We start from the raw sequence: 72089 nt of genomic DNA, 5'->3' as shown, positions 1-72089 counted from the left end.
TTATTCCAACTCAAACAATCTAACCTTCACCCATAGGCATTCAAGCAGTTTATATCACATAAGCATCTAGCCTCATGGTAATCATGCTATTATGGCAACACTCGCACACATGCGGTATGCTAAAGCATAAATACTTACAATGTACTCCGTGCCAAAACAATAAACTAGTTAGCAAACATGCATGATCCTAGTTCATGTTAAAGTGGCTAATGCAACGCATACATAATGCAATTAAGATAGGATCGGCTAATCCTAAAATGGCATGTAAAGTGCGGCAAGTAGCATGTATTCAAGTTAGATTTGAAATACGATGCAGTTAGCATAATGCGCCGAGCCCGGTGCATGCAATACTGATGAATGATGCACGCATGCATAGCATAAGGTATGCTAAATTAAACATGACCTATTACTAACCATCAAAGCAGGTAAGTAAAAGGGAGAAAGAAGTGGGGGTTGGAAGACATGCACACACTCACCAACACTTATTACAAATTTGCCCTCGCTTGGAGGGACCGAAAGAATAATACAAATTAACTAACTCGCAAGCTAATTAATTATTACAAATCACCTAATTAATTAACAAATTAACTAAGCTAAGAAAAGCAATAAAAAAAAAGGAGCCTCGGGAAGAGGGTCCAATGCACGCATGCTCGGGTCTTGCTCGAAAGTCCAGTGCCATGCACAAGCCGCCTCTGTTTTCCCTGCTCTGCTTCTCTGAAGACTGCCAAAGTCTCAAGATGTGCTCACTGGATGTTGGGGAATGCCACCGGCTGGAGGAAATCATCATTGGCTGTGATTTGGTGTCGATCGGCCAAAAATGAATCCATCGGCCACCGATGGATTGCCGGTCGGCACTCTGTGCAGTCGATCAGCAAAAAGTTCCTGCAGAATCCGTTTGACAGCAACAGAGGACAGAGCTTTGCATGGCAATGCAATTCAAGCAATGTATGCACCAACCATATCCCTTATCATGTTTATGACTCAAAGGGACATGATCCTCGATTCTCGGGCCACCAATCACGCATTTCGATGCATGATGGCCCAAAGAATCGAGTGTGCAATTTCAATTTCAAATGTAATGCAATGCAAATAAATAAGCAAAGGGGCTCAACCTCTATCATGCTCAACTCAAGAGGTATAGCATGCATGTTAATGCAATGCAATCCTAAGCATGTGAGCTAGCATGCAACATAGGCAATGCAATGTGTATATGCAAGTATGCAAACAAACATACAAGAGGAGGATGCAAACAAGCAAGGAGACAGACTTAAACTAAATTAGGCCACTCTCAAACAAGTCTAAATCAGTGGCCAAAATGCTCAAACATGAGGGCCAACACATATACACGCATGCACATGTTAAGACCTAAACACTTAAGCATCAAAGGATATCCTTTAAGCACACTTCAAGGGGAATGATCACGGACATATGGCATGCATTGGAAGCTTTAAAATCATGCTAAATATGATACCAAATCAATTAAACATGACAAGCCAAGGCATGCAACCAAGGTCCCAAAATTCAAAGTAAGCTAAGGGGCATTAAACTACCCTTGATAAAACCAAACATGGCATGCATTAAACAACTAAAATCAGATTTCTAGCATGTTAAAACAAAGCCAAAAGACTACTTAGATGATATCTAAGAGGCCTAAACATGCAAGCGCACCAAAGAGCTAAACATGAAGCATGGAATGTCGACCTTTGAACACACTTAAGGGACATCAAATGCAACCACACGAGCATGCTAAGTGGGCTGAAATAACATGGCAAGTGGTTCCAAACCACTGAAATGAGGCAAGGATGCATGCTACACACTCACACCCTTGAAGCCTACAAGCTAAAATGCAAAGAGGCTATGCAATGCATGATAAAGTCGACCCAAACAACTAAGGACAGACCTTAAACATGGCAAAATAAACATGAAAGCTTCACAAAGCTAAGCCTAAAGCATGCTAGAACAATGGTTTACAACCTAAGGCATGTTAAGGCAACAAAATGGCATTACAAGACATGTATGCTAAACAAGCATGGTGTACCAAAACCAACTTAAAACAATGCTATATCATGGCATAATAAGCATAAAAAACAGCCAAGGCATGGTCAACATGAGCCTAAGCTAGGTGCTCCCTCTAGAGGCAAAAAATGATCCTTTTCAAGGACAACAAGGAGAGGGGGTGGCCCTCTCCTTCTTGGGACCTCAAGGCACCATCCTCACCTCTGAAATCCCTCAAGATTTCAGTGGTGAGGAGGCCCAAACACCAAGGTCTCGGAGCTCACCCAAAATGGCACAAAATGGAGCCTTACAAGGCTTAAGAGGGGTCAAACAACCCCAAAGCTTGGAGCGACCTTAAACAACTATTTAGAGGACCTAAAAATAGAACTTTTTTATGTTATACACTAAGCTCAAAAACAGATGCAAGATAGGCTAAAAAACTATGCAAAAATGGGGTAAAAATGGACAAAAGTCTTACCCTTGTAGACCCTCTTCACAAATGGTGGACCAGCAGTCTCCTTAAGTCCAAACCAGCTTCAAAACTTTGAAAACAATCCCTTAGAACCTCAATAGCCAAGGGAAGGTGTAATGGTAGGTGTTTGTGTGTAATACTATGAACAAACACCCCTAGAACACTCAAGAGAGAGAGATATAGAGATGGAATATATATATAAGCCCTAACCTAAAAACCAGAGCTCTCTAACCATGTTTTTCTCCAACCTTAGAAGAGGGAGGAGAGCCCTCCTCTTATAGAAGCTCCCTCTTGCAAAGCTTACAAAACAAGCTTGCTAAGAGGAAAATCCCTCCATACACGTGTATGGAGGGGAGCAAAGGTGGGTGCCAGCTATCACAGCTGGCACAAAATATCTACTAAAAGTAGATGAACAGTGATCGGCCATCCAAAATTGCCATTTTGACAAAATAAATGGCCGATCGGCAACAAAGAATGCCGACCGGCAATATATATTGCCGATGGCATAAAATCACTGGCCGGTGGCCTCGAGCCATGGCCGGTGATGTGTGGGGATGCCTCACAAGGCATTCCCTGCCCCTCCAAGGCAAAACACAAGTGTTTGGTGCAAAACCAGACAAAAAACAGTCGAGTCGAGAGATCCTGAGGCAAGGCGTGCAACCGAGACCTCCGGGAACTCAAGACGAACACAATCATAGATGATCACCGAGTGTTCCAACGGTGACGTCCAAGTCTTGAGGCCGGTCAAAAATGGGGTGTACAGTTGGGTAAAACACCACTTTTTGCACGGGTGGGCAACATCTACTCGGCCCTAGTTCCAGTTGGGAAAAACAGCAAATATTTGTACGAACGAGCAATATCAGCTCGGCCTTAGTGCAAGTCGAGCAAAACGCCACTTTCTGCACGGGCGAGCAATATCTGCTCGGCCCTAGCCCTAGTTGGGCAGAACGCCAACTGTTTGTACGGGCGAGCAATATCAGCTCGGCCTTAGTCCCACCATTGTTCACTTCTTGCCCCTGGTATTCATAATAGCTAAATATCCTTGTAACGTCTTTGTACAGAAACATATAGTATAAGAAAAAGGTAGGGTTATCTTTCATTACACGTCATTGATTTACATCAAATGCCAGAAGGCCAAGCTCCAAAAGGCAAAGGAATAGAAAAGGTTACATTTCAAAATTAAAATAACTTAAGATTAGCTGCATTCCATGGCCTGGGGACAACTTTACCATCTAAGTTTTCTAGCTAGTAAGTGTCTATGCTTGCAAGGCCAGATATCTTGTATGGCCCCTTCCAATTTGCTCCTATTTTGCCTTCGCCAGGGATCATTGTGTTGCCCATTACCTTTCTTAAGACCCAGTCCCCGATCCTGAATAGCTTAGGATGCACGGCCTTGTTGTATTTTCTAGAGAGTTCTTGCTGGTAAGTCGCTATGTGGATTAAGGCCCGTTCCCTTATTTCTTCAACTAGGTCAAGTTCCGGGGCCACAGCTTCATTGTTCAAGTCTGGCTGAAAACTTTCAAATCGGATGGTTAGCATGTCGATTTCCAACGGGATGACAGCCTCCATGCCATAGGCCTAAGCAAATGGAGTTTCCTCGGTCGAGCATCTCGGCGTGGTGCGATATGCCCAGAGCACATTGGGGAGTTCTTCAACCCACTTTCCTTTGGCTTTCTCTAGTCATTTCTTCAACCCGTCCAGGATGGTTTTGTTTGAAGCTTCTACTTGACCATTTGACTAAGGGTAGGCTGGTGTTGAGTTGTAAAACTCAATCTTTAACTCTTCACAAAATCCGCGAAAGAGTTTCCCATCGAACTAAGTGCCATAATCCGAAATGAGGGCCTTCGGGATACCGAAGCAAGTGATGACATTCTGCCAAACGAACTTTTTTACATCTTTCTCTTTGATGGTTGCCAACAGCTCGCCCTCAACCCACTTAGTGAAGTAGTCGGTAGCAGCAATGAAAAACTCGTGGTTGCCCAGAGTTGTTGGAAGTGGTCCCATAATATCCAACCCCCAAAGCATGAATGGCCAAGGACTTATAAGGGGGAGCAACTCTTTGGCCGGCTGGTGGATTTGGTGAGCAAATTTTTGACATTTTTCACACCTGCGAACGTATTTCTGTGTGTCCGCCTGCATGCATGGCCACCAATAACCTTGGGAAATTGCTCGGTAGGCGAAAGACCTGCCCCCAATATTACTCCCGCAGATGCTTTCATGAATCTCGAAAAGGAAAGCTTCTATCTTGTTGGGGTGGACACACTTTAGGTATGGCTCCGTGAAAGACTTCTTGTATAAGGCGCCAGATGGGGAGAGCCAAAACCGCTCTGATTTGGCCCTGATCTTGTTGTCCTTATGCTTTTTCGTGGGTAGAATTCCATCTTTTAGGAAGGCGACGATGGGGTCTATCCATGACGGTCCCAAGTCGGTGCAGAGTACTTCGGGCACCTCTGGTTCCTCAATGCTTGGCTGGGGTAAGAATTCTATCATCAAAGGATTGGGAAAAGTTATTTGCATGGATGCCAGGCTGGCTAGTTCGTCAGCTGCATTGTTTTTTCTCGCGGTTAATTTGTTCCATTTTTATTGTAGTGAACTTTTTGATTTCTGCGCGTACCAACGCCTGATATTTGGCTATCCTTTCATCCCTGGCCTTATACTCCCCAGAGACCTGATTGACCACCAACTTGGAGTCGCTGAATACCATAACTTCCGACGCTTTCATTCTCAATGCACTTTTCAATCCGGCGAGGAGGGCATCATATTCCGCCTTATTGTTGGATGTTAGGAAACCAAGTGTGATCGCGTGCTCGATGGTCAGCCCGTTTGGGGAAGACAGCACGATCCCCAGCCCGGCGCATGTCTGTTGGAGGCCCCATCAACGAAAAGTTTCCACATCTCGCCAATGAACAACTTCTACCAGTCGGAGGGATTTTAGGAACTCCTCAACTCTGAGGTACTGGTCGGTTCATTCTGGTCTCTTTCTATGTCTCGGTCGAGCTCGTGTTTTGGTAGGTTGTCTGGCTTCTCCATTTTTTACTTGGCTTTCATTTGCCCTTCTGCCACATGTTGTCCACCACTTGTTTCTGCTGTCTGAACCGTGGGCTGCACCAAATTCGAGCTAGCTAAATCAACCAGGCAAACATAGCATGTTATAGGGGCAAATTCTGCCATGAAGTCGGCGAGAGCTTGGGCTTTGACGGCGGTACGCAGTTGGAACTTGATATCGTATTGCCCCAATTCCACGGCCCACTTCAAAATTCTACCTACAAAATCTGTCTTTTCAAAGAGCACCTTAAATGGAAATTCGGTTAGCACAACTATTGTATGGGCATGAAAATAATGCGCCAGCTTTCTGGAAGCCATCATTAGGGCCAGGGCCAATTTCTCTAGCGGCAGATACCTGGATTCAGCCAGGAGCAGGGTCTTGCTTATGTAGAAGATGGGGAGGTGCTGAATACCTTCAGCACAGACGAGGACGGCGCTTACCACGTGTTGGGAGATTGCCAAGTAGAGATACAGTTCTTCGCCCGGTTTCGGTATGACTAGGATTGGGGCTGAAGAAAGGTACAACTTTAGATCCACCAATGCGCGGTCACATTCGTCATCCCAAAAGAACTTGGCCTTCAAAGTTTTGAAGAAGGGCCTGCAATGATCCGAAGACCGGCTGATAAATCGATTCAGCGTGGCTGCCATCCCGATGAGATATTGCACGTCTTTCGTTGAGTTTGGACGCTCTAGTTCTCGTATCGCCTTGATTTGGGAAGGGTCGGCTTTAATTCCTCGGTTCGTGACCAAAAAACCCAGAAATTTTTCGGTGCCAACTCCGAAGGCACACTTGGAGGCATTCAAACGCAGCTTGTGATGTTTAAGTATGGTGAACATCTCTGCTACGTCGGCAAGGTGTTGAGACTTTTCCTTGCTCTTTACCACCATATCATCGATATAAGCCTCCATTGTGCAGCCAAGAAGGGGAGCGAATATCTTAGTCACCGTCCTTTGAAAAGTTGCCCCGGCATTTTTCAGTCCGAATGGCATAACCTTGTAGCAATACAGGCCTCTTGGAGTGGTGAACGAAGTGATCTCTCGATCTAGTTCATATATGGCTATCTGGTGGTGGCCACAATATGCATCCAGGAAGCTAAACCTCTGATGGCCAGCGGTTAGATCTCCCAGTTGGTTGATTCTTGGGAGGGAGAAGCTATCCTTTGGGCACGCACGGTTGACCGTCTTATAATTAACGCACACCCGCCATTTACCGTTCTTTTTCGGCACTACCACCGTGTTAGAGATCCATCTGGGGTATTGCACTTCTTCTATTGCGTCCACTTCCAACAAGTTCTTGACCTCTTCCGCCACTATCTCGGCATGGTGCAAGGCTGAGTGCAGTGTCCTATGGATGACCGGTCGTGCATTCGGAAAGACATTCAACTAGTGGCAAATGAAGCTAGGGTCGATGCCAGGCATGTCGTAAGGCGTCCATGCAAAGTCCTCCATGTTGGAAACCAAAAAGTCGACATAATCAAGCCGCTCAATGCTGGACAGAGATGAGCCCAAAAGAAAGAACTTACTTGGATCATTCTCGTCGACACGTACCTCTACCAAATCTTCGACCGATTTCTTCTCGGTCTTTCTTCCTACGTCTTCCAAGACTTCCTTTCCTTCTGGACCCTCTATCATTTGCATGAAGCCTTTGGTAGCTTGGCTGCCATTTACTGCGATGAAACACTGTTTTGCCATCACTTGGTCTCCCCAAACCTCTTTTACCTATCCAGTCAATGCTGGAAAGCGTAGGACCTGATGGTAGGCAGACGCTACCACTTGCATAGCATGCAACCAGCCCCTCTCTAAAATTAAGTTGTAGGTTGATGGGACCTTAAGCACCCAAAATTCCACTTGCTTCATGACCGATCTCGCTTTGACCGGCAATATAATCTTTCCGATTGGCCATTTTGGCTGAGAGTTGAGGCCCACCAGAGGAGATGTTGCAGGGGCTAAGTCCTTGTCCTCCAACTTCATTTGTTTGAATGCGTTATAATACATGATCTCGACCGAACTCCCCTGGTCAATCAGAATTCTTTTGATGTCGAAGTTTTTGACGTGGAGGGTCACCACTAAGGCGTCATTATGAGGCACTTGAATTCTCTCCAAGTCTTTGCTTGAAAAGGTCAGGACGTCTTTTACTTCGGTCTTTCCTTTCTTTACGGCGGACTGAACGGAGAGCACCTCCCTCATGTGCTTAGCTTTCTTGATCATCCCTCTTAGCTCACAGACCCTTGCCGGCTCAATGATGCCATGGATGACATTGATTACGCCTTGCGGCGCTGCATCTAGGACGGTAAGGCCGTTTGGCTTGGCCTATCCCTGGGGAGCGACTCTCATACCGCCATCTATGTACTGGTCCAGATGCCCTGCCGCCAACAGCTCCTCCAATGTTGTTTAAGCGACACACAATCTTTTGTTCGGTGCCCTTGTTCTTCATGGAAGGTGTAGCGATACCTTGAGTTGAAGCCTTTATGCGTATTTCCCAACTTGGCCGGCCAACGGACGTAAGGTTCACCTCGGATTTCACTCAAGATGCGGTAAATAGGGATTTTAAAAATATTGGTGATGTCGGTTCGCGCTTTTAACTTTCTCTTGGCATCTTCCTCTTCATCACAAGGAGCGTTAGCTCGGTTGTTTTTGTGATTTTTGTTCCTATCATCGGCGGTTTAAGCCACGACGTTGATCTTTAGACCAGTCATTTGGGCGATTGTCCTCCTGCTTTACTGAGTGAACTTTCCCCGTCACTCTTCTGTCCGTCGCGACTGGATTCACCTTCTCGGTTGCAGTGGCGGCATCATCCTCTACTCGGATGTGTTTGTTGATCCGTTGCATCAAAGATTCCATGGTTGTGGGCTGGTGCATCATAAGTGAATCTTGCGCCTATGTCTGATTGGAAGACCCCGCTTGTATTGGGTGATCGCTAGATTGGTGGGGCAGTCAAGGATCTCATTGTAGGTTTCCCAGTACTTGGCATTGTATGCCTTCAAAGAGCCTCTAGATTCCATCTTGGCGCTCAGGAGATGGTTGACCTCCTTCGGGGTTCGAGTGTTGGTTTTGAATCTGGTGATGAAGGCCTCTGCTAGTTGTTGCCATCCCTTGATGCTCCCCTGCGGAAGCCTTTTGAACCATTTTAGGCCCAGTTCTCCCAAGCTTGCTTGGAATATGAGGCACATCAAGGCGTCATTGCGCCGGTGTCCGGCCATTACTTGCCAATGATGACTCACGTACATGTATGGATCCGTCTTGCCGTCGTACAATGTGAACTTAGGCTGGTGGAATCTGGGAGGGAGCGGCATGGTCTCGATTTCTGGAGACAGTGGGGTAGCGGTAAGTCTCGTTAGCTCTCTGTTTACTGGTGCTAGTGCCATCACTTTGGGCGCTGGCATTGCCACTTCCTCACTATAACGGATTTGGGGACTTAGCCTTTGCAATGCCGGCAGTCTTTGGGTCTCTCTACGATGAGCTCTCTCTCCTCCAACACATCCCTCAGGTCTCCCGAATGGGCAGAGAAAGAGTATCTCGACATCGTCGATGGACGTGAGGGACGGTAGCTGCTATTGCGAGTGTAAGATTTACCCACCTGTGGGTTGGAGTTCCCAACCCCATAGCTTCTGGTGATAGAAAGAGAGGGCGTCCCATCTTCGCGGCGACTGCCAGAGCGAGGAGGCAAGGTGCGCTCATTGTGGTCGCCCTCTCCAGCAACACCCTTCCCCTTGATCTGGCGCTTCAGCACCTTCATTTCAGCCGCCATCTTGCGAATGAGGGCATCCTGGTCTTTGAGTCTGTGCTCCAGGCGCTGAGCATGTGACTCTTCCCGTCGTCGGCGGCCTTCTGGACTCTTCGAGTGATCAGTGTTCCTCGCGCGTTTGTCTCACACACCTCTAGAAAAGGTCTCTAGGCCCACCATGGTCGGAACAGCAGGAAGGCCATCTCTCCGTCGGACAGACTCCGGCGTGACACCATCGACAACGGACAATGGAGTTTCATCATTGTTAGCCATGGAAATGGTTATAAAAGCTTGAAGAGCAAGGTTTGTTTGTCCAAGTTTTCCCACAGACGGCGTCGATTGTAGGAGGGTGAAATATCCTCCATTCTCCGTACTCCTTGAACTCGAGCTTTACATAACGTTGCTTGACCTGAAAACAGAAAGACGGTGAGCTACCTGGCGGTGTGCTGCCGGATAAACCCTTTGACGATCAAGTCAGCACACTTGGAGAAGAAGAATGGAAAGAGAGCACTTTTAAGAGAGAGAGAGAGTTAAGAATTCCACAGATTGCTTACTTTCAACGTTTCTCCCTTCCTTCTTTTTCTAGGTTGGCCATGCAGCCTGAGGGATTATGGGCGCACTACCTCTGCTGTCATTCTCTAGACAAGTGACTGTGCTCTCCTCAAGTTTCCTTACACGTGCAGAGGCCAAAACCTCCTAACAGCATTCGTCAAACTGCCAAACGGTATTGACGCGTACCAGGAATGGATTTCCCCCTCATCACATCATTGGTCCAGGTGGCACACTCAATCGGTTTATCACAATTGATTTATCCCTTGGGGGAAAATGCCACCGTGACTAGGACGACCGACTTATGATAAGTCGGTTCGTCTGAACCGGCTAGCCGTGAGGCATGCCGTTCTTCATCTCGACCCAAATTCATTCCGGACTGCGCTCGGCTCAGTCCCAACGTATTACCATGGATCTAACCGAATATCAGGCCGAGTTAGCTCGGTGGGCACATGCATGTCTGTACATTCTGGTCGACAATCTTGCTCGACCCAACGTGATGGGCTGGGGAACCGTGTCGATTTAGCTCGGTCAGACACAGTCTAGTTCTCGCAAGGCCCATCGTTATATCCCGCGTTACTATAGCTCGGCCGTATTGACCGACGCAAATCTCCCTCTCAATCACCAAAAAATCAAAACCTTGAATTCTCTCTCTTAAGTCTCTCTCTCGACCACCACAACACCGCCGTCTCAAACCCACCCCACCTCCTTCATCTTCCTCCTCTTCTTCTTCTTCTTCCGATCGAGATGGTGGCGAGATCAAGATCGCGAAAGAGAGAGAGAGAGAGAGAAGATGAAGCAAAGGTGGGTAGCGGCGACGATGGTGGGGAGGTGGTGGTGTCGTCTCAAACCCACCCCACCTCCTTTCTAAGTTCTGTTCTGTTTCTTTTTTTTTTTTTTGGTGACAAGTTGCCCCAAAACGACAAGACGACGTCGTTTTAGGACACTACAGGAAAGGGCTGCAAACAAAGGCGATCGAGGATCTAGACTCATGTTTCTCAAACCCAAATACCCCTATGCAACTATCCAGATTTTTTGTTGCACATTTTGATTTCTTCCATCCATCTACATTCAAATTTTTTTCACAAATGAGTGTTATGACCATCATTTTTACACACGCATCTCATGTGTGAGTGTAGCCTTCTAGTATATTAGGTACACATGCAAACAATTTATCAAGAAAATATTATCGATTAGTAGTGGCGTAGTTAAGATTTTAATTAAGCAGTATGATTCAATGAGTATTATCATTATGTTGGACTTAGATTCTACACAACCTATCAAAACTAACTCTCACATAATAAACTGTAATTTTATATACTTTCAATCACATTGACAAAAGTAATTCAAACTTGTCAAATTACATATATATATATATATATATAAATAAAAATAAAATTTCCTGGTTTCTATTACTTTTTTTGTTTTTATTTTATTTTATTTTAAACTAGAAATGAAAACTTGTTTTTCTTATCAGTTTTCATAAAAGTGGAACCAATTTTGAAAATTTTTGAAGATTCTAAAAATTTTAAAAATACTATTGCTTCGACAAGAATCAAAGCCATAATCAACATCTTTACTAGTAGAATCAATGACAATAACAATTGCAGTTGTTATTTCCACAACACTTTCTATATAAATACAATTGAAAATTTATATTGTAATATGCATGTGAATCGTATTACCCATAACTTTAAATACTAACTAAACAAGATAAGAATAAAAAAAAATTTAAAAAAAATCTAATTCTACAGACAAGGTTCAATTTGTCAAATCCCAAACACAATGGATAATATATACTTAAAAAAGTAGGGTTGTTGGTTTCTAGCTGAAATGGGTGTGTTTTCCCGCCAAATTTGGGCTTATGACCCTGCTACCTTAGGCCTATTTGGTGCACTTCTGATTTGTTGAAAGTTGATGATGTTTTAGAGCAACTCTAATTTTTTTTTTTAGGGATAATTGTAATTTTTATTCTTATAATTTAAATTTTAGGGCAAACTTCACTTTACCACCCATGGTTTGGGCCGAGTGCGGTTTATCCCCCTAACATTCAGGAATCACCACATAATCCTCCTGTGGTTGATGGACTAAAACGCATAGTTAGCTTTTCTATTTAAGATAACAGAATGTAAAAGTCACGCCCCTCTATAGAGAGTGAGTCCGTTTTTATGACGAAAATACCCTTCCTACCTTTTCAAATTTACAAAAGATGTCATTATATTTTTATCCTTCTTTTTGTTAACCTCTTTTCTCTCTCTCTCTCCCCTCCCCTCAAACCACCACCCATATCCATCACACCACCACGACAACCCTCCTCTCACATACCATCCTTAAACCTCCTCCCACATCAAATTGATTCATCCTCAAAATTATATTTTACACACACACACATACATATATATATATATATATATATACTCCCTCTGTCCCAAAATAATAGTTCCTTTTGGGGAATCCAACTTTTTTTTGGTAGTACAATTATTGCACTTTAAAAAAATTAATTTTTCAAAATTACTCTTTAATAGTAAATTTTTTGGGGAATATCAATTGTTATAATTGTACTTTTTATGTTGTCAATGAATTTAAAAAAAGGGTAAAATAGAAAATTCATATTATTTTTGTCCTTAACTTTTGAAAAGAGACTAATATTTTGAAACAATGGAAAATGGAATAAGGGACTAATATTTTAGTATGGAGGGAGTATATGTGTACAGTGAAGATGAGATTTCATATGCATAAACTGAAACTGGTCCAATATTTCTCACCAAATCACTCAATTAATTATATTCATCAAATAAAGAAATCATAGAATTTAGATCAAACCATCTTTCATCTTCTTCCTTTTTTTTTTCTTTTTTTATTTTCCCTGGATAGAGGTTTATAGATCTGGATATTTATGGCATTGTTTATAACTTCTGAATCAAACTTTATTTATATATACAACCCAATCAAACTTTTTTTTAGTTTTATAACTTCTAAATCAAACTTTATATATATATATATATATATTAGTTGTATAACTTCTTAATCAAACTATATATATATATATATATGCATATTTATACAACCCTATCAAACTTTTTCTTGATCCCATTTTGGTTCGAATCTGAGGCAAATATAATTAAAAAGTGTTTGTATAATTTCTCAAGTAATAATTAGATTATCCTTTATATATATGCATATTATTGGATATTATATCATTAAATTTAATGGGACGATCCTAATTCTCTGAACCCTTTTTTAGCTTTGATCCAAAAAGGTTTGTGATTATTATGGGTTTTAATAAAGGTGTTGAAGAAGATGAAGATGAAGATGAGATTGTATATATATATATATATATATGTATATGCATGTACACATATAAAGTTTGAAATGGAGAGAGAGAAGAAAAAGATGAAGATGGAGAGAGTGAGAGAGAAGAGCAAGATAAAGATGAGGGTATAATTGTCAATTTACAACTTCTGTTAACAGAAGTTAGTGTGCGTTTTAGTCCATCAACCACAAGGGGATTATATGGTGATTTCCGAATGTCATGGGGTAAATTGCACCCAGCCCAAACCATAGGGGGTAAAGTGAAGTTTGCCTATTATTTTAAGGGCAAATTTCATTTTATCCCCCTGTGTGGTTTGGACCGAGTGTAGATTACCCTTGATATTCGGAAATCTTTACATAACCCCCTTATGGTTGGTGAACTAAAATGCACATTAACTTCTGTTAACAGAAGTTGTAAATTGACAGTTATACCATTCTTCTCTCTCTCTCTCTCTCTCTCTCTCTTCCTTCTCTTCTTCATCATATCCAAAAGTGTTATATCCTTCTTCTCTCTCTCTCTCTCTCTCTCTCTCTCTCTCTCTCTCTCTTTTCCTTTTCTTTTTCTTCCTCCTCCATACCCATTCAACAAATTTCCACTTCTATTCAGCAAAACACTTGATTTAACTTCATGCTACCAACTCTAACATATATATATATATATATATAGGTGTAGATATTCCTAAAATCTGTTAAGACGCTTAAGATCAAACTATATTAAAAAAATATATTTATAAAAATATAGTTTTTATGAAGTGTATATATATGTATATATTCTTTTCTTTTCTTTTTTTTTGGTGAAAAAGTCATAAAATAAAAATAGAAAAATTACACAAAATCAAGAGGAATGCCCTAGGCCCTACAAAACTATACACAACAAAAAACCAATAGCTAAAAACATAAATAAAAGCTAAGACAAAAAGGCTAGCATCTAGACACAAAGCAATCTAAAACAAAAACAAAAACACATTGCAGCTGATCAGCATAGTAACAAACCAAAAAAACGGCAAGATATTGCAATTCATAGCAACAAGATCAGCAACAGATCAGCAGAGCAAACAGATAGCAGACACAGATCAGCAGAGTAGATAGATAGCAGACACAGATCAGTAAAGCAACAACAGATTGCAGCAGACAAATAGTAAACATAGATCTGTACAAATTCAGAAAAATAAAAACACCAACAAACCTATTTAAGAACAGCTAAAAAGGCTAGCGTAAATATGCAGCCTGGCCCTCAAGATGCCTTTCAAGCTCTTACCGAACAGAGTAACCTCCAACACACCTCAACACTACCTGTGAACACCAATAAGGATAAACAGACCCTACAAGAAACTGTGCTCATATCTATATCAGGACTCACTTTATGTGACCTCATAATCTCAACCCACATATAGGCACTCAAGCTCAGCAAAGAATAAAAATAGCTGAGCATAGAGGTGAAAAAAAATGAAGCAAAAAGCTCTCCAAGAATGTAGATCTCTCTTCACTCAACCCCTTAACAAATAACTCCCTCACAAAAGTACCAGCTTTGTCACCTGCAGGCACAACAGTTAGAAACAGAATATAACTGGTACTCACATCACTCAATCCATAAGCTCACAAACCTCCATTGCCTAATATAGATCTCACAAACACTCAACCCACTTTCCCTAAGATTAGGCCAGCTTGACAACCTGCAAACAAACAGTTAAGGAAAAAATTTTTAGTAGCTTGTAGTCACTCAACCCTGGATATAGAGATCTCACCACACTCAACCCACAAAACCTCCCCATCACTCCACACATAAAGTCTTGGAGAGGCCACTTTCAAGGATACCCCCACCTGCAAAATTTAGTAAACATATATTCAGTATATCACAGTGAGGGGACTGTTTTGATAATAGAATCTGGCAATCTCTAGGTGGACAAGAACCATACATCATTTGGATTTCTCTTAACATCTTTAAGTGACAAGACCCTGAACCTTATCATATTAAATATATTCAAGGCAACAACTTCTTCAGGAATTTTCTCTGTGGTGAAAATTCTATTATTCCTTTCAAGCCAAATGAGATAAATAGAGCAAGTGAAAACAAGCCTAGAAATTATGGAACCAATAGACTTACCTTTAGCAGTTTTGTTAATATGAGAAACCAGGTCAGGCCATTACATCACAGGCCAAGCCACATTTATCTTTCACATTTAGCTAAACTTTCTTAGAGAAAGGACAATAAAAGAACAAATGGGAATGGTTCTCAGTATGTTCTGGCACAAAAGACAAGTAGCAACAGGGGAAATGCCAAAAAAATTAAGTCTATCCCTAGTGTTAAGTCTAGTTTGAATGGCTAGCCAGGCAATAAAACTTGCCTTAAGGATGGACACAACATTCCATAACAAATTAGACCAAAAGACCTTATCAAAAAAGTGCCTCCAAGCATTCCAAACAGATTTGATAGAAAATTCCCCATCAGAAGATGAAACCCAAATAAGCTTATCAGGCCCACTGCCAGGGATAAGAGTATGTGGAGTGGACTGAATCAGCTCACAGATATCCGCTGTAAGAAAAAAGGCCACTTCCAAGAGAGATTGGATATAATCCTACTAACCTTAGACTCCCCATTAAGAGTAGAATTATATATGATCCTATCCCCAAACTTAGCCCAAAGAGAACCAAGGGGGTGCCAATTGTCATACCAAAGGAAAATCCTCTATCCATCCCCAACAATATACTTTATGTGAGGATAAATAATGGGTCTAAGCCCCAAGATTTTCCTCCAAACGCAAGAGGAGTTTGATGGGCAGAAACTTCTACCCTTTAACAAATAAGATTTGACCCATTGACACCACATAAATTGCTCATCCCCAAAAAACAAGAACCAGACATGTTTAGCAATAGCAGCCCTGTTTCACACCTCCATAGATTTGAGACCTAAGCCCCCCTCCTTCTTAGGGGAACAAACTTTATCCTAAGAGACCCTAGCCCCATGCTTCTTAAGATCACACCCAGACCAAAGAAAGGATCTAAACAGACTCTCAATCTCTTTCACAACCTTTTTGGGAAATATAAAGAGAGAGGCCCAATAGACTTGCATAAAGAAAATGATGGATTGGATCAGTTGCAGTCTACCAGCATATGAGAGACATTTGTTGGTCCAGCTCTTAATCTGTTTGGTAATTCTCTAAACAAGTTGCTTACAATCACAGGCCTTAAGCTTAGACGCAATGAGAGGGACTCTAAGGTATCTAAAAGAAAGGAAGCCATCAAGGAATTGCAAAATATTCATAATATCATCCCTTAACTTCTTCTTACACCCAGAGAAGAAGACATGGCTCTTGTTGGGGCTAGAAGAGAGACCCGAGAGGGCTTAGAATTCGACAAGGCCCTCCTTAATAGCCTAGACAGTGAAGGTATCCCTGTAGACGTCCCCGAACGCCCCAGGAGGATGAGTCCCGTTGCGTTCGTTTTGGGCTCACTACAAGTTCAGACTCTCAAATTGTCATGGTTCTTAATCTGAACCAAAGAGTCCAAATATGGCAAATCATTTTGAGAAAACAGATTTTGAAAGAAGTGCCAAACATGGACTGCTTTGCCAGATACAGAGTCGCCACCTAAATGTTTTGTTTTGGGGAAATTTAGGAAACCCTGACTCGTTTGCCTAAGGCCACGTCTGTCATCACCAAAGTTGCCTCGGCTCGGGAACTTGGGTACGTTTGGGGAAGGTCACTTCGTGAGCACCCCCGCTCGCCCGATCAAAGATCGGCCTCTACTAACCATGATATCTAGTTTTGAAAACTTTATGCGTTCTTATTCTGGTTATTAGCCTAGATTTACTACGTGATGCGCACAGCATACAAGTATAGACTGGATCGTCTGAATTGGAACAAAATATTTCATGTTTATTTTTGAAAGTGGTTTGATGGTGCTACCCGCAAGTAGGCTAAGACGTGGATTTGCCACCCTCGGGTGGCCTTAGAAAAAACATGATTTTGCCACTTATCTAGTGGGCTTAAAACTCACAGTCAATGCATTTATTCCAATTCAAATAATCCAACCTTCACCCACAGGCATTCAGGCAGTTTATATCACATAAGCATATAGCCTCATGGTAAGCATGTTATCATGGCAGTCACTCACACGCATGCAAGGATGCTAAAGCATAAAACTTATTGAGTACTCTAAGCCAAAACAGAAGCTAATTAGGAATCCATGCATGATCCTAACTATACAGAAATGCCTAATGCAACACATGCAAAATGCAACTAAGATAGGCTCGGCTATTCTAAAGATGGCATGTGAAGTGCTGCAATTAACATGTATTCAACTTGGAATTGAGATACAAATGCAGTTAGTATGATGCGCCGAGCCCGGTGTATGCAAGACAGATGAATGAATGCAAACATGCTATCATACTGTATGCTAATTGAAACATGCCCTAATCTAACCATCATAAGCTGATAAATAAAAGGGAGAAAGACGTGGGGTTGGAAGACATACATCACACACACACACACTTATTACAACACTGCCCTCGCGCAGAAGGTCCGAAAGAATAATATAGTCCCGAATAAATAATACAGTCCGAATAAGTACAAAATCCTAATTAATTAACACATTAATCTAGGAAAGCAATAAATTGCACGCAAATTCGTGGACCGCCTCAGCTCTGTTCCGGATGATGAATGATGATGCTTGAATTTGCCTTGCACGGAAATACCTTGTGATGCCCCAGTTTTCCTCTGTTTGCAATTTTTCTTGGAATGCGTGCCAAGCTCCGGAAGGCTGCTGATTTCTGATTTGCTGTAACAGAGAGCAACAAAGGGGCATGGCAAAGTATTTTCACATATGTATGCATGACTACTCTTCGGAGAGTGTAGTCCTCGATCCTCGTGCCACCAATCACGCATCTCGATGCATGATGGCCGAGGAGTCGAATTGCATGACTCAATATGGAATGAAAGCATATATGGACACAACAAGGCCTGGACTCTATCATGGATAATCCGAAGTGTCGGCGACCGGGAATTGAGACACGTTCCGTCACTCGGAGTACGAAACGTCCCTCGTTTCCTGTGCTTGGGCTAACTCCTATCCCAAACACAATGCAATATGCATGACATACATGAATGCAATCCTAACATGCAACCTAGCATACACAATGCTATGAAATGGCATACGCAATGCTCGATGTAACACGGCATACACAATGCACAATGGACTTACACCAACATGAGTGGACCTCAGCCACACTCACATCAGTGGCCATTAGGCGAAAATGAGACTATCGAAATGCGTGCACGCATGCACGCAAATCGAGGACCGATCCTAGGCATAACATGCAACTCTAACAAGGCATGGAATATGGAATACAAGCATGTAGATTCCAGCACTGAAATATGATGCAAAATGGTCCCGAATTATGGAAAATATGGCACCCGATGCATGAGATGAACCCCGAAACTCGAAACTAGGCACATGGAATGACTTGTAGCTATACAAAGCATGCATTATTTGATCATGAAGCATGAAGACAGAGCCAAGGCAGTCCCAAAACATGGACATTTTCAGTTCAAATCATGGCCAAAAGATGCTAGCAAGATGGACTAAAATAGCATGCAATTTTGGCTAGCAAACATGGTTTACATGGCAAGTATAGGATGCACATGGAATCTCACCAAACCAGCAAAAATTGGTGAATAAAACATGTGAAAATAGGCCCAAATAACCACTGATATGCAACCATGGCATGGAAAAATGATGAGTTACTTTAGAGGGCCATGCAAGGAGTCATTAAGCACATGCAAGATAGACATTTGGCCTAGCATAAAAAACTATGAAAATCAAATATGGTAGTCCCAAAACTCACCAAATTGACCCTGGAAAGTGACTCCAAAGCATGCAAGATAGGGTCTCTTTGGAAGGCCAAAATGACCACCAAACAAGTCAAGGTGAGAGGGGGTCACCCCCCTCTGATTTGGAAGCTCAAAACAGTGTCTTAGCCACTGAAAATCCACTGGATTTCAGTGGCTAGAAGGCCAAATAAAGCATGCGACAAGGGCTTAGGCGTAAGGCTCAAAATAGGAGACAATCAAGCATACAAGGAAGCATATGACCTCAAAAAAAAATTGAACCTTAAAAAAACTTGAAGATGAGATTAAAACAAGATATTTTTCAGTTTATGACAACTCTCAAAAACAAACACAAGTAGGGTTAATCTATCATGCAAAAATGGCCCTAAAAGAAAGAATAGAGACAAGGGACAGAAGCTGGCCTCAAACAGTGAAGAGCCCTTCAACAAAGTTGAAGAGGGGCTCAAAACAAGGCACTTTACAGTTTATGTCAAGCTTCGAAAATAATCACAAGTAGGCCTAAAATATCATGCAAGAAAAAGGCCTAAAAAAGGGATAAAGAGACAAGTGATAGTTGTTGGCCTCAAACAGAGGAGATCCCTTCAACAAAGTTGAAGAGGGGCTCAAAAAAAAAAACATTTTACAGTTTATAACCAAGTCCGAAACAGCCCACAAATAAGCCTAAAATATCATGCAAAAAAAGGCCTAAAAGAGAGTCTAAACACAAAGGGTGAGGAGGAGCCTCAAACAGAGAAAGACCCTTAATCAAACATGGAGATGAGCACAAAATATGACTATTTACAGTTCGGGTCGGAGCCTAAAAATGCAAGCAACAAAGGATAAAATAGCATGCAAAATAAGGCAAGAAAGAGGGAAAATGGGACTCACCCTTGTAGAACCAAGCTTCAACAGCTTTTGGACCAGGTTTGGGAGCTCTTAGCCTTTGTAAAATAGCCTCAAGTTGTTGGAATAGAGTGTGGAGGTGTTGTGCTATGGATTGGTGCAAGAATCTTAGGGTTTTGAGGCTTGGCGTAGAGAGAGAGGGAGAGTTAAGACAAGAGGCTCAAAGCAATTTTTGTAACCCTTAGAAATGAAGGGGAGAGGCTGGTTATATAGAGGGAGAGGGGTGGAGAAAAGGGGGGAAAAACTAATTCAAATTTCCCCCCAAAAGGGAAGACCTTCGGACAGTGGGTCAAATGCAGAATAGCTGGCACAGTTGGAATACACTTGGAGAGAGGATCATGGCCGGCCAGGTTCAAAAGGTTCAGGTGGCCGGCCGGCCACCTCCCATGGCTGGCCGGCTAGGGGTCAAAAGGGACAATCAAAATTGCTGACCGGCCACCTCAAAAAGGTGGCCTCCCATGTGTGCACAACACAAATATGTGGTCAAAACCCAGAAAATGTGAACCAGGAGAGAGAAAAGCCAACTTTATAGAGGGGTTCAAAAGGGTCAGAGACAATTACTGGCCAGTCTATCAATATTGGTGGCCTCCCAGGTGTGTACAACACAAATATGTGGTTTAGGGCTAAAGAAAGTGGCCCGGGAGTGGTCAACATTAGCTTTCTAGTGAGGAAAACGGGCGACGGAGAGCGATGAAGAAATAAAACTGGCTTTTCAGAAAAATTGCTGTCCTCCTACCCTCCTACAAGCTTTCTAACAATGAAAATAAGGTCTCCACCAAAAATGAACCAAAACGGATGCAAAACGTAGGTTCGGGGACCGAAACGCGCGGCCCGGGGCCCTGAAAATGGGCTGTTAAGCACCGGAGGTGGCATTCGACCACGAAGTTGGTCTCTTGGGCAACAGTGTTCCTCAAAAGGGAGGAAATAAGGTGTATACCAAAAACCGGAGTAAACGGAGGTGGTTAAGCGGTCCCGAACCGAGGCACACGGCTGACGGCTTCGAAAAACAGGAAACCAGGCTCCAAACGGGAAAAATGGCCTACGACCACGAAACGTAGCCTACGGCCACTGAGAGATGATCTACGAGACCTCTCCTTCCCTTCGGGAAGAGAAAACAGAGAAAACAGAGCCTGGTTCGCAAACCGAGGCAAGGCACGAAAAAGTCCAGAAGTCCGGAGACAAGGCTTGCAGTCGGGACTCTGAAACTTCTGAACGAGCACAAAATGCAATATCACCGAGCGCTCAATCAGTGACGTCTGAGTCTTAAGGTCGGTCAAAAATGGAGTGTCTACAATCCCCTTTACAGAAGATCATAAGATCATCTGCAAAACAGAGGTTAATAATTTTAGTCTTCGTACACCTCCAATGAAATTTAAAGCGATGGTGAGAAGACTTTTCTTGCATAATCCTAGAGAGGATCTCCATAGCTAACACAAAAAGGTAGGGGGACATAAGATCCCCTTGTCTAAGACCCCTGGCTCCCCTTAAAATACCCCTATAGACTCCCATTAATACAGATGGAAAAAGAAGGGCTGGTCATACAAGCCCAGATCCAGTGGACAAGGCAAGGTGGGAAGCCCATAGCCCTTTGGACATCAATCATAAAATCCCACCTCACATTGTCATAAGCCATCATGATATCCACTTTCATGGTACACCTAGGAGTAGAAGAATTCCTATGGTAACCTCTCATCAACTCTTGGGACAAAAAAATATTGTCCAAAATTCTCCTCCTTTGGACAAAGGCAGATTGGATAGGGTCAACAAGATTCGGAAGGACCATTTTAAGTCTATTTGCTATGATCTTAGCAATACACTTATAGATGGTATTACAATAGGATATGGGCCAATAGTTCCCAACTTTTGACGGGTTAGGAACTTTAGGCACCAAAGCAATGATGGTGTTGTTAATTTCCTAGAGAAGCTCCCTGGATGTGAAAAAAGATTTAATAGCAGTGACAACATCCTTACCCACCACATCCCAAGCTTTCAAGAAACTAGCAGGGAACCCATCAGGACCCGGGGCCTTATTCGCCTTAAGAGACCAAAAAGTATCTTTGATCTCCTGGTTAGTAACCTCCTTAGATAATATCTGAAACTGGGAGGGAGTAACTCTCCTATCAACAAGGGATTGTAACCTATCCAGCCCATTATAAACATCACTGAAAAGAGTGCCAAACAGATTAGAGAAATTCTCCACAAAAGCAGCACTAGCATCCGCAAACTTCGAAAGCTTCTCCCCAGAATTAAGAGTAACATTGTTAATTCTATTCCTATTAGTATTACCTTTCACATTCCTGAAGAAAAATCTAGTATTCCTATCCCCAAGACCAAGCCACTGAACTCTAAATTTGTGATGAAAAAGACCCTCCTCAACTCTACTCAAGTCAACATATTTACTGTAAGCATCCCGCTCAAGGTTTTGAAGGACAATATTCAAAGGGGTCCTTATCGAGCTTGATTTGAGCATTCTCCAAAGTAGACTTAGCATGATTAACCTGAGTAGAAATCTCACTATACTCTTTCTTGTTAAGAGCTTTCAAAATAGGTTTGATGGCTTTCAACTTTTGGCAAATTCTAAACATAGGAGAGCTCCTTAAATACTTACACCACACCCCAGAAACACTAGAAATGAAGTCCTTACGACCCCCCCCCCCAAAAAAAAAAATCAAAGAATTTAAAAGGTTTAACAAAACTCTTAGCTAGGGGGTTTAGATCAATAACACGGGGCGAATGGTCAGAGATACCAAATGGCAAAAAATTAGCAGAGGAGTGAGGGAAAGTTGTGAACCAAGTTTCATTCACAAGGGCCTTGTCCAGCTTTGAAGCAATAAAGGCACTATCTCCTCTTTTATTGGCCCAAGTAAATTGGCAGCCTGTATAAGACAGATCAGTGAGCTCAGTAGACAAAATACAAGTGTTAAACTCCTCTTTAGGACCAGTCCAGGAAGAGGGACCCCCAACTTTCTCAGTTGGCACCTAATAGCATTAAAATCCCCCAAACACACAAGAGGTGAACAAGAACATTTAGAGGAAAGAGAAAGAACATCTTTGAACAAGGGAACCCTCAAAACATGTTTATTTTTAGCATACACAAAAAAAACCGTAGAGCTTGATATCCCCATCTAAAATAGTGATTTTGCAAAAGATATATTGACTAGACGTTTTAATGTATTGGATATCACAAAAAGTTGGGTCCCAGCAAACCCACACTCTAGCTTTTACATCGGTTAGTGAATTAGACAAAAAAAAAAAAACCCCAATTTGATAAAAAAAAATTCAAAACTTCTTTCTCGGGTCATTCTATTTACACACCACTTTCCCTCTCACGGCAAACCATTAATTAATTTATTTTTTATTACAATTTTAACCTTAAGTGAAATGACTATAAAGGACAAGTTATGATACACCCCATTTGTGTATTTACCATAAAGGATAAGAATCAATATAATATAAATCATCAATTTCAAACTTGTTCCTTACGTATCTTCTCTGTCAAGAATCCAAAAACCTTAAAACCAAAATCAAAAACCCTTCAACAAATAATCAAAAATATAGTATTATTGAAGATTTTGATTGGATTCAATGAATGATGCATCTGACAATTCTCATTCGGAACAATGGAGCAATGAAAATGTTATTTTTTTTTGTTGTTTTCGTCTTCATTTTCGTTTATGAGTGGTAAATAGTTGTTCGGTTAACCAGAGGTGAATGATATATCATTGTTCGACAAACTACAATCGAACAAATTACATCTGTTCAACAGACTACAATCGAACAACTTACATCTGTCAAACAGACTACAATCGAACAAGTGCAATTTGTTCAGATTACTACAGTCGAACTTTTTCATTTAATTCAACTCTGTACTTTCGAATAGTTATAATTTTTTTTTTTTCAGAACAGTGTTGAGCAACACCACCGACGACATCTTGATGAGTGTTTTCAGCAATGGTGTTCACCGGTGTGAATAGAGAATGGAGGGGGAGATAAATATCGTGGGTGTGGGGTGTGTGGCTGTGTGGAGGCAAAGATGGAACTTTGTGTGTATATTGTTGTGGGTGGGTGTGTGAGTAAGGGTAAATATATAAATTTGTGGTGTGTGATGAGAAATCGAACAAATTACATCTGTTTAACAGACTACAATCGAACAAATTACATTTGTTCAACAAACTACAATCGAACAACTTACATCTGTCCAACAGACTACAATCGAACAAGTGCAATTTGTTCAGATTACTACGGTCGAACTTTTTCATTTAATTCAACTCTGTACTGCCGAATAGTTATAATTTTTTTTTTTCAGAACAGTGTTGAGCAACACCACCGACGACATCTTGATGAGTGTTTTCAGCAATAGTGTTCACCGGTGTGAATAGAGAATGGAGGGGGAGATGAATATCGTGGGTGTGGGGTGTGTGGCTGTGTGGGGACAAAGATGGAACTTTGTGTGTATATTATTGTGGGTGGGTGTGTGAGTAAGGGTAAATATATAAATTTGTGGTGTGTGATGAGAAAAATATTTATTTTTACAAATTATTTTTGGTGTACCTTTAGAAGTGGTTTGCCTTGAGAGAGAAAGTGGTGTGTAAATAGAGCCTCTCTTCTTTCTCTCTAGAGGGTTTAATTTTTATTTCCAAAAGACCCCCAAGACTTTGATACCATTTTTTAGCACAAGATTTCTCACTTCTTTCATTTTTGAAGATTCATTGAATCCTTTTATATTCACTGTTATATATTTATGAGGTTTGATCTTACTTTTTCTTGCAAGTATAAATATGAAGTTTCATCTTCAGTGTATACATGTGTATATATTCATTGTTAAAAAGTAAAAATGAAGTATATATATTCCCAAAATATATTTAAAAAAAAAATCTTTCAACAACTTTCTCTTTTTGTCTCTCTAACTCAACTTACAACGATGATGTACAACCCAACCCAAAATTAATATATATACCCTAGTTGAATAATATATACATATAAACTCAGTTGATTAATATATATATCCCAATTGAATAATATATATATATATATATAAACCCAGTTGAATAATATATATATATATAAACCCAGTTGATTATATCACAGTGAATAACATATATACATATATATATATTGAAGATTAAATTGCATATCCAGGTTCATCGCCATGGTGTATGGGTTCGGGTCCAAATCGCCGATCCAAACTGCCTGGGATCATGAGAGGTAGAGGAATGGTAGGGTTGTAATTTTAGAGAGAGAAGGAGAAAGACCCATGGCATGCCTTTGCAAATTTAAAGATGTTCAAGGGGTATTTTGGTCTTAAAATATAGCTTACTCTCTGCATGGGCGTTTGAACTACACAGTCCGTTAACTTGGATGGAAAAGTGAACAGTGCATTTTGGTCCACCAACCACAAGGGGGTTATTGGTGATTTCTGAATGTTAGGTGGTAATCCGCACTCGGTTCAAACCATGGGGGGGTAAAGTGAAATTTACCCTTATTTTAATTTAAATAATTTAGTCTCTACACTTTAAGTTTAATTTTAAGTTGGTCATTCTATTTAAATTTTTGTTAATTTTGTCTTCATGTACACATTAGAATATTGACAAGTGTCTTAAAATTATTAATTTTAATCTCCAATTTAGAAGGAAATACCAAATTGAAACTAAACCTAAAGTTTGGGACCATATTATTCAATTTCAAATTATAGGAGCTAAACTAAAATTTAATCAAATTATAAGGATGAAAAGTGTAACTAACCTTTTTTTTTTTTTTTGTTATAATGGGTGAAATGATTATATTGATCTTTATAAATTTTCATATTAAATTAATTTTTAATCACAAACTTGTGATTATTTGGGAAAAAATTGGGAATGGTAGAAAAAGACAGGCAAGTGAAAAAGAGAGTTTGTTGGATGTGCCAAAATGACATTTTATTTTAATCTATTGAATTAACATTGCTAAAATTTGGTATTTTAATACTGTAGTATGTTAAATTATGATTTTAACATTACCAAAATGACAACCACAGGAAATGCTCTTAGAAGTATATTTTTCTTAGATTTTTTTAATAATTTGTTTGAATTATTTTTATCTTATAATTTGGTAAAGTTTTTAAAAATTGATGACAATTATTATTTTTTGGTTTGACAATTATAAATTTAAGAGTAGTCACTCATTTTTTATAATACAAATGTGATTCAAATATATTGTGTGGGTGATTTTCCGACCACACTGCCCGCTTAGTAACCGGCTGGAGAGCACTGGCAGAATAGATGGCACCTGACTGACCTGCAACAGAAATATAAGAATCCCGCGGTGGTTTCGACCACCCGGGGGCACTCCGACGATCAAGTCAGTATATCTCTCAAAGATAAATCAAATACTAAACTCACAAGCTTGAGTATCAAAAACATACCTCAGACCCATGGGGGTGCCTCTCTTTTATAGCCAATACAATCCTAGTCCCAATAGGAGCCTGGCCCTAATGGACTTAGGATTACTGCTAATCTGGGACTCCCAGTGGGATTAGGATAAACTCTCTAAGAGTCTTATCTTTACCCAAACTGAAGTCTTCTCCCAATCTAGGACTCTTGTCCATATCCAAGTTGAGTTCCATCTTCATTCTAGGACTCTTGTCCCTTATTCGCTTATCTCGGATTCCGATATCTTCGGAGGCAACCTCGGCCTAGCCGAGATGACCTCGGCACAACGACCAAGACACGTGGCACCTCGGCTGACACGTCGGCGTCACCTTACCACGTGTTGGTACTCAGAAAATATTTCCCCACAACTGCCCCCTAGGTTCTATTACCTCGGCATTCTGAGGTGATGGAACCTATACTGTTCGTTCATCTGTGCCCCTCTGTCCGAGATCAAACTCGCCGACCTCAAAGTTCCCTGGACTTTACTGTCCACTGGTGTCAAGAATCAAGTTTCATGTTTTCCAAGCTGCTTGAAATCGCACCTCCTAGCCGAGGTTCTGGTTCCATTAATTCGTAAACTCCAAGAGCTTTGCAATTGCTTCACTCACACTCTCTGGTGAGTTCCCGATTTCTAGTCATCTATTTGACTCCGGCGATTTTCATATCGGCGTTCATTTCACTTGGTAGGTTCATAAACTCTTTACTTGCTATTAAGCTCGATCTTTCATAACTCTTCTGAATCCGTTTACTTGCCCTCTGTTGTTTTTTATTTTCGTCTGTTTTCAAGTTTTGAGTTGTTTGAATGTCTGGCACTGTTCTTGCTATATCTACTTTCTGTTGCTAGTATAGTGTCTGGGTCATTACTTTTCGTGTTCTTCACATACCTACTTAATGTCTGTACACTTGGCTTTATTCATGAACTTTGTTGTCTTCTTGACTCTGAATTTTCTCTTTCTAGCTCTTTTCCTCAAATCCGCCATTGTTCCAAGCTTTCAAGCTCTGTAACTGTCTTCGTTCCTCTTCTCCGGTGAAGCTTATATGATTCTGTTATTTTCGCATCCGTCGTCAGACTTTGGCAATTCTCATTCAAGCTTCCCTCTTTCTGGTAAGACACTTTTCCTCCTGATTTTATTTCTTGTTGCTTTCCAAGAAGCTCTGCTTCATTGTTAATCACCATTCCTGTTTTACCCGTTGTTTCCAAATCATCTTCTTGAATACACATTGTTCACACATCTGTTGATTTCTGCCACTGTTCTTGGCTTGACACACTTGTGCAATATTTTTGTCTTGATTTCCTGATAGCTTCATCACCATTCTTGATTACGAATTACATTCTTGTTTCTGTTTTCTGTGTCTTTTCCCAAATTTTTGCTTTCAATCCTTGCTTTCAAAACTCCGAGGTGCCAATCGCCAAGAAGAGCTTTGATCAAACTCTTCAGGAGGTTGATGCTGAGCTCGTGGCTGAGAAGGCTGCTGAGAAGTTCTTTCCAACTGTCTTCTGGGGGTGAGACACAACCTACCGCTAATGCCGAGTAGTTTGCTTCTTTCTTGAAATTGATGCCGAGGTAGCGGTAGAGAAGCTCCTCCAACTGACTACCGAGGCCGAACCATTGTCTTCCATCGAAGCAGATTAGTCCGACGTTCTTGGTTTCAGTCCCTAGTTCTTTAAGGTCTTCATTTTTGTACTTGCCAACCTTCTCTGCTCTTAACAAGCTAGTTGGTCATCTCGGTTGATCATATCTCGGAAACGTCTTTCAGTATTATCTCGGCTATATCAAACTTGTAAATTGCTACAAATTTCAACAAGTGGTAGACTTCATAATCTTCGGTTAACTCATCTTGTAATTTGCTCAAAAATTTCAACAAGTGTTAACATTCCTTGCTCCTTAATTATCATTCATTCTTCCACTGTATTTGATAGCCATGTCGGGTAATTGACTTCTCGGATGGCCCTGAGCTCCAAAAGTCTGTCTACTTCTCTACTGCTTTGACGTGCATCAACGTCGGTCCTCTTGCTCGTTGGATTACAGGTTTGGCTGACTTGTCGACGTTCAATTGGTGGCAAGTGATCTCAGGGTCAATGCCAGGCATTTCGTAAGGTGTCCAAGCAAATACCCCAATGTTTGCTCTCAAAAAAGCTTCCAATTTCCTTTCTTCTTCTTCGGCTAAGCCTAAGCCGAGAAGAAAGAAGCGTTCTTCATCCCCCTCCGGGACGAGGATTTTCCTCAGTGCCTTTTCACTCTTCTCGGTTGGCTCCATGCCGACATCATCTAGGACCTCTATGTCCTCGTTTTCAATCTCCATGAATTCTGTTTTGATCTTCTTCTATCTGCTCTTGCATGATTTTATACTTAGAATATTTTGCATGCCTTTCATACTTTGCCTCCTTTGTGCAATCTTCTCGGGGTTACATACCTTGGGTATAATAGCTACAAAAACTTTTACTTCGGCAAGATACTGACCTGTAAACTTTTCATAAATTCTAACAAGTATGAAACATATACTACTCAATGTTAACTTTGCAAACTTTTTCTCAAGTTTCAACAAGTGTTTTAACAAGAATTAACATATACTGTAACAGGGATCAACAAGGATTAACGTAACAAGTGTTAAACAATAATCTATTTGTAAATTACTACGAATTTCAACAAGTATTTAAACAACATACTTAGCTTTTTCCTCAACCTGTAAATTGCTGCAAATTTCAACAGATGATCATATGTCGGCTTAACGTTATCTTGTAAATTGCTACAAATTTCAAAAGTGTTAAGCATCTTCTTTGGTTGGACCAACCTGTAGATTGCTATAAGTGTGCAAATTATAACCTCGGCTTCACTTCGACTTGTAAATTGCTACAAATTTCAACAAGTGAAGGGAAACAGTCATCTCGGCTTAACTTCAACTTGTAAATTGCTACAAATTTCAGCAAGTGAAGATAAGGAATAATCTCAGCTTAACTTCAACTTGTAAATTGCTACAAATTTCAACAAGTGAAGATAAGGAACCAGCTTAACTCCAACTTGTAAATTGCTACAAATTTCAACAAGTGAATTAAGGAATAATCTCAGCTTAACTTCAACTTGTAAATTGCTACAAATTTCAACAAGTGAAGATAAGGAACCAGCTTAACTCCAACTTGTACATTGCTACAAATTTCAACGAGTGAAGATAAGGAATCAGCTTAACTCCAACTTGTAAATTGCTACAAATTTCAACAAGTGAAGAGAAACAGTCATCTCGGCTTAACTTCAACTTGTAAATTGCTACAAATTTCAACACGTGAAGATAAGGAATAATCTCAGCTTAACTTCAACTTGTAAATTGCTACAAATTTCAACAAGTGAAGATAAGGAACCATCTCAGTTTAACTTTAGTTAAACATCATCTTCGGCTTAACTTCGGTTAAGCATCATCTCGGTTTAACTTCGGTTAAACATCATCTTCGGCTTAACTTCAGTTAAGCATCATCTCGGTTTAACTTCGGTTAAACATCATCTTCGGCTTAACTTCGGTTAAACATTATCTTGGCTTGACTTCGGTTAAACATCATCTTCGGCTTAACTTCGGTTAAGCATCATCTTGGTTTAACTTCAGTTAAACATCATCTTCGGCTTAACTTCGGTTAAGCATTATCTTGGCTTAACTTCGGTTAAACATCATCTTCGGCTTAACTTCGGTTAAGCATCATCTTGGTTTAACTTCGGTTAAAAATCATCTTTGGCTTAACTTCGGTTAAACATCATCTTCGGCTTAACTTCGGTTAAGCATTATCTCCGTTTAACCAACTTGTAAATTGTCCACAAATTTCAACAAGCGGTAAACGCATTCTTCTTCTCTACGCCCCCAGTGTGAACTTAAAATCCACTTGGGTTCTCATCATACATGTAGCTTCGACCTTGTCGCCGAGGTCGAATTCAAGCCGAGGTTGTCGGCCTTGGTTTCTATATTGATCTTACTTGGCTCCAACCTGAGTTTGATTTTCGGCCTCGCATCGGTGAGCCGTTTCTCTTTTCTTGTTCCGATGCCTTTGTTCCCGGCATATCCTCCTTGGCCCTAGCATACTTCTCAATTCTGGCCAACTTTAGTCTAATCTTGTGTGTTTTTCTTTTTATCTTCTGGGATCTGAGATCTGCTCATTGTGCTATTCTCTTCTCGGATTCAGGTGCCGAGATCTTATCTTGCTCACTTAGGTTGAGCTCTCGTCTTCTCGGGCCTACTTGTCTAGGCTGAGATCATGTCTTCTCGGATCCGGGATCCAGGATCTGGAATCGGAGATCTGCTCACTCAGGATGAGTTCTTCTATACTTGAATGTTGTTTCCTTGGGAGCGCTCATGCCCCCTGTCTTTGCATCCCTTCTGGAAGGGTCTTCGTTCCTCCGCAAGTATCTATCCTTCCATACCTGGAGGTCATCTCCGTTGCTTCGATCTGTCGTCTTTGGTGCGTCACCTTCCTGACCGGCTTCTTTCACTCCGTGACTCTGGTCACGAGTTTCTGTGTTGCTATTGTCCCCTTCAACGTCGAGGTTGATAGATCTCCTATTCCCAGCAAGAGCGTTGTCTCCAGTCTGATCCTTCTGTCCGTCATTGGCCATCTATTCTTCTTTCTTTCCCACAGACGGCGCCAAATTGTGTGGGTGATTTTCCGACCACACTGCCCGCTTAGTAACCGGCTGGAGAGCACTGGCAGAATAGATGGCACCTGACTGACCTGCAACAGAAATATAAGAATCCCGCGGTGGTTTCGACCACCCGGGGGCACTCCGACGATCAAGTCAGTATATCTCTCAAAGATAAATCAAATACTAAACTCACAAGCTTGAGTATCAAAAACATACCTCAGACCCATGGGGGTGCCTCTCTTTTATAGCCAATACAATCCTAGTCCCAATAGGAGCCTGGCCCTAATGGACTTAGGATTACTGCTAATCTGGGACTCCTAGTGGGATTAGGATAAACTCTCTAAGAGTCTTATCTTTACCCAAACTGAAGTCTTCTCCCAATCTAGGACTCTTATCCATATCCAAGTTGAGTTCCCTCTTCATTCTAGGACTCTTGTCCCTTATCCGCTTATCTCGGATTCCAATATCTTCGGAGGCAACCTCGGCCTAGCCGAGATGACCTCGGCACAACGACCAAGACACGTGGCACCTCGGCTGACACGTCGGCGTCACCTTACCACGTGTTGGTACTTAGAAAATATTTCCCCACATATATAGTTACCGATATCTAATTATTTTAATTTTTTGCATCAATATTCTACTTAATAAGTTTTAAAAATTGAATAGTTTGGATCACCAAAATCGGCTCCAAAATGATTTCACTAAGTCCAAATGCTTGATCCCTGGATTAGTTGGTCCAATACACCGAATACCGAGTTATCAAAAAAAAAGTTTAGATGGCCAATCCAGAACCCTTAAAATAAGGTTCATGAATGGGAGTTAAAGGGTCATGCAACTTGAATTATCTACAACTTCCATCACTATACTGCGTACATATATGCATGAATACTATGGATGGCAATATGAACCCGACCTGACGAGGACCCGGACTGCCTAGCCTCGATAAATAGGGTTTTCTCCGAAAATTATTCCCCATATGGTCGGGGCTGGTATTGAAAAATACATTCTTGATGATTTTTGGGCTGAGGACGGAGATAGGCTCCTGGGCCCCGGTCCCGTCCCGAAATTTCCCCAAAGCATCCCCATTATATACCTATGTGTTTAGTTGTATTATATCTCTTACTCTCTGACTCTCTCATCTCAACTCTCTCTCTCTCTTAGTCTCGCGTTCTTCTCTCTCAACTCTCTCACTCTCCTTCAACTCTCTCGTTTTTCTCTCTCTCTCTCTCTTAACTCTCTCGCTATCACCGTCACCGACACGGCGACACCACCACCACCGTTGGCCCCGACCCCCCATTCTCTCTCTTTTCTCCTCACATCGATTTGTCTTTCTCTCTCTTTCTATTTCTCATGGCCACCGCCACCGCCACCGTCGCAGAAGGTCCGTCTTTCTCTCACCACCACCGAACCCACCGCCATCGCCATAGCCACCGTCGATCTTGCCATAGAGCCTGGTCTGGTCACTAGCGCTGCTCAAATCTGTGCCAGACGATGGAAGTGTACTCAGATCCGTTACCCCTCTCTCTCTCTCAGATCCGTTACCCCTCTCTCTCTCTCTCTCTCTCTCTGATCTGATCTTGTTGGTATTGTATTGTTGTTAATGATAATTATTGGTATTATTGTTGAAAACATTTTTTTTTTCAGATTAATTTTTTTTTAATTTAAATCTGTTGATGATGATGAAATATACTGATATATCATATATATTGATTTGTTGTTCTTGAACAAAATTCAAAAAAAAAAAAAAAAAAACTCGGAGATTTTTCGGGGTTGGGAAAACCCGATCCCCGTTAAGGGACGGGGATAGGGACGGGGAGTGATGGGTTCCCCCGCCAGGGATTAGGGACGGGGACGGGAACGGGGAGTGTAGTCCCCGGCCCCGCCCTGGCCCGTTGCCATTCCTAATGAATACACATATTGTTTATTTGTTGTATACATTCATACCGGAGTTGAAATAAATTGAGTCATTTACAAACATCAAATTGTTAAAGAAAAATAAAATTAAAATTAAAATTAAAAAAATAAAAGAAAGTTAGACCTATCAAATGGCTATAATCTCAAGGCATGCAAAATATATCAAACCTAACTAAATTAATTGTACATTTTAGTGCACATTACAACTATGTTACATGAATTCAGATACGGGTGACGAGTGCGGGTATATATTTAAAGGTCAGACTCATCACATCATAAATTTACGAGTACGTAGACTGGGCAAAATAATGTCATATTTTTATATTTTTAATCAAATATGTGAAATAAAATGATATTATATATAACTTATAATGTTAAAAAAACATTTATAGCAATATACAACAATATGTACATATAAGTGTTTTATAAAAAAAGTATCTATTGAAAAGTATCCAACACATATCTTATACCTTTATATAAATATCAAGTATCAGACGCGAGATCCATATAACATAGCATTCCAATACACAATTTTAGGTGTTCAATCTTTCTTTTATGAAGTTGACAAATCAATCACACAAGAACTAAAAAAACTGTGTAATTATAAGAAAACATTATGTCAGTTACCAGTAGGAAAATGCATTAATTCCACATCCAAATCAATATGTGCCCTCTGATGCCTAATGGCATCAACATGCTTAAGAACTATATATCAAGAAAATAAGGTTTCGTTTGGCAATCTTTAATTTTAGCTAAATAATTAAAAAGTCACTATAAATTGTCATATCACTTTCTTTATTTTTTACATATCTTTTATAAAAAGTCAAAAAATTACTAAAATAATCTGTTTCCATTCATAATAAGCATGAGCGAAGGGTTGTGATTTAAGACTTGAATGACTTGACACGCAATAGTGGAGTCAAAATATTAAATGAGATGAGACACTTATTAATTATAATATTGAAAATTTTTCTAAAAATATTTTACATAAATTTTTAAGATGGACTTCAAGAAAGATAATATATATATATATATATATATATTATTTATAAATAGTGTATCATGGACAATATAAAAAAAGTCACGGATACAAGTTTTAAAATTATATAATGATAAAGTAGCTTTTTATACAAAATTTGAGTAGAAATTTAATAAAATTATAATATTATGATGATATTATCAACCAATAGTAAAGAAACACATGGATAATGAATCCCACATGTCAAATATATCTAACAATCTAATAAATTTCACATCTTCATTGAGATTAATAATATTTGCATGTCAATAATGATAGACCTCACTATTATATTGAAATTTTCATAGATAATAATATGACTTATCGTAGTCTCTTTATTTTCAATTAAAACAATCATTATTATTCTCATAGTTTTAAAAATATCATTGATATTTCACTCTAAATAATATTTTTATTTAAAATATTTTCTTTATATTTGCCAAAAAAAAGAAACAAAAATCCAAAACCCAGGGGAGAGACGTGACCCCCCTGGACCATCTATACCTCCGCCCCTATTGACACGGGTTTGAACCCCCAACCCACTCCCCCTTCCCTTAGGTTGTAGCTATTTTACATATTTGAAAATTTTTAATACTGTGTTTGGTTGAAAAATTTGAGAAGGGATTTAGAAAAAGAAAGGAAAAATGTAGGTGAAATATGAATAAAATATACCTACATTTTACATAGTTTCACCTATTTTTTTTCCTTTCTCTTTCCAAATCCCTTAACCAAACACAGCGTAATGGATCTTTCAATAGTATTTAAACTCAGATGAAGTTCGGACCATTTGTTAGAGCAAAAAGAACAATGGATCTTATAGAATTCGAAAAAAGAACAATGGATCTTATAGGATTCTCAATAAATTCTTCGATTTCTTCTAAAAGAAAATGATTATTAATCATTTGTTTATTGATTCTATCTTTGTTTGTTCTGTTTGAAGAATGGAAGAATCCCAAATAAACTATCATTCTTTAACAAGCACAACAAAGTATTGAATTCAAAAGAGAAATATGTTTCTCATTATAGCATTGAAGTTATACAATGCAATGCTCTTCCATCAAGCTATGCTACTAAAAAATGAAAAATAAAAACACTAAAATTTCATATTTCCATGACATGCTTCATCCTGAGAAGAGTCTAGTAAAGAAATTCCCAGATTGAGGTTTTTCTAAACATGCTACATGAACATATCTACCCAACTTGTCGACTTGCCTCGGTTCACCCCTCGTATCCTTCTTGCAGATTTTGCAGGTTTTGTCGATCCAGCCTTCTTCAACGTATTGTCCATCCACTAATTTAAGAGGGGGGGGAAAAAAAAAAAAAAAAAAAATGATTTAAGATTAGGAGAAAAATGGCTGTTAAAAATGAAAGACATTAATTTGTGCAATATTGCTTTCATATTTTTCAAAAATGCTAGATAATATTACTAGGCAATGGAAATAAACATGGTCAAAGGCAGGCTTTGAGTTGATTCTGTTGTTGATTGAAAATTAACTCCAAATTACTAGGCAATGGAAATAAATAAATAAATATGGTCAATGAGGCAGAATTTTAAGTTTTGATTTCTACTTTTCCTGGATGGAAATAATATTTCATTTTTTGATTGGTTTGAAATGATTTTTATTTTTTTCAATGGATTCAAAATAATTAATGAAATATTAAACAAAGAAAGAATATGTATATCTATTCTATTATATAATGCAAATGGTTGAGTTGGTGTTGACACTTTTGTATCACATAATTTTATTTTTAAATTATCCCTTTATAATTTCAAGTACAGATTCTTTTGTAACAACTGATTCAATCTGGAACTGTCAATTTCGACTCACATGAAAATCTCAACATTTAGTATATATATAATTATGCTAAACTATTATTTAAATAGTTATGTGAACCAATTAATAACTTATATGCATTCTTACCATCAACGTAAGATTTAAAGAAATCCTTGTATGTTCCTCCAATCTTCCTTCTTAGAGCTCCATACTGCATCACATGAGAACATCCACTTCACCACTTAAAAAGAAACACTATAAGCTCAAACATACACAAAGAAACTCAAAATCGTGTTTGGATCTGTTATAAAAAACAAAAATAAAATAGAAAGTTAATTTTTTCTTCTTCTTTTCCTCTTTTTAGAAATTCCTCTCCAATTCCAACATCCAAACATAGCTTTAAAAATAAATAAATAAATAAATAAATTCAGTATGTGTTTACCTGTTCCCTATTCATCTTCTCCCCAGACTTGGTGGCTTCTCTAGCCTCATCAAGGAGTAGGGCATCCTCATCAGACCTAACCTGTGAAAAGTCAAGAGCATCTGTCACCATCCCAAACAATGACTGCTTGCTCTTCTCCTTCTTGGGTTCTTCTTCCTTCTCATTTTCCTCTAATTTTGCTGAAAAAACTCTTCTGAATTTCACTGTTCTTTTAACACCATGTTTGGTCAGGCTCTGGTAATTTACTCCGAAATTAGGGAAAAAAGCATTATGTGAGGAGGGTGACAAGGGGAGAGCCCCAAGTCCCATGTTTGTTTTCTTCAAACTCAAAAGATTCAACCCTCTATGCACCTCTTATGTAGGTAGCTATACGTGGGCACGAGATTCTCTCGTCTTAAATTCTTTGGTTCTAAATTTTTTTATATCTCAATTCATTTTCATTCGTACGATTATGTCTCGTAATTTTCATTATATTGTGAAGAAATATGATAAGATAAAGAAATTTGAAGACAGAGAATAGTCACGTGTCTCGAAATTGTGAAATTTTTTTACCACACTGTAATAAAATACTTTGAAATTGAAAATTATTTAGTGGCACTTATACCATCACAAATTCATTTTAGTTATTTATTCATATGAATTTCATGCTGAACTCACATAAATAAATAGTAAAAATGTATTTGTGGCATACCACTGGTATCAAATTTTTTATTTTTTATTTTTTATTTTTTATTTCTTAAGACACAAACTAGGGACACAACTTGGTGTGTGGGTATCCTTTTTTGCTTTGTTGAACCACCAGCCACCAGAGGATAATAATGCCAACTAGTATTACATTGCATGACTACCTCTTGGAAAAGCTAGTGGTTGGGTAGGAGAGTACGTGGCACTTTAATAGACTATTGAAATTTGAGAGGAGCATTTTGATGATGATATGCCCTACTTAAAACTTATTTTTAAATAATACAAAAAAACATATACAAACTACAAAGACATATCCATTTGGTTATGTGTGGGCAGAGTTGAAGTGAAACCAAGGATCAGAAAAAATATCCTATGAATAATCAATAATTGAAGCTCATAAGGCATTCACTGCCGGACCTAAAAATGACTGAATCTTCAAAAATTGTTTCTACTAAAAAAAACATAGGAATTTTAGTTAGAGCTCCCTCGTTAAAAAGTTTTACTAGTACAAGGATAAAAATATATATATTTCATAATTTAAGTCCTTTAAATTTGTGGAAGTTATTCTTAGACCAAAATATCCCATACTAAAGCAGAGAAACGTTGTTTTGTTGTGGAATGATTTAAAATTCAATAATTTTGATTTACATATCTCTAGTTTTCTTTTTCTTTTTTTCTCTTTTTTTTTTAAATTCTCTCATTAAGAACTATCAACCAAGATCTATGATGAATATGAAATTCAAATAAATAAATAAAATTTCACTAACCCAAGTCAGAGAAATCTTCATTTCTTCGACTGAAATTTATTTGCGTGAAATTTCTCTGACTAGAATTTCTCTGACTTGGTAGAGAAATTTTCTTTCACTAAAATTTCTCTAAGGCCATGTTTGTTTGGGTGGACATGATCTTGGGATTGGACTAATAGTCCAATAAAATTATTAATCCGATGTTTGGTTAAACAATTGAAGTACGGACTAATTATTTTAAACTTGACTTTTAGTTAAGATGGGATACATAATCCAACGAATTCGTAATCCCAGGATTATTAGTCATGGGAATGCTAATCCAGTCCGCCCAAACAAACATGGCCTAATTGTGTAAGGTTGTATTTGGTTAGGGGATTTAGAAAGGGATTTGAAAAGGAAAAAGGAAAACGTAGGTGAAATGTAAATAAAATATACTTATATTTTACTTGATTTCATACACTTTTTTCCCTTTTTTTTTTCTTTCTAAATCCCTTCTCAAATCTCCTAAGCAAACACAGCGTTGGGATAAATTAGTCATACAAAAATATAAAACCAAATAATATGGACTTCACCTTTGAAATTTTATTAAACTATGATCTTTTTGCGTGGATTAGATCTCATATGTATTTATATTGGAGGATGTATTACTAATTTTCCAAAAAAAAAAAACATATATATGAAAATGGTGTTCTCAAATTTATTATTTTTGTTTTCAAAAATACAAAAAACAAAAATAAAAAACGAAAACACAACCAAACACACAGGAAGTTTCACAAGCCTCTGAATTCGAAGTCTGCAGTTCAGTTCCCAAAATCTGTGTTTACACTCTCAAAAGCAAATAATACAAAACACTCAAAAATTTGCTGAAATGCTACAAAGGAAGTATCACATTTAACCTGTTAACTTGGCTTTGGGCAAAAAAAATGAAGGGGCAGATTTCTAGGGCAAATTATCAGAAACCTGGAATTATCATTTTTTCATAAACAGCCTATGAAAAATCATCTAAAATATGAATAACAGCAAGTAACCACTTCCTCTGCAAAATCATGTATGCCATAAGAAGTCATATAGGTCACATCTTAACATCTCAAACCCCCCCCCCCCCCCCCCCCCCCCCCCCCCCCCCCCCCCCCTCCCAAAAAAAAAAAAAAAAAAAAAAAAATGGTTGAATTACACTAATAGTCCCTATAGTTTGGAACTTATGCCACTTTGGTCCCTGATTTTTCAATTGTGACACATTTGACCTTGAATTTTGAATCTTGTTCCAAATAAGGACAATTGAAGATATCATTAAATTTTTCGAGGGTAAAATCGTCAATTTGATAAAATATAAACTAATTTGATAAAAATAAAAGTCAAACAAATATTTTTGAATTTTTAAAAATTATTCCTACCAACTAAAAATAAAATTATGTAAAATTGATAAATCTTTTAGATATTTATTTATTTTTTTTACCAAATTAATTTTTATTATGTGTTTGGATGATGATCATGTAAAATTAATTTTAAAAAATTAATCATGTAATTTTTATTATTTTTTATCAATTTTACATAATTTTATCATTGGTGGATACAAATAATTTGAAAAAAATTAAAAATATTTTTTTGACATTTATTTTTATCAAATTAGTTTATATTTTATTAAATTGACGATTTTGTCCTTGAAATTTAACAATAGTATTTTCAATTGTCCTTATTTGAAACAAGATTAAAAAATTAGGGTCAAATGTGTTACAATTGAAAAGTCAGAGATCAAAAAGACATGAGTCCTAAACTATAGGAACTATTTGTATAATTTATCTCAAAAAAAAAAACAAAAACAAAAACAAAAACATAAAGAAGAAGAAGAAGAAGAAGAAGAAGATGATGATGATGATGATGAGGGATTACTTTTCTTACTTTTCTTTCTTGTCTTGTTAATTGCAAACCACTACATTTTGAGATGAACTGTTTGCTTTTTTTCTACAGCATAGCATTGATCTAGTTAACCTGCTCAATTTACCTTCCTGGAATACACCTATCTGAGTTTTGGGATTTTCTCATACAGCTCTTAGCTACATTTGTAGCATCTACACAACATAGACCATGCCCACCTCAAGGAGAGACACAGGAGGCACCTTGAGCACAACATCCGCTCCCCGGCAATTCCTCCTCAGGAAATTATACCCGAAATTGATGGCCAATCTCTTCATAAGAGATGACCCTCGTTTTGCCTTGACATGTGAATGCCCGAGAATGAAAGCAGTCCCGGCTTGTTGAGCGGCAAACAAGTCTTGCAGCTCTTCTTTCAATTGCATATCCAAATCAGACCGTTCATCGGAATCAGACTCGTCGATTGCAAATCTCACTCTTCTTTCCACAACACGCTCCATCTCAATGACATCTGTCACGCTCTCTATGGTTGGGAAACTTCCTGATACACTCTGTGGTTGCACACTTTCCTCTATCTCAAAAGCTGGCATGCCAGAGAGCGCCACCATTCCTATCACTGCCAATCTACACTCACTTGATGATGATGATCCACCAGATCGAGACCCATCATCCTTGTTTCCATGCCTCCCACACCAATCATAGCGGATGAAATCGGCCAGCTTGTTAACAAGTTCGGATTCGAAAGAATCGACATCCTGGTGAACGTCACGGTACCCGTAACGGACGATACACCTGTACGACCGGTGAGCCGAGGGACCCACCCGACCCACGAGATACCGCTCGGCAGGTGGCACGTAAGGGACAGGAACTGATTTTACACACACGAAGACAAGGACGCGATGGAAGGCGGGTAAGTTGGTGACAAAGCGCGAGAAGTTTGCGGGGATGCCAGAGGTGAGATCAGTGAACACAATGCCAATCCCTGGGACTCGAGCAATGCCCAAACTTGGACCCAAGGCTAATAACCATTCCAATGAAACCTTGTTGTGCAAGTCGTATTCATATTTCTTGATGGTAGCATAATGCCAAACAAACATGATGGTGACAAGAAAGAGTGCTAGGAGGATGGGGAGCCAAGCACCCTCAAGGAACTTAATAAGTGAAGCCGAGAAATAGAGTAATTCAAATGAGCCAAAGAAGAGTAGGAAGGTAAGAGCTACTATAGGGGGTTTGTGCCAACAAAGCATAATAACCAACGAAGTGAGGCACGTGGTCACGAGCATCACTGCCATAACTGCCAACCCTGCAATAGAACAGTATATTTACCTAATGCTAGGGAATCCAGAAGATGATCCAACTGATAACAGATTGAAAGCATAGTTTACCTGATGCATTGCCCATATGTTTTGTATCTCTGAATCCAATGGTCACAGCAATGCAGAGGATCATCAGCATCCAGTTGATCTCAGGGATGTAGATTTGACCGTGTATCTTATCAGAAGTGTGAACAACCTTGACTCTTGGAAAACAACCAAGTGATTGACTCTGGTTGATGATGGAGAATGTTCCACTAATGATCGCTTGACTTCCCACAACGGAAGCAAGGATTGCTACTACAAGCACTGGCCACCTCACACTTTCTGTGAGCAAAAGTGTGTGCAACCATTATGCTACTTCAATAGTAAACATTAAATAAAATAAAATAGGAGGCAACTATTATACCAATCTATGCAACTGTCAATATCTTTGCGCCATTTGAGGTGGGCAAAGCTTGCTAACTATGTGGACAATCTAATAAAGCACATCACAATTGGATGACAGTCTAACTAGTATCACAATGCCAACATTATACCTGGGACTGAGACATAATAATTGATCTGGTAATTGGTCTGGTGATGCTGTGACAAGTAGGCAGCTTGACCCATATATGCCAAAATAAGTGCCGGATAAACCAAAAAGGTGAAAGCAATCTGCAATTGGTAAAGAGTAAGAACTTTTCCTTTTTGTAGGCAAGAGACATCTTTTGGTTGGATAGAGAAGATGGTGTCAGCACAAAACATTTAATCAGAGAAATTAAACATTTTGGCAAGATGTACCTGAATTGCAGCATACGAGAAGTGGCCAAGATCAGCAAACATTGCCTCTGAGCCTACAAGTACAGTTAAAAAATGTGTTGGCTCATCTGTTGTTGAGCTACTGAGTTTTCACAATACTATGCATGCCAGTGGCACAAAATTAACCAAGTTTTTAATTAATAATAAAAGGACTGGCAAATTACAACAGTAGTCCCTATAGTTTGCCACTTGTGTTAGTTTAGTCCTTATAATTCAAGTTGCAACAAATTTGCCTTTAATTTTACAATTTGTATATGCTTAATCCATTGTATGGTACCTATACATATATTGCATACAACAGCCTAACCACTGCCTTACTCGCTTAAACAATGTTATTGCCCACCACTATTACCACCCCTCAAAACATTTACTAAACTCCTGATCAATGCTGCCTTTCCTTTGTGCCCGCAAGGCATGGCAACATGATACCCTCTCTCTCTGTCTCTCTCTCGCTCTCTCTCTCACCCATTCTACAAACCTCAACACCCAATTTACACTTTGATTGCATATACCATAACCCCATTTGAATCCATCACCAGTGCCTACCGCCACTCCCAATACCATTCCAAGCTAAACACCCAATTTACACTTTGATTGCATATACCATAAACCCATTTAAAACCACCGTCACAGCCCACCGCCCTATGAAGCACCAACACTTCAAAACAAGTGCCGTATCTATGTCAGACACACGGACACTTCGAGGACATGCGGACACTTCGGGGACACATATGGGACACACCACATGGCGTGTTCCCTTAGTTAATTTATTTTCAGGGGACAAGTCGAGGACACATGGGGGACACACTAGGGACATCCAAAATTGTCTTTTCCTCCATTTTATTTAGTACTTTGATGAATGTTGAATGTTTAATATATATATATATATATATTTAATTTAAATACTTAAAAAATCATCTATATAAAAAAAATATATACACTGTAAGAGTTAATTTAAAGTTTTTTTTTTTATTAAAAAAAAAAGAAAAAAAGAATTAGTGTTAGTTTTTGTTAATATTGATTGTTTGTGGATATAATATTATTCTAGATAGTAAATAAAAATATATTAAAACATATTTTATTGCCGTGTCCCCGCCGTATCCGTGTCTCCATATTTTTGAAATCGCCATGTTCCGTGTCTACATCCATGTCCGTGTCTGCGTCCGTATCTGCATCCGCATCCATATCCGTGTCCGTGCTTCTTAGCCACTGCCTCTCCCAAACCCATTCCCGTATTTGCTCTTCCTATTGACACAAAAAACAAACTACAGGGACTTCTGTTGTAATTTGCACTAAAAGAAATTGAAACATGGACAATAATCAGAATTGCTAAATGTACAAAAACTACAACATATAGAAATGTTCATGGTTGGTGCCTACTGGAATACACGTCACATAGATTCGATATTCTTGTTATCAAAAATTTGCTTTGGATTAATACTGAATTGACAATCCCAATTAATCCCCAATGATGACCAGTCCGGCAATGGGACAGACCACCTTGAACATTCCCCATGTTCAAGTAAAACTTCAAATATTACTCGGACACTTCTGTGTCAACAGGTCACATGACATACCCATGTAAATCCTGGAAAGTGCTTTGATTATTACAGAGACCACTTACCAAAAAAAGACTACTGCTGAAGCAATTAATTTTAAGTACTCTTAAATTGAATTCTTGAAAAGGAATAAATCCTACAAGACAAATTATATATTTTTTAAAAACAAAAGGCCATTTCTATGAGACTCTGCAGTTTCTGTCATAGACAAAAATTCACCTACATCCAATACCATTTAGCAATAGAATTTTGGATCATAGATATCGCCTGCCAGGATATCTTGCTACACAGGTATCACAAAGAACTGACTCACCTGAAGGACTAACAAAATGGAAAGCATGAGAATTTTCCTTGTACAACTGTTTTCCAAACTCACCTGTTATGCACAATAAAATCCCACCCAATGACATCCATCCGCTTTTTCGTGTCTTCTTTAAGAACTTGAACATGTAATAAGGTGAAAGAGCTTTATAAACATGTGGGTTCCAGTGGAGTATATTGTACAAGCCAAGGGAACTGATGCATAGTAGCCAAGTCAACACCAGTGGCGCGAAAACAAAACCAACACGGTGCGTGCCATAATGTTGTAATGCAAATAGGCATACTAATATGAAGCAGGTAATTGGAACCATCGCATCTGCAAATGGAAGCATAGATATAGATGTAAGGAACATAAAGGGTAACATGAAACCAGGTACAAACCAAAAAACCTGACATTTAACTACAAAACAAGCAAAAATACGCAGTTTAGAAACTTTTAAGCCTAAAATTCTCTAACAACAAGCACTCAAAATCATGAACTACTTGGTGAAGGTAAATCTCATATAATTGCTCAAAGAAAAAAAAAATTATTATTAGATTTATCTCACATGGAATTCAACTCATAATCCTATAGTAGTATAGTTGCTTTAATTTCTGATAGATACATCTTAACAAGCACAGTACAGGAAAGGGTATGTGAATACGCAGCTAGAGTCAACAATACATCGGAAATAATTTAGCCAATTAACACAAGTTAACTATTCTACCTCTGTATTACTTATTTTTTTAATTTCCATGGGTAAATCCTTGTTCAAGAATAAAGATACGTGCTTCCATGGGTAAATTCTTGTTTACGAATAAAGATAGGCGCAAAAATGTATGTGCCATGAGAGAGATTGGATAAAACCCACTTATATAGATTTTTCCTCACGAAGAGAACTCCAATGGAAAATTTTAATTTCATCCGGTCAAAATTTGTTATCAAGAACTTTAGCCCCTACGTGTTACTGCATAATCTTAAGACTTGTCACTTGTGTATTTGTTTTTCCACTTTGGATGAAATTTATTAAATCACCTTTCGCCACTCTGAACTGTTATACTTATGATTGAGGTCAAAATCAAGGGCACATCCATGATCACTCTCAGATCACTTGGAACAGATCAAAAGAAACATTAGATATAATCCCCCAAAATAAAACTTGAACGCTGTGTTTGGTTGGGAGATTTGGGAAGGGAAATGGAAATGAAAGGAAAAGGAGAAAGAATTAATAGAATTTCAAATCCCAACTATGTTTGGTTGTGTTGGTTATAAAATAGAATTGATGTCCTAAAAGGTATCCTATTTCTTTATTTATTTCTCACCCCCTTTCTTTTCCCATATATTTTTTATTATAACCAAACATAAATAGGATTACATTTCTCATTCCTTTTCCAAATCCCACCTCAAAAACTCCTACCAAACACAGCAGAAAGGGATAAGGCAAGAAATGATAGGAAAGGACGAAAGCAGAACATTTGGACAATTTTGATGGTCCCCTTGGCATTGTAGGCCAAATAGTTTCGCTTCATATTGGTAATAATAAGAAAAACAAGGTAAGTAGCATTATTTCGACTCTGTTTGAACGCAAACTTGTCAAAAAATTACAAACCCCACCCCTCTCCTGCTCGATAACTTCAATTAATTCTGTTGGATTGTCATCTTAACAGCCTGCAAGGTTCTCTATGTACTGGAATAAATGATTAAATATTAACTAATACTTTCTTTGTATGATAGAGAGCTTACATTGATGATGTTCCTTAGACATGGATAACTCAAGGCCAGAAACAGCAGAGAAAACTGCAACAGAAACAGGTAGTCAGAAAATTAGGAGAAATGGAAGCAAATTAAGAAAAAGTCTAAAAGAAAAGAGAAAGTACCTGAAATGGCTGGAGTGAGCAAGCCATCTCCAATTACCATACATGTGCCAAGTAGAACCAAGATTAGCAAAGCAGTGTGCAAGGATTTGTGCTCCTCGAGCAATAATTTTACCCTCGAGCTCTTCTTTTTCTCCGGAGGGTGCTCTAGTTTATACGTGGAGAGTGCTTCATCGGCAACTTGACGGTTGGGCAGAAGGCTTACTTTAGCATGCCTGCATATTAGGGAATAGAGCGCAAAAGTACCACCTACAATATTATGAACTTAGAAAACTCAGTTTTGTGACCAAATGATTTGGATGTTTATCAGATTATTATAGTACCCACCCTCTCCATTGTCATCAGCTCGAAGAACTATAAAGACATATTTGAACAAAGGAACTAGAGTTAGAGTCCAGAAAACAAATGAAAGAACACCAAAAATCTCTTCATTCGTCTCTGAGTGATGAATGTCTTCTGCAAACGTGTTCTTGTAAACATAGAGAGGGGAAATGCTCAGGTCCCCGTATACTACACCAAGACTTTGATAAGCTAAGAGCAAAGTTGTCTTCCAAGAATCCTTCTGAAATACAATTCAGCAAGCAATTTCTCAGAACTGTTCAGTAAAGAAAGCATGGTACAAATCTAAGATGTGAATGTTCACCATTCACTCACATTAAGAATTGAAATTTTGTAGGTTAATCATGTCCAATCAAACAGCAAGAAACAAAGGGATAGGCTCATAATTATATGAATTGTAAATATATCTTTACATGGAACAAAAGTTGTGGACAAACCTTGGAAGTGCTCCAACACTTCGAGTAGTCAAGATCCATGCTTCTTAGGCGTCAATCTTCACACTTTTTTTTGTGTGTTGGTGGAGACCAGCTAGGTGCAGATCTTCACTGAAACAATAGAAACATTGAGGGTATATACAGAGACTGAAATTTTAAACAGAAATAGAAGAACATTTCAAAGAACCCAAAGAGACCGACCCAAATCTCTACTTTACTCCATCATTATCTAAAAGAGATTAAAGCAACACACTTTCACAACTTTTCAATAAACGCACATGACATCCATACCTTCATCATTCCCATCAACTTTTTAGCAGACTTTTAGCCTTTGTGAAAAAATCCAATAAAGCAATAAATTCCAAATGAAAAGTGAATGAGAAAATCCAAGAAAGCAAGAAATCTCCAAATGAAAAGTGAATGCCAAAGGTATTGTACCTCACAGACACCACAATTATTCAGTTGAAAGTCCCCAAATGTTGAAGAGTGGTTTTTTTTTTTTTTCCTCTGAACAATTTTTTTCTTCTTCTGTTGTGTGATGATGAGAAGGGAAAGAAACTGATAACTCACTATTGCCCCAAATCAAGCAAAAGAGACCAAACACAAAATGTCGAACTCTAGAACACAAATAACCTAGCAAAATCATAAAGACCGAGGGGATAAACTATTTTTAAAAAAAAAGTCGATTCACATTTTCATGGGAGAAACAAACAAAAACAAAAAAGAGAGAGAGAGAGAGAGAGAGAGAGAGAGAGAGAGAATGTTAAAATGTAATACGAAGGAAACTCACCACAATCACAAGAGACATGACTCAACAACAGTCAAGTTAAAAAATCAATCACAACAAGATGAGCTCGAGGGAATAAAGGCAATTTTAATGACCATAATAACCTCTTCTCTCTCTCTCTCTCTGCCTGTATGAATATAATATACACTGTCAAACAAACAAAGAAAAAAGATGACTAGATTTTCCACACTCCCACCAAACTGGGAAAAAATATAGCAAAACCTTCATGGGTAGAAAAGCCAATGCAATTAAAAAAGGGAAAGAGAAAGTTATAGCAAAACCTATCTCTACTTCCTTCTAGCTCACACCTTTTGACAAAAAAAAAAAAAAAAAACCCAAAACTTCTAGAACCAAACAAGGAGAAAGTTAGTTATACCTGTACATAAAACTTAATTCACAGCTCACAGATTGATTACCCAGCTTTGATCAAGGACTTACCAAAACTGATCTCCAGAAATATAACTTGAGACCATGAAGATGAATGAGACACCAATGAGTCTGGTTTATAGGCAGAGCCACGTGATGAGAACATGGCCCCTTCTCTCTAAGACGGTACACTGCCCCTCCATTCTCAGTTCACGCCAAATCGCCTACCCATTTTTGCCGTTACTTTTACAAACGCCATGGGGACCTTTTTCCTTGATTTGGGTCCCCATTTTGGTCCTTTTTTTCCAGTTGTTTGATTGGTACCCACTGTTTGCTTCCCGAGAAAATGACTTTGATTTTATTTGAGACAACAATCAATCAAAGCCCATTCTCAAGCAATGTCAATCTTAATTGAAGATTATGGATTTAGTTAAGTTCCATTTAAGCACTCATTTACAAACAACCAAAAAGAAAAAAAAAAAGCCCAAAATTAAAAAATGGAAAAAATAAATGAAGAATAGTTATAGCTAAGCAAAGCAGTTACGAACGATTTACATGCCATGATGAGTTTGTTTTTTTTATCCGCTTTGGACCACTCTCTCGCGGATCTGAATGGGGCTTGATAGAGATACATCGAAGCGTTACTTCAATAAAGGAACACACCTAACTTTTCTTTTTACTTTTTTTTTGTCCATGTGCGTTGTATGCATGAGCTTGGTGTGTCTGCCATTGAATGCCCATTTGAAGCTCGAATAGTGTGTGATTTTGTCGGTATTATTATTATTGTTATACAGAATACAGAAATTAACAGAACCGACATTTTGCTGCTACGGAAATTGTTACAAACAGACATGGGGAATAATATCTGAGAGATTGAAGTATATAAAGAGAGAGAGAGAGATTTGAGCATATAAAAATTGTGAGGATTTTATAGAGAACAATGGTGTTAAAAACATTCTTTCAATAAAAAAAAAAATGGTGTTAAAAACATGGGCGGGAGAAGGAATAAATGTGATATGTGAGACAGGAAGATGTGCCCCCCTCACAGAAAAAGCTATTCACGTTGGTCAGATTAGGATGCTGCGGCTCGAGCGATTCCCCCACCCACAGAGAAAGCTATTCACGTTGGTCAGATTAGGATGCGGCTCGAGCGATTTTACAATAAAATTATAAACTAAATAACGAATTGATAAAAAAATAAATTACACCAATAATTTTTATAGTTTCTTTAAATTTCACTTTGTAATTTTGTACATTATTTTTTTTGTTCAAGCTCATGACAAAAGGATTACATTGCAATAAAATTAAAAATATATAAAATTCAAATTATTAAAATTAAAATTACAAGAATTAAAGTAAAACTTCACTAAAAAATTAGAGGGATCAATAGTGTAATTTACCCTTGTATATATAAATTTATGGGAAAAACTATGGTTCACATCCCTCAAATATATATCTTATAATTATAGAAGAAAATGACATAACTATATACTTTTTGAGTCATAACTAAAATAAATAAATAAAAAATAGTCATAATCAAAATCTTAAAATGATGTCATAATTAAAATAAATTAATTATAACTAAAGAAAAAATAACGTAACTAAAAAGGCATAAGGTATAAGGGTGTGTATAATAAAATCTTCCTAAATTTATATATTGTATGTACTTCATACATAAGTACAATTTTTTTCCTCGACATAAGATTTATAATTTTTTGTTCATTTTAAAAGGTCTAATTTTTATTATAAAAAACATAACTTTATTATTAATAATTTTAAAGGTGCACATTATAATTTTATCATTTATAATTTTTATCAATTTTTTTTTATAACTTTTTCTGTAAAAATTATAATTTTTTTTTACAATATACACTTTTTTTAAGAACATACATTGCAATACATATGAGAGTGGTACGATGAAAATGAAAAGTTGTAAGGAAAAAAAATTACAAACACGTGGAATACAAATGTGTCTATGACGGAATGAAAATGAAAAGCTGTAAAAATGCAAGTGTAACTTGCATCCTTCCTAGTTTTTTTTTTTTCCCCCCCATTTTGCCACTCACATATGATTCCCCTTATATAAAACACGTCATTTTAAGAGTGCGTAGCGGTTTCAAATATTGGTTTGGGCAATTATTGCATGTCTAATGGTCTAAATTAAAATGTGCGGCGGTACTACATGCATCAATTAATATATACACTAATGTATCAACTAGTATTATATCATTATTACTGACCCCACCTATTATACAAATTATAAATATTCAAAACCTTTAAAATTATGTCATATCATCTGTTAATATACTAATTAGTATATTAATTAGTACATATAATATTATTCTAAAGCGTTTTATCAAAGTCATATTCGAACTTATTATGGTGAAAAAAAAAAAAAAAAAAAAAAAAACCTATATCACTTTAATAATAACTTATCATTTTACTACAATCAAATGTTAAACTCAACTAAGTTTTCAACTATTGAAGTGGAAGATGTAGTGAATTAAAGCTAATTAATCACGAGAGATGCAATAAATGTTGCTCCTATAAAGTTCCAAGTCTTGAGAAGATATATTATGAGTAATTAATATATTTAATTATAATTATAATTTTTTAGTATTATTAAGTTTTTGTAATTTGTGAATTATCATAGTTTTAGAATTTTTGGTAAAGTTTTGATTTGTGAAAATTTTGAAAAAATAATTGAGCTTTGGTAAGAAATCTAATTTAGTAACAAAATAGTTTTGCCAAAACGTTTAGCCAAATTTAACTCAAGATTTAACATTGTTATTTTTTAGCAATGATTTTGAATCATCAATGAAGGAGTATTTTTGTTTAGTCTAAACATATTTTTTGTCTTTATAAGTCATTTGACTTAACCATAAAAAAATATTCATAGCGGTGTGTACAAATTGGGTTGATGATATTTTCAAACCAAATAATGTTTGGTCCACACAAAATCCTCAGCCTGATCACGCCTGAATTACGTGGTACCATCAAAAGCAAAAAAAGACCTATGTTTTTCTTTTCGAAAAATGCTTTGGAGCTCTAATTTTTGAACTCTAAAGGTAGCTCTAATGAGTTGGTAGTGAGCTCCACCTACAGTGATGTGATGTTTTGGTCTTAGTTTATTTTTATTTTATTTTTTTTGTTCATTGCCATGTCATTAGTGCTTCATTAGAGTACCAAAATTAGTGGTCTGAATCATTGTTGTTTCTTTTCTCTCTTTGTCTACACCAAGAGTCCTCTTTCTCTCAAACAAACGGTGGTCTCTCTCTCTCTCTCTCTCTCTCTCTCTCTTTCTCTCTCTCAGATCTGAATTTGTGAAGGAAAAAAAATAAGGGAATGGGTGATCGGAAAACCGATCTCCACACCCTCGCCGCCATTCCTCCACCGACCACTGTGAACCACTCACCCCCTTTCACGAACCTCATCGCCGCAAATCAATCCCCCTTTTCCGTTGCTGCAAATCGCGGGGTCTCCACACCAAAAAGAGAAGCAAGAATGGTAGGGAAAGAGTGGGTTTAAAAGCACCATTTTCAGTTTCTTTCTTTAAAACTCCAGTGATCAAAACCCACAATACCTCCATTTTGGAACAAACTCCACATCTTTTCACCCACATTCTTTTACAAAAAAGAAAAAAAAAAAAAAATCACAACCCATAATGATCCTGACTCAATCTCGAAACTAATTAGCCCTAATTTGTCTATCTTGAAAGGTAATTGATGGTGTAGAGAGATCAACCATTTGTAAAAATCAACCATTTGTTCTTCGTTCAAGACTTCTCTTTCTTCATGTACATATGCAATAGATACTGTTGGAGCATGTGTGAAGGTAGAGTCCCACATTGGATAAAGAGTAAAATGTATGAATCTTATTATACATTAGATGTGCTCTCCACTTATGGGCTTGAGTTTTTAAGTGGGCATGAGTTTCTTATAATATATGTTGGGCCTTAATGTGGTATTTGTAGACTCTAGAGTTTCTTCCTAATGGATTGGGCCGGTATTGTTGTGCACTTATGGGCTCTCTAGTTCTCTAACAACTGGTATCAAAGCCAATGATAGACGATCTATGGGCAGGCTCTCCTAGAGCATTGTTATTGTTGGCCTTGGGTTTGCACAGAGACTCTCAACGGAGCAAGAAAAATCTATGACAACTCTTGATCGAGCAAAGAAAATTCCTGGTACACGCGGCAAGGTTGAACCGCGACAAGGTGGCTCTCAATGGATTATGGTGGCTTACGATGGAATGTGTGTAGGTGGCCCAAGCTAAACTAGATCAGGATTAAAGAGGAGTGTGTAATGATCTACAATGAACTTGTTGATGATAGATCAAGAATCGAGGGGGAGTATGGAGAGGCCCAATGTTTGGTTCACACATGAGGGGGAAATTATTTGAGCATGTGTGAAGGTAGAATTCCATATCAGATAAAGAGTAAAAGAGATGAGTCTTAATATTAGATGGCCTCTCTACTTATAGGCTTAAGCTTTTAAGTGAGTATAAGTTCCAAATAATGTATGATGGCCTTAATGTGGTATTTGTGAACTCTAGAGTTTATCTCTAATGGATTGGGCTGGTATTGTTGTGCACTTGTGGGCTCCCAAATTCCCTAACACATACAACCATGGCCAAAACAATAGTTGGTGATGATGAAATTGACAAAGCCAAGACTAAAGCTTTTCTTTTTCTTTTTCTTTTTTTTTTAATCTGGTTTTTTTTTTCTTGATACTTTTCTTGATGGGTTTGTATTTTTGGGGTGAATTTTGTGAGATGGGTTTATGAAATTTTGGGTATTTTAAGTGTTAAAATCAAATCTTTGAACCACCTACTTGGTCATTGAAATTGTTGAGTGAGAGGTTTTCTTTTTCTCTTTTAATTGGACCCCCATGAAGAAATCTGAAATTCTAATGTTTTTGATCATGTACGACCTTACAGAATTATTCTTAGGATTTGTAAAAAATTAAAAAAAAAATTGTTGTTGGATTCTTGTAGTTGCAAGTGTTATGAGAGAGAGAGAGTGTGTGTGTGTGTATGTGTTGTTTGCTATTTGAGTGGAAAGAGAGCTATGAGAGGGAGAGAGAGAGAGCAGTGAAAGGGAGAGAGAGCTTTGTTTACAATTTAAGGGGAAAGAGAAAAGAAAAAAGGCATGGGTTGCGTTTGATTTAATGCCTCTTCTTTTCCTAACGCTTGAAAATCATACATTTTGGGGGCAAATAGGACAAATACAGGAATAAGACTTTCCACCTCATTCGGACATTTGGAGTAAGCATAATTTCGGTGGATGTAGTAGAATTGTTTCAAACCAAACTGCTTTAGTCATGGCTGTCCCTTAAGGTAACTTTAATGTGAAATTAAAGTAGGTCCCAACCACCAGTTGAGGTGGAATCAAATGGATTTAGTTTCTTTGTAATAAGATCTTTACACCACCAAAAAAAAAAAAAAAGACCAAAAATCATTAAGAATTTAATGAGAAATTGTCTCATAAAGTTGGCCTCATGAATGAGGTATTGGGAATAGCGTGTAATTACCTATCCCATATTAATTGTAGAGGAATGCAGTGATTGGTGTTTAAATCCCAAGTTTTGGATAAGGGTATGAGCCCTTTAGGGCATCCAAATTTTTCGAAGAAATGGAATTATGGATGCTTCAAAGATGGTCTTGGGCTAAAGTTATGGTCCAAGTTGGTTATGCAAAAATTGCCACACGCTCGTCCGTCGCCCGCACGCCTAGACTGGACCTGATCGGACCGGACCGAGCTAGATCCGTGGGTCATGGTCTATGGATCGTGGATCTTGGGCTTGGGACTTGGGCTGGAGGCTTAAGGCTTGCTGGGATGGGTCCGTGGATCTTGGGACTTAGAGCTTGTGCTTGAAGCTTGTTGGAATAGATTAGGTTTGGGCTAGGCCGGATTGGTAGCCCATCAACCTAATCTTTTTTGGGCCAAGTTTGTTAGGTTGCTGTAGATTTACACACATGTATATGTAGACTGCATAACTTATACACTAATTGTCCCATTAGTTTTGCTGCATTGGTTGCGTGGGTTTGACTGCATTTGTTGCTAGCCTTCTTGGCTAGGAGGCTCCTTATCTCTCTTCCTTTGTGTATAAATAGAGACTAATTTCTTTGGTTGTCAACACAGAAATTCTTTGCTCTCATATTACAGTCAGTTTGCTTTTGTAATATTCTTCCTGAGTGAGAGTGTTGTTTTTGTCAGTTTGCCAGAGCTAAACCAAAGGTGCTTCTGCATTAATAGGTATATCGTCGTATTTTGGGAGACAGACGCCAACATACCTCTAGCACCCACGGTGAGGCGGCGAATCTGTTTTAAGAAGACTATGGTATCACACATGTTTCGATTTACTTTCTTTTCCTCATTTTTGCTATATGTATTTCTGTTTATTAAGTTGTATGATTGAGTCCCATGATTTTCTGTAAATAACTTAATTAAATATGAATATGTTTGTTTATTTTATTTAAAGTACACAATTTGTATAACAATCTTAAAACAGATTATATGTTTTCTATGAGATTAGATAAATGGATTCATTTGTAATAGATTAAACATAGTTGGTACTGCTGGAAATGGTGCATGCGTATAGTTACTGTTTCTTACATAGAATTCATGATTACGTTTTGGCTTCTGTTAATTAGGTTTAATTGTTAAAAAGAAAATTGTATGCTACTGTTACCGTTTTCTGAACCACCTATAGAAATTTCAACATGTTTATAGTTACTGTTTCAATGATACATGTTATGGGATTTAAATTATTAAAGAAAAAAAAAAGAAAAAAGAACGGTACTTGATGCTCTTGAATATGAAAGTGCATGATTGGGTTTTTATATATATTTGAATGTATTTCTCATGTGCTTCGGTAAATTATTATTAAAAAAAAAAAATCACTGTGTCATAGAATTGAATAGTCTACTGTTTAATTGATTTAAGTGTTTAAATACATTTCAATGTGTTATTATTATATGCAATGTTATTTGATAATTTTCCAGTTTAAAAGAGAATGCTTTTTATTTCTAGATTTCTAGCATAAGTTGCATGTTTATTTGTTTTTAGTATAATTTTATTTTATGAGCATAGTTTTTAATTTCCTACCATGATTTGTATGTTTCTTTATTTTATAGTTTTATGTTATAATTTGCATGCTCATGAGTCTCTAGTTGTTTAGTTAAAATTAACATGCCAAATATGTTCTACTTTTCTAGTTTAATTCACATGTATTTTAGATCCTAGATTTGTAGGATAATTTGCATGTTCTAAATTTTAATTTATGTTACCTACTTATTAATTCTAGAATTATTTGCATGATTTTATTTCTAATCATTTAATGTTAATTGCTGGAATTAGTTACATGTTTATTGTGTAGTAATTACATATAACTCTTGCCAATTAATTTGTATTTAATTTTTAGAGTTATAAGGGTTTTGTAACTTATCTAGTTTTATTTGGGAGTTATAAGTTTATTGTGTAACTCGTAAAGGTTATTAATTCTTTACTTAATTTTGCTTTTAAGTAAATTGCTAAAAGGTTTTAAATAATTGATCATTTTTACAGTTTTTTTTTTTCCAATTATTTGTTTTTTATTTCTTGTATTTTTCTGCTAACTTTTTTTTACATGAATACATACGCGAAAGGGAATGGGAAAAAAAATACAAAACCAAATGAATAGGATTTGGGACTATAAAACAAAAGTTTTAGACTACTAACCTTTTTGTAGAACAGAAATACCTTAGAAAGAAATTTTTGGACCAAAAAGAATCCTTAATTGGATTGGTTTATTATTTGAAGCAAGGTTGTTTGCTTGTATTTTTGGAAGAATTTTTATTTGCTTGTAATTGTTGTAACAGTTTTTAATTACTTGTAATTTGGTTAGCAATTTTTAAATTATTTGTAAGTTCTGAAACTTGGTTTGGTTTAACCTAATTTATCCCTTGAAAAACTTAATTCTAAATTTGTTTCCTATGGCTAGGAGTCACCATGCTCTTGAAAGTTTTATCTAAAGTTAACTAGGTCTTAAGTGGGATGGTGTGACCCCTCCAATCTTCCTGGAAACTTTTCTGATCATGTTCGATTCAAGGGTAATTGGTGAGACTAGTTTTGAATTAAATTTCTGACTTTGAGATTTTCTAGTATTAAGTTTAGTTTCTGGAAACACAGAATAATGAAATTATGTTGTATTTTTCAAAAATGGCAACTTTAACTAATGTTGATTTTGCTACTTCTGCCGTTGCTAATGTTGGTGGGGATTAGAGTCCTGAGACAACTAGCTTGCCAACCCTTACTGTGACCTTTGTGATCAATCTAGTTGTTGTGACCTCTGTGGTCACCTATTACTACTCCTGTTATTTCGGGAGGACCGCTCAACCATCATGAGCGCTAGGAGAAGTTCATTGGAGTGAATTTCAAAAGGTGGCAGCAAAACATATTATTCTACTTGACTACTCTTACAAGGTTTTTAAGTGAAGATCCACCAACCGTGGAAGAGAATGAACAAGACAAACAGAAGCTCATGGCTCTAGATGCTTGGAAGCAGTCGGACTTCTTTTGTCGAAACTACGTTCTGAATGGCTTGGCAAATACACTGTTCAACGTATTTTATGCAAAGAAGTTAGCAAAGGAGTTGTGGAATGCTTTGGACAAGAAGTACAAAACCGAGGATGCTGGTGTAAAGAAATTTGTCGTTGGTCGATTTTTGAATTTCAAAATGGTGGACTTTAAAACCGTCATTAGCTAAGTCCAAGATTTTCAAGTAATTATGCACGAGATTTATGCAGAGGGAATTTTGTTGAGTGAATCATTCCAAGCAACTACTTTGATTGAGAAGCTGCCCAATGGCTAGAAAGACTTTAAGAACTGCTTGAAGCACATACGAAAAGAGATGACAGTTGAAGAGCTCGTTGTCAGGCTCTGAGTTGAGGAAGACAACAAGAAGAAAGAGGAGAGTACCTTTGCTGTGAAAGCGAACATGGTTGAGTATGGCCAATCCTCGGGAGTGAAGAAGAAGCCATTGACAAGTAAAAGGTCAAAACTGGAGGCTAGAGGTGGTATCTCCAAAAGGTCGATCTACAAGCCGTAGGAACCTATTTTTAGGTTCAATGGAAAGTGCTTCAACTGTGGAAGCAATGGGCATCAGGCAGTTAATTGTAGCAAGAAAAAGAAGACCTACAAGAAGAACCCTCCACAGAACAAAAGTCGAGCTCACATGGCTGAGATTGAGGATTTGTCTCAAGATGTGGACGACATGCATCTGCTTGCTATTGTTTCAAAGGTGAACATGGTGGGGTCCAACCCAAAGGAATGGTGAGTGGACACTAGGGCCACTTGCCACATCTATACTGAGAAGAAGATATTCACAACTTTTGAATCGGTGTCCTATTTGTGCCAGACATTCGTAAGAGCCTTGTCTCGGGTTCTCTTTTAAGCAAGCATGACTTCCGCATGGTGTTTGAGTCTGATAAGGTCTTATTGAACAAGAGCAAAGTTTATGTGGGAAAGGGGTATATGTTGGGCAGTATGTTTAAGCTCAATATAATGACTATTATCCCTAAAATGAATGAGAAAGCTTCTTCTTCTAGTTATATGCTTAAGTCCTTTGAATTGTGGCATGGTAGATTGGGTCATGTGAATTATGACTCTCTGTGTAGATTAATCAAGTTAGATTACGTACCATCTTTCAAGATTAATCCAAATCACAAGTGTGAAACTTGTGTAGAAGCAAAATTGATAAGGACTTCATTTTATTTTATTGAAAGAAGTACCGAGCCTTTAGATTTAGTGCATAGTGATGTAGGTGACTTGAAAGTCACACAACCACATGGTGGCAACAAGTACTTTATCACTTTTGTTGATGATTGCACTAAATATTGTTATGTGTATTTGCTTAAAAGCAAAGATGAGACGATTGACAGATTTATTCTTTTTAAGAATAAAGTTGAGCATCAACTAAGCCGAAAGATCAAGACTTTAAGAAGTGATAGTCGTAGAGAATATGAATTGTCGATTATTGAGATTTGTGCTCAATTTGGAATTATTCACCAAATTACAGAGCCTTATTCACTTTAGTCAAATGATGTTACTGAGCAGAAAAATATGACGTTAAAGGAAATAATGAATGCAATATTAATAAGTTCTGTGTTGCCACAAAACTTGTAGAGGGAAACAACTCTCTCCGTGACCTACATTCTAAATAGAATACCTCAGAAGAAAGTGGACAAGACTCTGTATGAATTATAGAAAGGTCGCATGCCTTCCTATAATTTCCTGCGAATGTCAAGGTGTCTTGCAAAAGTGGTGGTACGTACACCCAAGCGGGTTAGGATAGGTCCGAAAATCGTGGACTGTATATTCATTGGTTATGCACAAAATAGTAGTGCATATAGGTTTCTTGTGCACAAGTCTGATATTTCAGATATACACAAGAATACTATTATGGAGTCATTAAATGTGTCTTTCTTTAAGGACGTGTTTCTTTGCCAAACCCAAGGAGAGGATCAAAGTTCTAAAAAGGAACTTGAAGATGATCCTAATGATAGTGATCAAGATGAGGAAGTAGATGAGCCAAGAAAGAGTAAAAGGGCCAAGACTTTCAAGTCCTTTGGTCTAGACTTCTTGACTTATATGTTAGAGAGGGAACCTCAAACTTTCCATGAAGCTGTGACTTCACCTGAAAGTCCTTTGTGAAAAGAAACGATTAATAGTGAAATTGACTCCATCTTACAGAATCATACCTGGGAGTTAGTTTATCTACCCCCAGGCAGTAAGGCCTTGGGAAATAAGTGGATCTTTAGGAGAAAGATGAAAGTGGATAGGTGATAAGTATAAGCTAAGCTAGTTATCAAATGATACAGGAAGCGAGAAGGCCTGGATTACTTTAATACGTATTCACATGTGATAAGGATTACATCCATTCGCATAGTGATTGCAATAACAACTTTATGTGGTCAGGAGATACATCAAATGGATGTAAAGATAGCTTTCTTAAATGGACATTTAGATGAAGAAATCTACATGGAGCAACCTGAGAGGTTTTCAGCTCTAAGGAAAAATAAGAAAGTCTATAAGCTTGTCAAATCATTGTATGGTTTGAAGCAAACTCCTAAGCAATGGCATGAGAAGTTTGACAATGCTATGTTATCAAATGGGTTTAAAATCAATGAGTTTAATAAATGCGTATATGTCAAAGACACTGATAGAGGTTATGTCATTTTGTGTCCATACATCAATGACATACTCATTGTTGGTGATAATGATGAAATGAACTCCCAAGAGATTGTTAAACTCTAAGTTTGACATGAAAGATATGGGCCTTGCAGATATGATTCTTGGTATTAAGATTATCAGAACATCTGGTGGTATTGTACCTTCTCAATCTCACTATGTTGAGAAGATACTTGAGAAATTTAGTAAATTAGATACGAGTGTGTCTAGGACATTAGTAGACTTGAGTCTACACTTGACCAACAATAATGGTCAGAGTATCTCTCAACTAGAATATTCTCAGGTTATTGGAAATTTGATGTATCTGATGAGTTGTACTAGGCTGGATATAGCCTACTCTATTAGCAGGCTTAATAGATACACAAGTAATCTGAATGCTACTCATTGAAGGGATATTATGTAGGTGTTAGGTTATCTATGCTACACCCGGGATTATGGACTGCATTATGCCAGATACTCAGAGATACTAGAGGGTATAGTGACGCTAATTAGATATCTGATATAAAAGACTCCAAATCCACTAGTGGTTATGTACCCTTGGAGAGACAGTCGTGTCTTGAAAATCTTCCTAGCAAACGTATATATCGAGATCAACAATGAAATCTAAGTTTGTTGCTTTGGATAAAGCAACTAAAGAAGCTAAATGGTTTCGCCAGTTCGTTGAAGATATTCCACATCGGCCGAAACATGTGCTAGCTATCTGTATTCATTGTGATAGCCAATCGATAATTGGTCGGGCACAAAATAATATGTATAATGAAAAGTCTAAACATATCCGTCATAGACATAATTTCGTATGATAATTACTCTCTAATAGAGTTGTCTCTCTAGACTATGTAAAGTCTAAGAACAACATTGTGGATTCGCTAACCAAAGGGTTAACTCAAGAATTAGTAAAAACATCGTCAAGAGAAATGGAGTTAAGACCTTTAGTAAATGTTATCGAAACGAAAAACCCAATCTAGCTGACTGGAGATTCCAAGATCTAGATTCAAAGGGTTATGTAAAGTCTAAGGATAACATTGTGGATTCGCTAACCAAAGGGTTAACTCAAGAGTTAGTAAAAACATCGTCAAGAGGAATGGGGTTAAGACCTTTAGTAAATGTTATCGAAACGAAAAACCCAATCTAACTGACTGGAGATCCCAAGATCTAGATTCAAAAGGATAACCTAACTGCGTGTAACGGGTGAGTCACTGAAGAGGTAAATCCTCTTGCTCATTCCTTTATATAGTGATACCTTGTGGGGGATGGGAGGTTAAACTAATGCTTTTAATGACCTAAGTAATGTGAATAGTCAATCGTAATATAGTAAGATACCTTATATAGGTCACCTATGTGAGCACGAAGTGAGGCCGCTTCTTAAAGAATTGACAAGGTCGAATTCTTTAAAAACACTTACTGAACCAGGTTAGTGTTCTAAGGCCATATCGGACACACCAGTGGTTATGCAAATGCGCGCGCCGCTTGCCCTCCCAAACAGAATTGGGTTAAGTCTGTGGGTCGTAGATCTTGGATCTTGAGACTTGGGCTTGGGTTTTGACTTGAGGCTTGCTAGAATGGGTTAGGTTTGGGCTAGGCCAAATTGGTGGCCCATTAACCTAATATTTTTTGGGCCAAGTATGTTAGGTAGCTGCAGATATACACACGTGTATATAGAGTATATAACTTATACACTAATTGTCCCATCAATTTTGCTCATTAGTTGGACAGTTTTGACTGCATTTGCTACCAACCTTCATGGCTGGAAGGCTCCTCATTTCTCCCCTTTGTGTATAAATAGAGACCAACTTCTTTGGTTGTCAACACATAAGTTATTTGCTCTCATATTATAGTCAGTTTGCTCCTGTAATATTCTTTCTATGTGAGAAAGTGTTGTCTTTGTTAGTTTCCTGGAGCTAAACAGAAGGTACTTCTACATTTGTGGGTTCCAACCGTCATATCTTGAGAGATAGACTCTGACATACCTCCAGCACCCATGGTAAGGCAGTGAATCTGTTTTAAGGAGACTGTAGTATCACACAAGTTTCAGTTTCTTTTCTTTTCCTTACTTTTGTTATATGTATTTCTATTCATTAAGCTGTATGATTGAGTCTCATGATTTTTTGTAAATCAATTTAATTAAATATGAATCTATTTATTTATTTTATTTAAATTACACAATTTGTACAATAAGGAGTGTGCATGAGTTGGGTTAAATTGGGTTGATTATATTTTGTAAACCTACCCACTTTTGAGCAGGGTTGGCTTTGAGAGACAAACTTTTAAAAGTAGGTCTTTTATGCGTAATTAATGTCAAAATTTTATATATATAACAAAATAATAAAGTATTTCTAATTTATTTTTTTGTATTTGCTAGTATTCATACAAAATCTGTTTGTATACGTAATTACCAAAATTGTATGATAAAACTTAATTACATTTGACTAGACATGAAAATATTATTACGAAAATTGATTTTGGAGATACATAGTTTAGTATAATTCAGTTTACAACAAGAATTAATATTAAACAAAATCTAAAGTTATAATAATGAAATACAAATTTGAACTAACTATATCAATTAATTTTACTTTTATTGCATTTTTAGATGCAAATTTATTAAATAAGCTTACATAGTTGAGCTTATCTACTATGTCGTTTTTTAAATATATATATATATATATAACTAATTCGTTCAATTTTTTTGTGATATGATTGGCTGAAGTAAGATTTAATCAACTTCCTCGAAAAAAATATTATCCCGAGACATCTGTAATTATATGATTAACAATATTTTATAAATAATCTATGCAATTCGAAAATACTAATATCTTATTTTAATATATTTTACTACAATTAACTTTTTAATGCATAAGCCACCTGTTTGTAAACCTTTAACCAGGAGAACAGGGAGCCAATCCTTGAAAAAATAAAATAAAATAAAATAAAAATTTAATATTAATAATTATCTCATAATATAGAATCTCTTTATTATGTTTGTTGTTGATTTGTTGTTATGTTATTAATTTCTTCTCCTTATGAGTTCATTAGTTGGGTTGGTTATTGGATTCTTAGGTCTTAGGGCAGTTTGTTTTGGGTTAAGTAGATGGGAGGGGTTTAGGATAGTGGAGGTGTTATTTAATGTTGTGTTTGTTTGTAGAGTTGGGGAGGGGATTAGGATGGTGGAGGTGATATAGATGGAGGTTGGAGAAGGGATTGAGATGGAGGTTGAGGAGATGGTATTAGAAAAATAGTGAGGAAATTTGAAATTTTTTTATTTTTTTTATTTGTTATATATTGGATTTTTTTTTTATAAATATTAATGTTTAATTTTTTATATTTTTTTATTTGTTTTATTATTTTATATAAAAATAATTTAACAATTCCTACACTAACAACTATCATTAAAACAAACACAATTTTATTTAATCCCCTCACTATTAATCCCCTCACTATTAATACTCTTCATTCTACTTCTGAAAACAAACGGGACCTTAAGGTGTTTGTTTCATAGGATTTCACTTCATGTTCAGCAGATTTACTAGGTCATTATTTTCAATCAAATAATCTTATTTCACAACTAACAATCATCGTATTACAATCCCCCCTAAACAAACACGATTGTATTGTGATTGGACTATAAATTCAGTCAGATTGAATTGATTTTTTTCATAAATAATTTACACATTATAAACTAAAAAATAAATAATTCAAACCATTAAAATGAAAACCGTAATGAATTTTATGGTCAAAACAACACCGTTTCCTAATTTTGCTTTTGTCCATTGTCGTCTACTACAACTAGTGATGGATCATATATTTAAGTAATATTTTAATTATAAGAATCACCAAATAATTTATCAAAAAAATTATCAAACACTCACATGCGTCCACACCCATGTGTGTTGATAATTTTTGAAAAATACTAGAAATTTCAAAAAATTTACGAAAATTTATGTCAAATTTCTTATATGGGTGCATGTGGGTTCCACGCGGGTTACACACATACGTGAAATATTTGATAAAAATTTTGATAAATTTTTTGGGATCTCTAGCATTACTTTAATTTTTTTGATAAATTACTTGGTGTCTCTAGTATTTTTGATTTTATAAAGTTTGTTTATATTGTGGAGACGTATTTTTAAGTAGGACCGCGTGAGTTTAAGATCTCGTCTATGTGGTACGACCTTAGATTGTAGTGCCTGTTAGAAATGATGGGAAAAATTCTGGGTAAAAACAGAATTTTTTTCCTAACTTTGGTCTAATTTTTAGGTAGAACCCGAGTGTCGATTTTCACTGGTCAAAGTGGTAATGCGTTCTATGCCGCGTTGTGATTCACGTGGTATATTTGATTACTCAAAACCATTATCGAGTGAATAGAAAATTGAAGCCAAAGTGTGCTTCATGAAAATGAAGTTTTTGGTGAAAAATCTTTAAAGGTTTGAATAAGGCATGTCCCACATTGGTTTGGTGGGAAGTTTTGGATGGGTTTATATAGCTTGGAATTATAACTTGAGAAGGGCCCCAAAGGGCACCCCAAGTTTGTAGAAGGGAGAGGTTATGGGCAAAATGGACTAGACCCATGGGATCCAAAAATCACTACACACACCCCGCCGCCGTTCGGTCGGGCTGGGGCGTAAGTGTGTGGTTAGGTTGGGCTTGTTTGGCCCAATACTAATCTTTTTGGGCTAAAAACATTTGAATTTTATTTTTTCTAAAATTAAATTCTAATTTGTCCAATTTGATTTTCGGAATTTAAATTCAAAATTGGGTTCGGTTTTCTCTAAATCTTGTTTTTATCTATTGAAATTTGAACTCAATTAGTACCAATTCAAACCCAACAAGTTCAGTACCTGTTCAAACAGGAATGCTACCTGTTTAATTCAAATTAAAAGGGTGCCACTACATCTGTAAATAGACAACCCTCATTTGATGATTTTTACACAATTTTCGTCCATATTATTCTGCAATTACTCTCTACATATTGCTGCATTATTTTCCTTCTGAGAAAAAGTATAAACACTTTGTGTGTTTATTGAACAAATAAATTGTAGTGCTGTATTTATTTGTTGTTGATCATTTCATCCTAAGAGATAGACGTCGATATTCTGAAAGCACCGTGGAGAGGACGAATCTGTCTTAAGGGCACAGTGTCAAACACTGGACTTGATCAGATTATTATTCGAAGAAATTAATCAAATAAGTTTTTTAATTTATTTTTTCTGTTTTATTTGTTTATTCAAATCATATTTTAATTTTATTTTTGTAACAAAATAAAATCTGTTTTTATTTATTTACTTTTTATTTCTAGTTTGATTTTTGTAATCAAACTTATTTCTCTCCTTTCTTTTATTTCTTTTGTATTTTGTTTGTTGTTAAGTACACAAACAGAATTTATCTTTTTAAATACAGTGAAGATTGCCCAACAATGCCATGTGGTAGGATAATATTAGTTGAGATTGTGACATTAGTCAAATCCCAATTATGACTCCTATGTGATGGAATCTCAATGGAGATATAACTCCTAAGTTGGGTATGAATGGAACTCTTGATGAGATTAAACCCAACCCAATTAGAAAGAGGAATTAATACTTAATAGGCAAGTAAAGTTTTAGATGGAAAATGACTTAGGATTAGGACTGGGCATAGGGTTATCCGACCTGCACAACCCGCCCTACCTGACTCTACCGGCACACGTATGGGCGGTTTCGCAAATACAATAGGTTAGGGTGTGGTTTGAAATAATTCAATTTTGCAGTTTGCGGGAGGGTTGCGGGTTTGACCCGCAACCGCCCACAACCGTCCGCACTATATATATATTTGGAAAAACCTGGCCGTTCATTTACTTGGAAGAATTTACAACTTCCATTATATGTTCTGTATTTGTTTTACTTAATTGACTTCTAGTCTTACCTAAGTTGCACTTTGGTTAATGATTTAAATGATTCAAAGTACTTTTTTTTAACTTATTTATCCACACAAAAAAAAAAGAGTATTTTTTTTTTGAACTGATTTTTATGTTTGATCAACACAATGCTCTCATATTACAAAATATAAACTGTGCAAATCATGAATATTAAACTGATGGGTGACATAAGTGACAATTCCATTCAATCTGTAGGCAGTCTCAGTGTGTGTGAAGTTAAAATTAAACAATATCTATGTTAATTTTTAAAGAAAAAAAAATTCAAACTGCAAACCGCCCACAACCGCCTGCACATCTACAAACCCTATCCGTACAAACCGCAAACCATACTGCAGGCGGTTGCGGTTTGACTTTTTTTCAAACCGCATAGATACGGGCGGGTCAAAACCGAACCGCAAACCTCACAAATCCAATCCACGAACACCCTTACTTAGGATGATGGAGCAAGACACTCCTATATAAAGAGCACATCCCCTTGAGTTAAGGTGCACGTTACATATTATTATGCATGTAGCTTTCAGTATTTATTCTATTGAGTATTCTCTAGAGAGAGAATTGTTGATTTTAGCATCAAAGTGCCCATCCGGTGGATAGGCCACCGACAGTGTTTTGTCTTGTAAATTCTCGGCGGGTTCATTTAGAAGATCAACTTCAAAAAACAAATTTTTAGAAGAAGAAGATCTTATTAATCGTACATGGTTAGATCAAATTTTAGCCCACATAATTTGGCACCGTTTGTGAGAAATGAAGAAAAGATGAATACCAAAAAGAGAAAAAAATTGACGACGATGTAGAAGAAAAACTATCACGACAAGGAATTGTTCTCAATGAGCAAAGTACAACGGTAAAGATATTGTTGGTATCGAAGAACATGCGAAGAAGAATGAAAAGCTCATCCAAGGTGAGTAGATTCAAGAAGAGAAGAATCAGAGTTAAACTCTAAGGGTTTGTTACTTCTAGTCTAGACCTTGATTCTAGAAGTTGTTGAAGGACTAGGCTCTAGAGTAATTCAACCTAGTCGGGCCAAGGAGTCACAAACAACTGATGACCAATACATTGAAAATTAAATTAAATTAATATGATATGATTATTGATACAATTAGATCATTTTTATTTAAAGTAAATTGAAGGTATAATTTTAAGAATAAGTCGTCCAATATTTTAAATAAATTATGTTTGATCAAATGTCCTATCAATTTTTGATGAAATTGATTTTTTTTGTATGAAGGTTATGCTTGATACATTCTACAAAGTAAATGATTTGGATCATTAAGATCAACCCGGTCAATGTCAATCTCATCTTAAAGATTTGAGTCGCTTATTTTGTAAGACATATTGACCATATCATTCATATAAAAGAGAGTAATAGTGTCTCCAACCACTCAGAAAATGTCAAATTTAAATTTTAACATATTATAATGTTCAAATATTCTAATTTATACTATTATTGTAGCGACCCTAATTTTTTTTACGTCATTATTTATTATTGTTATTTTTACTTTACTTTTTTTAGCTTTATTAATTGTGTAAATACATGAGAATTTAATATGATATTTAATTAATTATAATTAATCTGAATATTTATATATGTATTGTGTGAGTGATTTTCCGACCACACTGCCCGCTTAGTAACCAGCTGGAGAGCACTGGCAGAATAGATGGCACCTGACTGACCTGCAACAGAAATATAAGAATCCCGCGGTGGTTCGTCCACCCGGGGGCACTCTGACAATCAAGTCAGTATATCTCTCAAATATAATCAATTATTCAACTCACAAGCTTGAGCCAAAAAAGCATACCTTAGACCCATGGGGGTGCCTCTCTTTTATAGCCAACATAAACTAGTCCCAATAGAAGCCTAACTTCTATAGACGCAGGATTACTGCTAGTCTTGGACTCCCAGTAAGATTAGGATAAACTCTCTAAGAGTCTTATCTTAATACAAACTGAAATCTTCTCTCATTCTAGGACTCTTGTCCCTTATCCAGGTTGAGTTCCCTTTTCATTCTAGGACTCTTGTCCCTTATCCACTTATCTTGGATTCCGAAATCTTTGGAGATCACCTCGGCCTTGCTGAGATCACCTCGGTGTCACGACCAGGACACGTGGCACCTCGGCTGACACGTCGGCGTCACCTTGCCACGTGTTGGTACTCAGAAAATATATCCTCACAACTGCCCCCTAGGTTCTATTACCTCGGCATTCTGAGGTGATGGAACCTACACTATTCGTTCATCTGTGCCCCTCTGTCCGAGATCAAACTCGCCAACCTCAAAGTTCCCTGAACTTTACTGTCCACTGGTGTCAAGAATCAAGTTTCATGCTTTCCAAGCTGCTTGAAATCGCACCTCCTTGCCGAGGTTCTGGTTCCATTAATTCGTAAACTCCAAGAGCTTGGCAACTGCTCCGCTCACACTCTCTGGTGAGTTCCCGATTTCCAGTCATCTATTTGACTCCGGCGATTTTCATATCGGCGTTCATTTCACTTTGTAGGTTCATAAACTTTTTACTTGCTATTAAGCTCAATCTTTCATAACTCTTCTAAATCTGTTTACTTGCCATCTGTTGCCTTCTATTTTCGTCTGTCTTCAAGTTTTGAATTGTTTGAATGCCTGGCACTGTTCTTGTCATATCCGCTTTCTGTTGCTAGTATCATGTCTGGGTCATTACTTTCTTGTTCTTCACATACTTACTTAGTGCCTGTGCACTTGGCTTTATTCTTGAACTTTGTCGTCTTCTTGACTATTTTTCTCTTTTTTCATTCAATCCTCTGGCTTTTTCTCTTTCTAGCTCTTTTACTTAAATCCGTCATTGTTCCAAGCTTTCAAGCTTCTGCAACTGTCTTCGTTCCTCTCCTCCGGTGAAGCTTACGTCATTCTGTCATTGTCGTCAGACTTCGGCAATTCTCATTCCGGCTTCTCTCTTTCTGGTAAGCCACTGTTCCTCCTGGTTTTATTTCTTGTTGCTTTCCAAGAAGCTCTGCTTCATTGTTAATCACCATTGCTGTTTTACCCGTTGTTTCCAAATCATCTTCTTGAATACACACTGTTCACACATCTGTTGATTTCTGCCACTGTTCTTGGCTTGACACACTTGTGCAATCTTTTTGTCTTGATTTCCTGATAGCTTCATCACCATTCTTGATTACGAATTACATTCTTGTTTTTGTTTTCTGTGTCTTTTTTCAGATTCTTGCTTTCAATCCTTGCCTTCAAACTCCGAGGTGCCAATCGCCGAGAAAAGCCTTGATCAAACTCTTTGGGAGATCGATGTTGAGCTCGAGGCCGAGAAGGTTGCTGAGAAGTCTTCCCAACTGTCTTCTATATCCTGCCATTGATGCCGAGTAGTTTTGTTTCCTTCTTGTACTCCTTGTACCTTGTACCTTGTACTTTGTCCGTCTTTGTATGCTTTTAATCGGGCCGACGTGCCATTTTTGTAGTTTGAATAATTTTATTTTTCAATATTCAGGCCGAAGTGCATTCTTTCTTCTTTAAATGTATTTCTCTGATTTCTTCTTTGAATGTATGTCTTCTTTTTTCTGCTCTTGTATGATTCTATACTTAGAATAATTTGCATGTCTTCAAAGTATACCTTGACTGTGCAATCTCTTTGGGTAAAATACCTCTGTCACAACTTCTAATCTTGCTCATATCGGTCTTGTCCTAACACTTGAAAATATTGTAACAAATATTTTCACAAGTGTTGCTTAGGACTTGTCACTTTCTCAATGTCTTCTATCATGACTTCAGTTTTCCATATTTCAAGTTTTGACAACCTGGCAAGTACGCAGATATTGCTTGAACTTGACTTTAACTTGTAAATTTTTCTCAAAAATTTCAACAAGTGTTTAACCATCATCCTTTATCATAACCTCGACTTAACTTCAGCTTGTAAATTTTTCTCAAAATTTCAACAAGTGTTAAACCATCTTCCTTTATCATAACCTTGGTTTAATTATAACTTGTAAATTCACACAGAATTTCAACAAGTGTTAAATATCACATCGGTTTAACTTCAACTTGTAAATTCACACAGAATTTCAACAAGTGTTAAACATCATCTCGGTTTAATTTCAATTTGTAAATTCACACAGAATTTCAACAAATGTTTAAATATCACATCGGTTTAACTTCAACTTGTAAATTTACACAGAATTTCAACAAGTGTTAAACATCATCTCGGTTTAACTTCAACTTGTAAATTCACACAGAATTTCAACAAGTGTTAAATATCACATCGGTTTAACTTCAGCTTGTAAATTCACACAGAATTTCAACAAGTGTTAAATATCACATCGGTTTAACTTCAGCTTATAAATTCACACAGAATTTCAACAAGTGTTAAACATCATATCAGTTTAACCAACTTGTAAATTGCTACAAATTTTAACAAGTGGTAAACATCATCTTGGTTTAACCAACTTGTAAATTGCTACAAATTTCAACAAGTGGTAAATATCATCTCGGTTTAACCAACTTGTAAATTGCTACAAATTTCAACAAGTGGTAAACATCATATTGGTTTAACCAACCTGTAAATTGCTACAAATTTCAACAAGTGGTAAACATCATATCGGTTTAACCAACTTATAAATTGCTACAAATTTCAACAAGTGGTAAACATCATCTCGGTTTAACCAACTTGTAAATTGCTACAAATTTCAACAAGTGGTAAACATCATCTCGGTTTAACCAACTTGTAAATTGCTACAAATTTTAACAAGTGGTAAACATCATATCGGTTTAACCAACTTGTAAGTTGCTACAAATTTTAACAAGTGGTAAACATTATATCGGTTTAATCAACTTGTAAATTGCTACAAATTTCAACAAGTGGTAAACATATTCTTCTTCTCTCTGCCCCCTGCATGGCTTCCACAGACTCCTTTGTGAACCTTATAAAAGGTCTTCAACCTAGCTAACTGCAGTCCAACCTTGTGTGTTTTCTTTTTTATCTTCTGGGATCTGAGATTTGCTCACTGAGCTCTTCTCTTTTTGGACTTAAGTGCCGAGATCTTGTTTGCTAGAATCTTGGATCTGCTCACTCAGGTTGAGCTCTTCTCTTCCCGGACCTACTCATCTAGGCCGAGATCATGTCTTCTAGGATCCGGAATCTGGAATCCGGGATCTGCTCACATAGGTTGAGCTCTCGTCTTCTCGGGCCTACTTGTCTAGGCTGAGATCATGTCTTCTCGGATCCGGGATCCAGGATCTAGAATCCGGGATCTGCTCACTCAGGATGAGTTCTTTTATACTTGAATGTTATCTCCTTGGGAGCGCTCATGCCCCCTGTCTTTGCATCCCTTCTGGAAAGGTCTTCGTTCCTCCGCAGGTATCTATCCTTCCATACCTGGAGGTCATCTTCGTTGTAGTATCCGCTTCGATCTGTTGTCTTTGGTGCGTCACCTTCCTAGCCAGCGTCTTTCACTCCGTGACTCTAGTCACGAGTTTCTGTGTTGTTATTGTCCCCTTCAACGTCGAGGTTGATAGATCTCTCATTCCCAGTAGGAGCGTTGTCTCCAGTCTGATCTTTCTGTCCGTCATTGGCCATCTATTTTTCTTTCTTTTCCACAGACAACGCCAAATTGTGTGAGTAATTTTCTGACCACACTGCCCGCTTAGTAACTAGCTAGAGAGCACTGGCAGAATAGATGGCACCTGACTGACCTACAATAGAAATATAAAAATCCCATAGTGGTTCGTCTACCCGGGGGCACTCCGACAATCAAGTCAATATATCTCTCAAAGATAATCAATTATTCAACTCACAAGCTTGAGCCAAAAAAGCATACCTTAGACCCATGGGGGTGCCTCTCTTTTATAGCCAACATAAACCTAGTCCCAATAGAAGCCTGACTTCTATGGACTCAGGATTACTGCTAATCTTGGACTCCCAGTAAGATTAAGATAAGTAAGATTAGGATAAACTCTCTAAGAGTCTTATCTTTATACAAACTGAAGTCTTTTCTCATTCTAGGACTCTTGTCCCTCATCCAGGTTGAGTTCCCTTTTCATTCTAGGACTCTTGTCCCTTATCCACTTATCTTGGATTCCGATATCTTCAGAGATCACCTCGGCCTTGCCGAGATCACCTCGGTGTCACGACCAGGACACGTGGCACATCGGCTGACACGTCGGCATCACCTTGCCACGTGTTGGTACTCAGAAAATATATCCCCACATGTATGTATATTTTAAATATATACAAGTTTCATCTTTTATGTAGATATATCAAAGATGTTATGGTGATAATAGGAAATTAGGTTATATAATAGTGATTAGGTTATAATCTTAAGAGGCAAAAAAAAAAAGTAAAGGAAAAAAAAAAGCAAAGAGAGAGAGAGAAAGAGAGAGAGAGAGACGGGGTTAGGGTTTTATTTTGGTGGTTTAATTAATTCTCCAAATGATTCTTTGATCTTCAAAAATAATTGTGGGTGTAAAACACACTTTTCTTGATTTATGTTTATTTTATTGTTATTATTTATTTATTTTTGTTTATTTAATGTTGGTTTAATATTGTATTAGCATGAAGATGATGGGTTGATTTCAATTATTTTGGTTAATTGTATATGCAAGGTTTAGAGTTTTTATATATATTTATTTTATGGATGTAATCATACTTATGGATAAATGAAATTAAAATAAACTAGGAACGCATAGATAAATTTCAAATGCTCCACCATGACTCCAAGAATTGTTGTTTATTTAAGTAATGGTGAGAAAATAGTGTAATAATAAAAAAAAAAGTGAGAATTATGATTGAATGCCTTAGGCTCGGCATTGTTATGTTTATTCTCATGAGTAGATGAGGAGTTGTGTATATATATATTATTGCCTCGTTCTCAGGAGTAGATAAGTGCTCTGATTTGCGCACGTACGTATATGCTAACCGTTCAGGAAGTGTGGGTCAAACTCAGGACGGCATCCCCGTACAAGTTTGGCTTTGGAGCAATGTTAGGTATACGAGAGGCACATGGAATATATGTGCAGGCCGGAAGTGAAGGGCCGAAGTAGTGGAGTTAAAGTACAAAAAATTAAATATGAACTTATTGGTATAGTTTGAATTGTTTTGATTTGTACATCTCAAAAAAAAAAAAGAGTAAACAACCTCGTTAAATTACAAAATTTGGGCAAAAGCATGTATACATAATTCTAGACAACTTTTCTATTTTAACTTTTTACTAAAAGGGATCGATTAGATGTTGTAATTGAATGATCTTGGTTATAATAGTTTTTATTCATTTTAGCAATGCAGACTTTAGATATTGTTTTAACCCACGAAACAAGCTCATGTTCATTGATTTTGCAAAAAATGAAGTAAGACATTATTATGAACATTTTTCGTGTTTTGAACTTTTCTGAAAAAAATCATCTTAAGACAGTTTCTTTTCGTTTTCAGCTTTAGGTTTTTCGGTCTAATTCTGTCTAGGTTCTTCTATCAAGTTTTTCTCTCAACCTGTTAAGTTTCTAGTAAAACCTTTCATGTTAGCTTTTAGGAAATTTGATTCTGTACAACATTTGTTCTTTAAGTTTTGGTCAATTCGAATGATTTAAGTATGAAGTGGGTGGAGATAAGAAATAACTACGGTTGTAGGACTTGTCTTTCGGACTTCTTTTGTTTTCTGAAGTTTAGGGTTGATATTAGTTTATTTATTTATTTTATGACCTTAGTATTTTGATAATTTGGCATTGTGAATTATTTTCTAACTTTACATTATGTAAGTTGTTTTGACTATTTGTTGCTAATTTAATGTTGAAGGTTTTGGATAGTTATGAATTTATGATGGATGGTTTGGTTGGCATTTTTTAATTTTTTTATCCCTTGTATTTTTTTCTTGAGCATTGAAGTTTACCTAAACTTTATGGAGACGAGAAT

The 72089-nt window shown here is 37.4% G+C and overlaps 3 protein-coding genes across 14 annotated transcripts; all 3 read right to left on the bottom strand.

Moving 5' to 3' along the window:
* Positions 1 to 21740: 21740 nt before the first annotated feature.
* On the bottom strand, positions 21741 to 22295 carry LOC145797727 (uncharacterized). The gene has a single exon (XM_082885141.1). It carries the CDS (start codon positions 22293 to 22295, stop codon positions 21741 to 21743), a length of 555 nt encoding a protein of 184 aa, XP_082741267.1.
* A 12479-nt stretch (positions 22296 to 34774) lies between these two features.
* Positions 34775 to 36701, bottom strand: LOC114309608 (potassium transporter). The gene is made up of 3 exons (XM_028255392.2): positions 36001 to 36701; positions 35706 to 35769; positions 34775 to 35074 (listed from the first exon to the last, which is right to left on the bottom strand). Exons 1-3 carry the CDS (start codon positions 36307 to 36309, stop codon positions 34905 to 34907), a joined length of 543 nt encoding a protein of 180 aa, XP_028111193.2. The 5' UTR covers positions 36310 to 36701; the 3' UTR covers positions 34775 to 34904.
* A 2605-nt stretch (positions 36702 to 39306) lies between these two features.
* LOC114309607 (potassium transporter 2) lies at positions 39307 to 47692 on the bottom strand. Of its 12 annotated transcripts, none has more exons than XM_028255384.2 (11): positions 46714 to 46896; positions 46362 to 46556; positions 45927 to 46034; positions 45478 to 45712; positions 45154 to 45399; positions 45020 to 45073; positions 43352 to 43612; positions 41399 to 41451; positions 41155 to 41272; positions 40688 to 40942; positions 39307 to 40605 (listed from the first exon to the last, which is right to left on the bottom strand). In XM_028255384.2, the coding sequence occupies exons 3-11, from the start codon at positions 45963 to 45965 to the stop codon at positions 39500 to 39502; spliced, it is 2367 nt and encodes a 788-aa protein (XP_028111185.2). In that variant the 5' UTR covers positions 45966 to 46034; positions 46362 to 46556; positions 46714 to 46896; the 3' UTR covers positions 39307 to 39499. The 12 variants fall into 12 exon arrangements, with proteins under 12 accessions (XP_028111185.2, XP_082738672.1, XP_082738675.1 ...); XM_082882546.1 differs by adding an exon at positions 46215 to 46252 and having other exon boundaries at positions 46362 to 46722; XM_082882549.1 differs by lacking the exon at positions 46714 to 46896 and adding an exon at positions 46215 to 46252 and having other exon boundaries at positions 45927 to 46029; positions 46362 to 46665.
* Between the last annotated feature and the right edge of the window lie 24397 nt (positions 47693 to 72089).

This window comes from Camellia sinensis, chromosome 8, assembly GCF_055761805.1.
Source record: "Camellia sinensis isolate YWXY chromosome 8, ASM5576180v1, whole genome shotgun sequence".
NCBI lineage: Eukaryota > Viridiplantae > Streptophyta > Magnoliopsida > Ericales > Theaceae > Camellia > Camellia sinensis.
The sequence above is the reverse complement of the archived record's forward strand: the minus strand, read 5'-3'. Positions and strand labels throughout refer to the sequence as shown.

Excerpts from the sequence above, each read along its gene's own strand:
- LOC145797727 (XM_082885141.1), bottom strand. The coding sequence starts at position 22,295 with ATGCTCAAATCAAGCTCGATAAGGACCCCTTTGAATATTGTCCTTCAA.
- LOC114309608 (XM_028255392.2), bottom strand. The coding sequence starts at position 36,309 with ATGGGACTTGGGGCTCTCCCCTTGTCACCCTCCTCACATAATGCTTTT. Across the intron at positions 35,770-36,000 it reads AGAAGATGAATAGGGAACAG|TATGGAGCTCTAAGAAGGAA; the intron begins GTAAACACATAC and ends CATGTGATGCAG. Across the intron at positions 35,075-35,705 it reads CTTTAAATCTTACGTTGATG|TGGATGGACAATACGTTGAA; the intron begins GTAAGAATGCAT and ends CTCTTAAATTAG.
- LOC114309607 (XM_028255389.2), bottom strand. The coding sequence starts at position 45,965 with ATGGATCTTGACTACTCGAAGTGTTGGAGCACTTCCAAG. Across the intron at positions 43,613-45,019 it reads GTCTAAGGAACATCATCAAT|ATGCGATGGTTCCAATTACC; the intron begins GTAAGCTCTCTA and ends TTCCATTTGCAG. Across the intron at positions 41,273-41,398 it reads TCTCGTATGCTGCAATTCAG|ATTGCTTTCACCTTTTTGGT; the intron begins GTACATCTTGCC and ends TACCAATTGCAG.